Below are 60,595 nucleotides of genomic sequence, written 5' to 3' on the forward strand. Positions count from 1 at the left end.
CATCATGGAAAAAACCGGTTTTGTAATCATTTTTATTTTGTTTAATTTTAAAAATAATTAATTAATTAGGAAAAGCTGCACTAGGTGATTATAATTGGTCTTTTTTCTGAGATATTTTATGTTTGGGATTTGGCGATTCTCTTTCGGAACGAGTAATCCGGCTGTAACACGTGTATAACCTATCCCGTGCCAACATAACCTGACACCCGCCTTGTGGTGGAACAAAAACCTTATTACAATGGTAAAAAAAATCTGTACGCATGTATAAACTGATGGGAAAACAATTAATAACCTGCCCCTGTGAAGCGAAAAACATATCAGTCTACCATATCGCGACATGTTTAGTACCTTTTAATAACCTCCCCTGAGTAAATGCACATAGGTTATGTACGTACCTAACCTTATATAATATAACCTGCAATGCACACCGCAACCATTCAATAACCTCCCTGAGAAAAACGAAGCGTATAAACAAGCTGACTGAAAAGATCGTAGGTCAAATGGCGCATGGTTAAAACCTTTTATAATCTCCACGCACTAAATTAAACTCGCATATAACCTGATTAATTTATATGCACACGTTCAGCTGAAGAAAACCTGTTAGTAACCTCCACGGATAGAATGAAACTTGCGCGTACCTGACATGTGCACACCGCCATCCATTTAAAATAATAATTTAATCATCCTTTTAATAACCTTCCTTCTTCCTCAATAAATTTTCGTAACCTGACTGAAAACCATATAGTTTCAACACCACATGATTCATTTTAATAACCTCCCTGTAGTAATGAAAAATTGCACATAACCTGATTATTTTCTGTGCACACTTCCAGTTGAAGATAACCTGTTAGAAACCTCCTTCGATGAGTGAAACTTGCACGTAACCTGACCTTCGCACACCGCCATCGGTTTGAAACTTTTAATAACCTCCTTTCCCCTTCAATGGAATTTGTACATGACCTGACTGAAAACCATGTAGTCTCAAAACCGCACGATTGTAACCTTTTAATAACCTCCCTCTTCTGATGGAAATGTCCACATAACCTGATTAATTTCTGTGCACACTTTCAGTTGAAGAAAACCTGTTAGTAACCTCCACTGACAGTATGGGACTTGCACGTAACCAGACCTATGCACGCTGCCATCTTTTAATAGCCTTGCGCGACGCGAAGCGTACAGATAACCCGATTAAAAACCACGTAGGTTCAATGCCACACGTTGGAACCTTTTAATAACCTCCCCTTTAATATAAACGTACACATAACCTGATTGAAACCCGTGCATAACCTACACCTTCCCCCCACCTTGGGAGAGTAGAAGCATTCGCCAAATAGGCCAAACGGCTGTTTGTTTGTTTTTTCATTAAATTAATTGTTGAATACAAAAATTGATAATATATAAGTTTGATTATTGTTTTATTCTTAAGAAAAATGTTGTAAATTGAAAAAAGAACGAAAACAATATATATTAATTATTATAAATATATATATAAAATAAATTATATATAAAAGAAATGTTGCACAAAGAAAACAAAATATCATAATGTAAGTTTGTAGGGTCAAACTCAGTTTCATGCCACAGCTGCCGGAATCGTGTGTAAGTAAGAAACGAAGAAATCACAAAAAGTAAGAGTTAATGTTTTATTAATTAAAGATAACTAAAAGAAAAAGGGCAGAAATAATGTAGATATGTTGTTCCCCTCTCTGTACATAAATGTAAATCTGTGTACATTTTGTTGTGATTTAACTGACGACGGGTGTAAAATTGTACGCATTGATGATTGTCGATTTGTCTGTTTTTGGTTGTATTTTTTTATTTTATTTATTTTTTATTTATTTTTTTTTAAGTTTTGTTTTCACGTCACGTCATCATCAGGGGCTGTGGCCTGGATCCGTCTTGCGTTTAATCGGTTGTTTTTTTGTTCCTTTTGTTTAAAAAAAAAATCGTAGGCCTTTCTCTGTCCCCCCTCTATATTGATTTTTATTTATCGTTCATGCTGTCTGTTCGTACTTGTCAAAAGAAAAATTGTGTAAGAAGGAAGTCGAACATGCTGATGACAAACGGGGGGGAAAGAAATATCGAAAGGAAGAAAAACTCACAAAAAAATAGGTTTGATAAAAATAAAAGTATTATAACAAAAAAAAAGTTTTTTTGACTGTTGCCTCCCTATAACTCTTTCAGGCCGACTGAGTGAGTTGATTGATGAAGGACTCCACTGATGATACAATACAATTCGATGATGATTTATATTTTAAATGAAATGATAAAAAAAATCATCCACAAGGAGATGCCGACTTCATTTAAATAACCCCATCGCATTTAATGCACACCGCCGCAAGAAACCTTTTCATAACCTCCCTGCAATAAATGAAACCTACGCTTAACCTAACTGGATATTTACGGTGTGTAAGATGGAGGAGTATTTAGTGATATGTAATTCATGAACAAACTTGCTCATACAAACTATTTCCATAAAAGAACTATTTTAATGAACCACAGCTCTTAATGAACTCTTGTTCTTGGTGAACAATAATTCTTAGTGAATTATAGTCTTAGTGAACTAACGTTCTTAGTGAACAATTATTCTTAGTGAATTACAGTTCTCAGTGACCTAATGTTCTTAGTGAACGATAATTTTTAGTGAACTAATGTTGTTGGTGAACGATAATTCGTAATGAACTATTGTTCTTAGTGAACAATAATGCTTAGTGAACTGTAGTTCTCAGTGACCTAACGTTCTTAGCGAACGATCATTTTTAGTGAACTAATATTGTTAGTGAACGATAATTCGTAATGAACTATTGTAATTAGTGAACAATAATGCTTAGTGAACTAACGGTCTTAGTAAACAAACGATAATTCTTAGTGAGCTAACGTTCTTAGTTAACGATAATTATTAATGAACTATTGTTCTTAATAAACCATAGCTGGACCATAGTTCTTGGGCAATTCTTAGTGATACATAGGACTTGCTGAACTATTCTTCTTAGTAAACCATGGCTCTTGGTGAACTATAGTTCTCGGTGAGCTATAGTTCTTATGAACAACAATTCTTAGCTAACCATAGTTCTCGGTAAAATATTGTTCTCAGTGAATCTCAGCTCTTACGGAACCATAACTTATAGTGAACGATAGCTCATAGTGAAGCGTAGTTTTTATTAGTGTTTTTCTAGTATTTTCCTTTTTTATCGCGTGTTAAAAGTTTTCAGGAATTACCTGATGTGCAGCTCATGAACGAAGTACATAGCACAAATGAATTATTAAAGAAAAAGAACGGTCTTTCCTTTCAGTGTGCTACAGTTGTTTTTTTTAAGCCTGTGTTACCACGTTTAAAAATGTTTTCTCCTTTTAATCTGTTTTAAATTTTGGCGGTTTTCCCGGTGACACGTATTAGACAGTGTTGCCTCCCGCTCTCTTGCACTGGCTGAAGTCGGGGCACACCCGTGCGACCTTCCAGGATGGATTTCGGTTTTGAAATTTGTCCGTTTTTCTTTGTCAATTTGGTTTTTAATTTCACAAAACGTTACTTTTTGGTTTGAGTTGGTTTTCGCGGGCGAAACTTTGGAGAGGGGGCGGCTTTTTTCCCCTTCGGTGGCCCCGGTGCGGGGAACGTATAGCGACGCCATATTGGATTCGGACGTCCACACGGCAGGCCGGATCAGCGAGAAGTGAGAGAGGAAAGACAACCCGAAAAAAAAACCCTTAGAACGGAATTTGGTGAGATTTTTCTGTCACGTTGACCCCGTGTGCCGTTAAACCGTCAATAAAATCGGACTCGTTTTCAAAAGGATAAACGTGGACATTTGTTGACCCGGGGGAAAAATCGAGCGAGTAGACCCAGGGGAAAAGCCATTTCCCCCCGCCTGAGAACCCCTTGTGTTTTTTTCGAAGGGACACGACTACCGCCGACTCTCAGGTACATTTTTCCTTACGTAAATATCATCTTTTACCTAGTTATTTATTACCATAAAAAATCCGATTCTTTGTTTAAAAAGGTTTAAAGAAATACAAAAAAAAGGTTTTAAGACCAAAAAAAGACCCACAGTGCCAACCAACATTGACGGAAAACCGACTTAAAAAGAAACCAAACAAAACTTGTATTCTTCCCCCAAAAAAATCATCGATTTATATTTTAAAAAATCAACCACCCACGAAGAACCTAAAAAACAACCCCTTAAAACAAAAAATCTCAAATCAAATCTTTTTCTCAATTTTTTCTTTGTTTACAGATCGGCCAAGATGACGGAGTCGATGAAATTCGGACCTGAATGGTGAGTCGAGACGAGCGTTAAAAATTAACAAACATTTTTTATTTATTTATTTTATTTTTTCTTTGTTTCTCATCAATTTGTCTATTTATTTTGTTTTCCATTTTCAAAAATCATGTTCTTGCATGTCGTTTTCATGCTCCGGACTCGCGCGGAGCCCCACTGCCCTCCGGTCTAAACAGGATGACGTGAGTAGTATTTTTTTTACAACTTATCCTCCTTTTATTTTTATCTTGTTTTTTATATCAATTTTGAAGTTATTAATTCGATCGGTAATGGTTTTAAGCCATGGATAAAATTAGGGTTGATTCGACTTCATTTCGATTGCGACTGATGGTGGTCATGAATGGGGATCGTCAATTATGTCAAAAGCTACTGATACAAAGTGGTATGGCCTGATAAACGGTTATCCTACCATTTATTCAATTATAGTCATATATTATTATTTATTTAGGCGTACAACCTGCCAGTAATGAATTACATACGTTCGTTAAAAAAAATCATTAATGTCAATGATAACAATGTGGCGTTTGATCGTGAATCATGCTAAAACCTACCGATACAAAGTGGCTAAAGCCTAATAAACGGTTATCCTATCATTTATAATCACAGTTTATTATTTATTTTGGAGTACAACCTGCCGGTGATGAATTTCATCCGTTTATGTAAAAAAAAACATTAACGTCAATGATAATCCTGGTGTATGATCATGAATTGTGTCAAAACCTACTGATACAAAATGGCTAAAGGCCAATGCTAACAAACAGGGTGTTTGATTGTGAATCGTTTCAAAGCCTTCTGATCTGCAGTGTCTAAAGGCTTCAACATGGTTACTCTTTCTCTTGAAACGGTTATAATCAAAGATTAAGTTAAGTTGATAATCCCTTGTTATCCACAATCTAAAAGGAATCGTGGTGTTTGATCATAAATCATTCTATAAAAATTAAATTTAAAAAATCTGTCAAACCAGAATCGGCAAAAGTTTGTTTACGTTATTTCCTTCTAACCACCTTCTATCTGTCCACTCGTGATGATCAACCTCAAATATAGTTTCCTATGAAAGAAAAAAAAAACCTCAAAATCATTTCAGCACAATCATGATAAATGTCATTCTTTTAAATATAGTTAACTCAATAACGATTGTAATGTCTTTATCACGAATAACTATCTCTTTTGAAAACAATTAATTTTATGACAGTATTGCAATACTAAAGTACCTTTAATGTAACATGTTGTAAAGTAATGCAATTTAACTTAGTTTACTCTCTTCCTACTTTCTTGGTCATTATTTAGCTAAAACCAACAAATATAATACACACATACACACACTTGTATGCAGCTGATAAATATTCTCATTTATGACTTGATAACCAAGAAATAACCTGTATGTGTGCTGTACATAATTGGATTGTAACAGGCAAATAACCCTCTGTTGTCTTTGTCTGTTTACTCGCACTTGCACACTTTTGAAAAAGTTGTGCCTTTAGATCATCCTGTTGGGTAATAATTTCAAAAGGTTTTATTGTAGTAGGTTGTTTTATGGTTATAGCCATAACGTGTGCGTTTTGCGTTAAATACCCGGAGGGCAGTTTCTCCCACTCCTTGTTGCTACCGCATATATTTTATACCGTCTTTAATTAGGTTTTTCTCCTCCAGGCTAAGAAACCTTTCGGAGACACCTGTCCAGCCGCAGGTGCGATATCAACTGGCGGATTTCAGATACGGGAAGGAGGAGATGCTTGCCCTCTTCTCGCCGAACCTCCAGCCACCCGACTCTCTCAAGGTCCTTGTACCGAAGGGAGTTTATATCGAAAAAGCTCAACCGCCTCTTACGCTCACCACCATGACCGACGAGGAGACTGTAATATTTTTGTTTATTTATTTATATTTTTTTTTTTTATAGGTATTAATTTCTTGTTTTAACGCAGAGAATGTGGAATAGAGGTATAAATCCGGATATGCTGCCGAGGACGCCTGGTAAGGGGGAAGGACGAGGTGGCCTCAGGGGGGCCGGTGGTAGGGGTAGAGGAAGGGGTGGAAGCACATACTATAGTAGCGGCAGGGGAGGAGGAGGAGCCGGAGCCGGCGGTAACCCGGTCGGCGGCTACGGCGACGACATCGAACCTGTACCGGGCAATGTGGGCGCTGTACGTTACGGCGAGAGGCCAACCAGACCATTCGAACGATCACAAAGCGAGAGGGAGAGGGGGCGAGACAGCTGGTCGGACAGGAACGGCGGTGAGGGGCGAGGCGGCGGCGGGAACAGGAACAGCGACGGGAACTGGCGAAGGACCAGGGGTGGCGGCGGCGATGAGGAAGACTGGCGGCCACCCAAGTGGTCTGGAAGCGCAAATTCTTACGGTATGAAGGCCCTTTAAAAATAAAAATTCATGTATTACTAATTAATTGTTTTGAATCAGGAAGGAACACAAGTTGGCGCGAAGAAGATAATTGGGATATGGGTAATTCTCATGCAAAAGGGAACACCCATCTTCCTGAATGGTAATTAATTTGTTTTATATTAATTAATTTATAATTAATTTATTTTGGTAAACAGGGCGACGGAAAAGAACAGTGAAGGAGGTGGGACTTTTGACTCTTCTGGAGCGTTCAGATCGACAGAGATGCCATTAGAAGATGAGGACGACAGATTGAAAGAAGTACGACTATCTTTTTTTCCCCTCCCCCTCCTGTAAATTAATTTTTTTTCTCCTGATAGAGACACGTGTTTAAAAAGGCCGAGCCGATTCAGCCGAAACAGCCAGACAAGGAGGAGGCCGCGGCGGCGGAAGAAGAACCACCCGGGGATCAGCAGCCAGACGAGTCTAGCACCACGGACCCCGGTGGGTCGGCCATGCAGGCGCAACACCACCAGCCCCAGGCTCAGATGCTACCACAGCCGCCTCAGGTGCAGCACATGCCACCGATGCAGCAGCAGCCTCCTTCGCCCATCCACCAAGCGAAGCAAAATTCGCCATGCCAGAAGAAAGAAGCCCAGCCTGACTTACATCTTGGTAAACTTTCACTATTACCATCTTAATCGATTTATTTTAATTAATTATTTTTAAAAGACGATTCGATCGGTCATATCACCGACGATCTTGCGGCCGATTTGGCGAAGCTCATGGAAGACGAGGAGGACGAGAAGAAGGGGAAACAGTGGTTTTACAGGGACCCACAGGGTGAGATACAAGGCCCGTTCAGCTGCGCTGAGATGGCAGAGTGGTTCCAGACAGGCTACTTCTCGCTCAACCTGCTTGTACGTAGGGCGTGCGATACGCACTACGCCCCATTGGGTGACCTCATAGCCAACTGGGGTTACATACCATTCCTACCCGAGAACCACCCGCTCAACAAGGAGGGCCTGAACCAACCAAACCACCAGGCCAAGGAGCACTACCTGCTCAACCAGTACCAACAGCAGTACCGGTTGATGATGATGCGACAACAGGCGGCGAGGATGTCTACGAAACCACCGCATGAGTGGATTGAATCGCAGCAACACCAGGCAAGACTCCCTCCCCTCTAAACCCCTTTCAGTTGCCAGTATGGCTAATCATTTGTCTCTAAAATATAGATGATGGACCAGGTCATTCATCCACCTTTCCAGCAGCAAATGACACCACACCACGTTAACAACAACAATCTTCGAGCACTACTTGCCCAAATGCAGCAGCAGCAAGTGAGTGAAATTTGCAAGGTCACAATCAGGTTATGCTAGCATCAGAGTAGGTTAATATTGGTTTCTAATTGGGTTGCCTTCGCCCAAGGTAATTTTTAATGAGGATACTTATTTAAAATGCTTTAGAGAAGGTTTTTACCCTGTTACCATTGCAACAAAGTAGTATACCATTTGTGAAGGTTATTTCTACGTTAGTGATAGGTTATATTACCCCCCCCTCGAAGGTTCGCAACCACAGAGGCCATATAAACCCTCAGGGTGCCGGTATTTTTGAAAAAAGCCCATTTGTAAGTATGTCGGAATAGTTCTTTTTATATATGTGTCTATCAGAAATGGTTTCTAAGATAATGCCTACCTTTTTTTTCTTTTTTTTTCTACAGGAATAAAAGTAGGTTACTCATCAATAGCACTTTTGAGTAGGCTATTCTTGGGCTTTGTACAACTAAATGGACTCCATTGTAATGTTTTTTGTAGGCTATTTTTGAGTTTGTGTCATTTATGTCTTCTCAGAAGGTTATATTTTTTGTTTCAGTCAGGTTATTTGGGAATCTAGGTAGGTTATACTCATATATTTTAGAACTATTTAATTATAATTTTACCTTGGTTATATTTTGAAGGAAAGGTTTTCATTATCAACAGCCAGTTTAACATAGTTATCAATGAACGTTATACTTGTGTTTTAGTCAGGTTATTTCTAAGTATGTTACAGTTTAAAGGCTATGGGTGTTTGTCAGTTACTCATCACTGGTTTCAATCTTTTTGAATGTGTGTCAATATAGGGATATACCTATGAAAGGAACTTCAAAAGGTTATATTTTGGGTGTCAGGTTATATTTATATAAAGAGGTTACTCATTGGTTTAAGTCAGTTTATCCACCATATTTGAGCATAGGTTACAATTAGGCTATGTTCATATTTACCAGGTTATACCATTGTTTCATTCTGGTAGTTTGAAACATTGACAAGCAAAAATTTGTAGACACTGAATGCTCAGCAACAGACACAGTCTTCCGGAGGGGGTGGTACTCAGCCATTCCAACAGCCTCACCAGCCACCGATGGGCAAACCGCCGCCGCCGCCTCGTACGACAGAGGAGATTTCAAGGACAGTGTGTGATTTCCTCCGTGGCCTACAGGCCAAGTCAGAACAGCAGCAGGCAGCTGCCGCAGCTGCACAGCAGGGTGCACCGATCGAGTCAATCCTCGGCGGCGCCAACTTCCACCAGCCCCCTCCTCCCCCTCCTCAGTCACTTCAGAACAACTCGACTGCTATACAGAATCTCTTGAGAAAGATGCAAGCGACACATCAGAACAAGATGCAAGTCAATTCAAATGTAAGGCAAACTCGATTTTGTTTATTTATTTTTAATTAATTTTTTTTTTCTTCATTCTAGTCTGAATCAATTTGGAATGGTATCAATTGGAACCAATGGAATCATCTAAATCCGAAAGGGATTAAAACAGAACAACAAGTCTTAGAGGAACAGTTAAGAGCAGAAGAAGAAAGAATGAGAGAGGAGCTCAGGTAAAGAAGTGTTTTGTAAAGAGAATTTTATGTTCTGATTCAGTGTGTTTATTGTGTGCATCAGATTATACATAGGGTATTAAGGTGCAGTCGTGTTTGTGTAAGGTTAAAAGTCAGTTTCAGAAAGGTTAAGTTACCTAACTTGAGTATACATCAGTATTAATAAGGTTGTATGATCTTAGTAAGTTATACCTTGGTTTGAGTCAGGTTACTTGAGCATCTAAATGGGCTTACTTTCCTGTATTTCAGTAGGATATTGTCAGATTTCATTATGCTGTATGTGTGTTGAAAGCGTTATGTGCCTAGCTCAGTAGGTTATATTTTGGTTTCATTCATGGTATGTTGCGTTGTCATACAGGTCACGTTATGTCATGTCATGTTTCAGTAGTATGTACTTGGTTTAAGGCATGTTATGTGCCTTCTCAGTAGGTTATATATGGGTTTCAGTCAGGTTATGTTACATATCAGTTAGGTATACATGTGTTTCTATCAGGTTATGTGTGCATCCAAATGGTTTTAAGTCAGGTAAGGGCGATGACACACGGAGCGGTTTTGACCGAAGCGTTTATCGCGAGAAAAATCGAGGCGGTGAGTCGTTCATTGTTGTTGCATTAACCTGACAGACGTAGCGGTCGTAACCGCCTGTCGGTTTTCAAACCGAGTCGGTCGGTGGCGGAGACGACCCAACGCGTCGGTTTTGAAAACGCCAGGCGGTGAGTGGTACCCAAGTATTGCATCAGCCCTGACACACGTGGCGTTTATTTGAGCTGTTTTTCTTGTTTGTTCCCCACTTTCTTGAGGGGTTGTTCGTTTGTCAGTCTTCTAATTTACTTTTATGATGCAAAAAATAGACGTGGAGAAAAAAATTTGTAATGCGGCATTTTATTTTACTATGTAACTCGTCAAAACTGCCCATTTACAACCTGGTAATGTTAAAACATTCTTCAGGGTGTTTCCTCATCTCTGAAAACAAATTCTTAAAATGCCCTCTTTCGCTTCGCTTCTCTTCTCGACAATTGGATGAACCCACATTCTCCTGTGTTTTTTCTCCATTCTCTTCTTCCAACGATAGTACAACAGACACCAGAAGTATCTCTTCATCCATGGGAACTCCATGGGGAATGGGCCAATGCCAGTTCAATAAGATTAATAAATAATAGAATTTTAGCTAATTCTCAACTTCCTGACGCCTAAGCTTTACATATTGATACTTAACCACTACTAAAAATGGGGGGGGGGAAATCTAAGTATTTACAGATTGTACGGTGCTGTACAGTAACACAACCGTTTTTAAAACGAACTCACCTTCCTCCAGGGCCTCTTTTAACTTTACAACTACTTGAAAGTACATCACCTTATAATTAAATGATTTCTACAGCTTTACGGGTACAAAGTATGCGTATGACTGTCGGTGATACATGGTAGTAACTAGTTTAATAAAGATTTTGTTTTGAATATTATCTGGAGGAGGAAGGGGACCTCGTTCAAATCCCAGCTCTGTGCCTTTTAAATTATAGTATGAAAAATGAAAAGTAGTTTAAACCTTGCTTGACTCTGAACAGGAATTACTTTACTTTTATTGATCAGAGAGGATTGATTTTTTTTTGTTGGGGGGAGTGAAACGGGAATCGAACCTACAACTGCAGGATCTAAGCCGAGAGTCTGACACGCCTACTCGGCTACCCGAGATCCCAGTTAAATATAAATCAACTTAAATATTTATTTTTAAAGACTATTTTTCAAAACTTCATAGAGAAAAGAAAACCGAACGAGACGTAGTGTGTAGATAACTGTGAGATTTCACTTTGTAGCCAGTTCCAAAAAAAAAGTACTACATGGGGGAATAGTCTGTAAGGCTGTAACTAATACACGAAGTTACATACAGTTACAGAACAATATATTTATTAAACAGGACTTATTAAACAAACTGCAAAACCTTGCGACGTTCAACGCTTATATGCACTGCAATAGGATACATTTAATAACTGAGAGAAAACAAAACCGCTCCGTGTGTCAGCGCCCTTATGCACTATATTTAAGCATTTATCACAGCATAGTACAGTTTTGATGTATATCAGTAAGTTAAACATCGGTTTCAGTCTTATTACGTTTTATTTCAGTAGGTTATACTTTGGTTTTCATTAGGTTGCTTCTTGTGAGAAAGTGTTTATCTCAAGTAGGTTTGGGTGATTTTATGTGTCTTATGTCAGGGTTATATGTGGCTTTTTTTAGTTGTGTTAATAGGTTATGTGGCCCAATTGGTTATCTTTTAACCCATTTTTTTTTTCCAGAAAACACGAAGAGGCGAAAAGGCAGCAGGAGGCAGCCGAAGAGGAGAAGAAACACATCAACACGCTTGCAATGAGAGAGGCAGAGGAGCTTTCGAGGAGGCAGCAACAGGAAGAGGAGGACATAAGAAGGAAGCAGGAAGCGTCGAGGCGCGCCGAAGTTGAAAGGCAGCGCAAAGGCGAGGAAAAGCGTAAAAAGGACGAGGAGAAGAGAAAACAGGAAGAGGAGAAAAAGGAGAGAGATAGACTGAGAGAGGAGGAGCGTAAAAAGTGTGTACAATCTTTGAATTTGATTTTTTTTTTTTTTTTAATATATATATAACATTTTTTATTTCAACAGGAAAGAAGCAGAAGAGGCGAAAAAGAAAGCTGCGGCTGATGTCATGGCAAAGGTTCAGAGGTCGCAGTGGTGTCCACCCGCAGCTTCAAACACCTCCCTTCTCGAGATACAAAGGAGCGAACGTGAACAACAGCAGATGCTGCGCGGCCTTCAGCAGCAACAACAACAACAGCAGCAGATGGAGTCGCAAAAGAACTCTTTCATGCATCTCAAATGGACTGAGGTGCAACGCCATCTCACTGTCGAGTCGCTCGCCGACATACAGGCCGAGCAGCTCGAACAGCTCATGAAGATTGAAAAGGAAAAACAGGAAAGGGAAAAGGAAAAGGCAAGCAGCGTCCCGCAGACATTGGGCAGCTGGTCACAGGGGCTAACATGGGGGTCGGGGCTCATGGCGCCCGGCTCGGTTTGGCAGAACACAGGCGGGGGCTCGTCCGCTGGCAACCTAGGTGGCAGCGGATTCTGGGAGCAGATTGGCAACCCGGCTAAGCTACCATCGCCTTCGATCGCTCCGCCGAGCCAGGCGCAGCGTAACGTCTCATCGCCTTCGCAGCCGATAGGCACCGTCCCTCAGGGCAAGGAGACGAAATCGAAGGCAAAACGTGAGGAAGTCGGTGTCCTCAAACTATTCAACAACTGCCATTACGACGAGTTTACGCAGTGGTGCACCTCCGCCCTCGCCAACATACAATCCACAGTTGACAGTAAGTCGATAGTTATAGTTATATGATCCAATTAATGCCTGTAAAGTATGTTGTATGAGAGTGGTTCATACAGTATCAGGTTATTTTATGGTTACAACCTGAAGGCTGTGGCTACCTCTGTGAAGGCTTCAGTTGCTGTTTGGAACAGTTGGAGTTTAAATATGCTTAAAATCATATGGATGCCTGGAAGGCTTCAGCAGTGTTATAATAGTAGTTTCTTTTGGTAGGTTATGTAATGGTTATGCTATGGGGGAATTGTATGAGAATATGTCAGTAGAGTGTGTAAATGAAGTGTGCTCATGGATGTGGACAGGTTGGTGGTTAACATCAGATGGACACCTGGGAGGCTTCAGCTGTGTTCTAATAGAATTTTATTTTTGGTAGGAAATTCCATGGTTATGTTATGAAGAAAAAATTGAACTTGGATACCAAAGTGTGTTATGAATGTTGCAAGATATTTGACGGTTACAAACTGATTTTATACCATAATGTCCTCAGTTGGGTTATGAGTGGTTTTTCTTTTTTTAGGTTATTTAATGGTTATGTTATGAAGAAAAAATTGAACTTGGATACCAAAGTGTGTTATGAATGTTGCAAGATATTTGACGGTTACAAACTGATTTTATACCATAATGTCCTCAGTTGGGTTATGAGTGGTTTTACTTTTTTTAGGTTATTTAATGGTTATATTGTTAGATCAGAAAAATCTGACCTTATTATTTTCTCTTGTGCCCCAGTACCGACGTTCGTGAGCTTCCTGCGCGACGTCGAATCTGCGTCCGAGGTCCAAGAGTACGTCCAGGAGTACCTTGATGATGAGAAGGAAGCGAAGGAGTTTGCGAGGCAGTTCGTCGAAAGGCGGAACCGGCTCGCTGGCGGACAGCAAACGGCCAAATCCAGCGTCCAGTCGTCCTCCTCGTCCAAAGAGGACTTCCAGCAGGTCAAGGTAAACCGATACAAGCTCTGGTGACACGAAAATAAATTTTTTAAAAATCTACATTAAGTCTAGTCAGTAATTTATTTATTTTTATTTTAATTCCTGTTCATAAAATTAATTAATTAATTAAAAGATCTCTCTTTTCCCTAGACGTGTTATTATTAATGTATTGTTGGACTCGAGACACCATTTTTTATTTGAAAATTGGCTCTTCATTCGATATTAATAATAATTAATTAATTAATTTTTTTGTCTGTTTTATAAATTATTATATTCTATCTATATAATGACTACGCTTTAAAACAATAATAAATTATATTGTCAATGTGATATCCGATGAATGGATGAGACTTTTTTTTAAACGAAATGTACGATTATTAGCTATAGTTATTATTATTACTTTTTTTAATAAAGCGTTAATTTTTTGGATAAAAAAGCGAGTTTTATCAGTCCTACACATCGTACTCCTCGTCCTTGTAAAAAAATATGTAAAAAGGAAACCTATCTATACGCTGAGAAAAGAGAGATGTTTCAAATAAATCAATTAAATCACCCCCTACCCCAGTAAGTTGTGTAACGCCGCTCGGTATACTATCGGCGCATGTTCTGTTCCAGAGCAAGAACAAAAAGGCGAAGAAAAACAAGATGCAGAAGGTCGACACCCGCATCCTCGGCTTCAGTACGACTTCGGCCCCGGACAGGATCAACGTCGGCGACAGGGAGTACCCAAACGATGTCTGAGCCGGCGGACCGCTACGTCGCTGTACATAAAAACCCTAATAATAATAATGAAAGTTTTTTTTTCTTTAAAACTTAAAAAAAAATATTTAAACAAAAAATTCTATATTCAAAATAAAAAAATAAATGAGAGAAATTTAAAAAAAAATATATATATAAAAAATATAACGAGAGATTTTATATGATATGCGTACGATGTGAATTGTACGTTTATGTGTGTTTGGTGCGTACGTATCAGATGTTTATGCAGGCCATTTTACCGCCTGCACGCGTGGTTGCCTCTCTAATGTTGAAAATAAAATAAGAAAAACATTTTGAGTCTGCTTTTTTTTCACAAGAAATATTGATTTTCTCTATATATTTGGTTTAGCTTCCCTTGTGTGCCAGACAGGCTTTTCCTTTACGTATCAATCGGTACCTGGCCAACTGTTGTTTTATAAGGTGTCATGCCAGCTTGCTTCCTGTCAAGGAGCACTCTGACCGAATGTAACAATTGGGACAACTCTTGGGTTTTGGCACAGAGGGTGTCCCTGTGTCAGACTTGGATGGCCGATCCTTTTCCCTTACTGTTTCAGACACTGAAAGGGTTCAGTTATGCTCTTGACCATCTGATGTTTAAAAGTTGTCATGCCTACTTGCACCTTGCAAGGACCCAAGACATGGCACTGACTGAATTAACTTTTTTTTAATATTTAAAGGGAAAATTGAAAGAGGTGATATAAGGTAAATGATGTTCCTCAGGGAGGTGAATCATTCCGATCTTTTTATGAGAATAAAAGGACATGCGAAGTTGGTACGCGTACAAGTTAAGTATTTATTTTTCTTTATTTATTATATATTATTTATTTCATGGGAATAAACGGATCAGTAATGTGAGCTGGTTCACTTAAATAATAGAGATGAGAAAAAGGCATTCTTTTTGAGGAATAGTTCATTTTGGGACTGGTTTAGTGAGCCAGTGATGGGATAGGTAGTAACTGCTTTTTGAAGAATAAAAAAAAACCTGTTACGGTTATTAAAAGTGGGTTTTACTTTTAATACATAATAGAATAAGAAAAAAAAAAACTTTCCGATATAGTTCTTTTTCAGGAAAGGCTCGTTTAACTAGCCCGTTCTTGAACTAACCATCTCTCTTCTTGCTTGTCAGTTCGTAAACCTGTGACGATTTTTAAGAATGGTTTTTAATTTAATACAGGATTGTAAAAGGACTATAGTTCACTCATAAGTAAGGAAGTTGAAATAGTTCGTTTTTTGGAATAGCTTTTTTTTAACTATTTCTTTTATGAACTACTACCCGACTCCCTTCTGTCAACCCATGCTGATCAGTTCAGTACACTGAACTAGTTCAGACGAGCGGGTTTTAACTTAATATAGGATTGGAAAAAGAACTATAGTTCACTCACAGGTAAGTTGGTTTTTTTTTTTTTCAACTATTTATTTTATGATCCACTACCCATCTCTCTTCTGTCGACCATTGCTGATCAGTTTGTTCTATTGAACTAGTTCGGATGAGCTAGACTTTCGAGAAGAAAAAAAAACCTGTTGATTATTAAGAGTGGGTTTTAATTAATACAGGATAGGGAAAAAAAAATATATATATATATATATATATCATTCATAGATAAGGAAGTTGTGTAGTTCTTTTTTTTTCTTTCTTTGAAATAGGTTTTTTTTAAACTTTCCGTTATCAACCTCTCTCTTATCTGTTGTGCTTTTTGGGGAATAGTTCATTTTATTGAACTAGTTCGGATGAGCTAGACTTTTCGAGAAGAAAAAAAAAAACTTATGATTATTAAGAATGGGTTTTAATTTAACACAGGATTTGAAAAAGAATATAGTTCACTCATAGGAAAGGAAGTTGAAATAGTTCGTTTTTTGGAATAGCTTGCTTTTTTGAACTATTTATTTTATGAACTACTACCCGTCTCTCTTCTGTTGACCATTGCTGATCAGTTTGTTCTATTGAACTAGATCGGATGAGCTAGACTTTCGAGAAGAATTATTTTATTGAATTAGTTCGGACGAACTAGGTTATTCAGGATTTTTGGAGAAACAAAAAAGTTACTTTAATATAGTACATTACTTATAGAAGAGTTGACCAATATTGGTCAGGGTGCATAAGGTCGTAAGAGGCCGACTCGTTAGGACCTTAACGCGTTAACCCTAGCCTTAACCCCGTTACACCAAACGGCAAAGATCTACGAGATTTTTTATTATTTTAGTCATTTGTTGAAAAAATTTTCCTCGCCCATGTCAACCTGATTTTTCCTTTTCTTGCTTTTTTTTTATCAATCAGGTGATCGGTTTATACGTGCGATCCGTAATTATATTTTGAGGTTTTCTTCTTTTTTTCGTTCGCCCCGATTTTTTTTTCTCCTCCGCCCTTTTCGCGACCCCACAAAGGGGGTTTGTTATTTATCGTTTGTGTATTTGGTTTTCTATTTTTCCTCCCCGTTTTGTTTTTGCTCGCCTCGACGTGATGGATGCTGTTGTCAAGACGGAGCCGGACGACGCCACCCAGGCCGTCAAGATGAGGAGGAAGAGGATCAAAACCGGTGAGAAAAACGAATAAAAAAATACCTACGGTTCGAGATTTCATCCAGGGCCGGAAAACTATTGTCTAAAAAATAAAATAATTTTAAAAAAAACCTCGTACTTGCAGGTAAGCCTGATCACGCTGTTTACATTCCTAATCATATTTTCACAATAACAATTTATTTTAATAATTATTTTTCAATAAACAAGTTTGAAATATTCATGATCAGCACGAATTATGATCACGTTGAGCGACAAATAAAGATACGTTGAATCCAGGCAGCAACTTTAGAGTTTGGACGCCATTTTCCTCTTTCCTGGACTTGTTCAATTTTGAGGATTTCTGTTTATTACATGGTTAAACATGATCGATCTAGGTCATGATAAGCCCAGATCATAATGAAACATCATGTCGCTGAGAGATTACGATCAGCTGAAGCCAGGTGGCAACTTTGGGCGGCACTTTTCTTTTCCTCAATCTTGTGTCGTTCTATTTCTAAGATTTCTGGGAATTCGTGTGTATTGGATTGGAAAAATATGATCAATATTGATGAGCTATTAAGAACCACTGAATCCAGATGGCAACTTTGGACGCCATCTTTCTTTTCCCGAACTTGCTGCGTTATAAAATTTCTAAAATTCTGGATTACGTGTAGTGGATTGAAAAAATATGATCAATCCAGATCATGATCATATGGAAATATGATCAGGTTAAGCGATAAAAAACAACTGAATCCAGATGGCGACTTTGAACGCCATCTTTCTTTTTCCCGATCTTGCTGCGTTGTTCAATTTCTAAAATTTATAGGTATTCGTGCGTATTGGATTGGAAAAATATGATCAATGTTGATCATGGTCATATTGAAATATGATCAAGTTGTGCGATAAAGGTCAATTGAATCCAGATGGCAACTTTGGATACCATCTTTATTTTCCTGAAGGAGCAGTGTTGTCCAATTTACTAGGATTTCAAAATATAATAATGTAAAATATAATTAATCACGATCATAATGATAATAAATTTTGATCATGATCCGTCTATGATCAGGTTGAGCGATAAAGATAGGTTAAATTAAGAAAGCAACATTGGACGCTATTTTTGTATTTATACAATACATCATCATCATGAGCGATAAAGTTAACAGTATTTACGTTATGATCGACTGATGATAATCATGAAACATGATTCGTATATTGGAAATGGCGTAAATCGTAAGGGCGCCCTATCCCTGCACTTACGTACAAAATCGTCAATCATAACCCTTTCTCAATCATAATCCACTCATGACGATCATGATTTATGATCAGACCAAGCCAGAAAACAGGGTCCGCGTTTGCGACGAAAATTTTTTAAAAATGAACACTATTGAATTCCTAATTTTTTTTTTTTTTTTTTGTCGGCCATCTTCAATCATGATCCGCTCATCAACTGTCATCAGAATATTAGTAAAAATCAACCTTAAAATCAAAAGAAATCGTTTTTTCCTAAACTGTACAACTATCATTAATCAATCATAATCCACTCTTTTCGATCTTGAATTATGGTCCGAGGCAGAGTGAAAATAAGGATTTAAGATAGAAAGTACTAAACCGAACACTATAGAATTTCCACAGTTTTCCCCTTGTCGGCCAGCTACAAACATGACGATCATGAGCTATGATCAGAACCTAGTGAAAATTAGGCATAAAATCGAAAGGGTGTCGTGTTCCCCTAAATCTTAGAACACTTTCCGGAAAATTGCACGGATTTTGTTGGCCGCTCATCGTCCATCATAATCCACCCCATGATGATCATGATTTATGATCAGACCAAGCTTGAGAACAGGGTCAGTGTTTGCGACGAAAATTCCTCTAAACCGAATACCTACTCCATCGAATTTCCTTTGTGGGCCATCTTCAATCATGAACTATGATCAGAATATTAGTAAAAATCGGGCTTAAAATCGAAAGAAATTAGTTTTTCCAAAGCCTTAGTACAATCCAGAAAATTACACGGATTTTGTTGGCCGACCATCATCAATCATAATCCACTCATGTCTATCATGATTTATGATCAGGCCAAGCCTGAAAACAGGGTCCGCATTTGTGAAAATTCCTCTAAACTGAGCACTCTACTCTATCGACTTTCCACCGTTTTCCTTTATCGGCCACCATTCAATCATGATCCCCTCATGAAATTAAGAGTTGAATTATGGGGAGAATGTTTTTTTTTTTTGTAAAATATAATTTTTTTGTTTTGTCTGTAATTTTGTCAGTTTCTTTTTATGGTTGGGTGTGTAGGTGGATGGATTATAAATAATTTTAATTCGGTAACAATTATTGATTTTCTTGTTTGCCCGGGCGCCGCCGATCTCTCGTCTCCTCATGCCTAGGGTGGCGGCACCTGGCGGCGGAACTCCTCAAACGCCCCGTCGCCCACCCCCACTCCGCCTTCTTCCGTAAATCTCTACGGAAAAAGTAATCCCACCGGTTCGGGTCTCGTCCCGTCTCTGTGTTGACCCCCTCCGACCTCCGAAGTGAGCCGGGACCGATTAGATCCGGAGACGGATCGTCGCCGCTTCACGCGCCCCCAAGACGACCGAACGGTCAGGGAAAAGGAGCCTGGACCCGCCTCCGGCCCCGCGACACCGCCCCCGAGGGCCTCAGTGTATTTATCCGCCGCGGCCCTGTTTTGCGGGGAGAGGACTGGACGGAGTGGGAGAAGAGCCTAGCAACGATAGATGCTGTTTCCATAGGTAACCGGGCCACCTCTCCAGACAACAAAACCAGGTAGATTTCAGCTGACTTTTATACTAGAACACTATTCATCTTTATTTTTGTTTCTATATGTCAATTAATTTCTCAACGGCATGTATTTATTATCACAAAATTATTTTAAGAAAAATGTATATAATGAAGAAGAGGTGAAAAACCTAACGCCGCCTCCCCCGCCCCTGGGGGAAGCGTCGCCCTCCGGCCTCACCTGACAGACCCCTCCTCCCAGAATCAACAACCCCCATCTCAAAAAAACCCAAAACAAAAATATATATATATATTAAAAAAAGTACAAGTAACAAACACCCCTGTCATGCTCCAGTCGGCACAGGTGCACCCTGTGCATATGGTCGTTCAGTCGCCCGTTACGTTAAAGACTGTTTGCGACAGTCACCAGGGATACGGCTGCTATTGATTCACCCAACGCCAGGGTCAGATCCTGTAAGGCTATTTTTTTTTCTACTTTAATTGTTAATAACAATTCCATATTGGCCCAAGGTGTGTCGTTAAGAAGTGACACATAAACAGAAAAAATAATAACGACACACGTACAAGGTCTGTCTATGGAGACAAAACCGACACTTTCCCCTGCATGAAACACAAGGCAAAATCATCGACCTGACAGGTTCTTCAAACGGTATCTCATCCTATTTTTTTTAATAATTACAAAATCTCACAGTAAACAATAATAAGAAAAAAATTATCTTTTATTAAGTGCATGCGTAAACAAGGCAAGTCATGGTTAAACAGACAAAAAACTAATTTGCTAATTTATCTTCAAAGCTTAGGTTTTGTATTTGTAACCATTCTGTAACCTTTGTATAATTGATAAGGGTTGGTCGTTGATTGTAAAAAAACCTTGCAATACTCTGTATATGTTGAGGTAAACCTCTACTTACTTTGAGGAAAAAATCAATATATTTCAATGTCCATTGGATTTATTTTCAGACTGATTATTTTATATTTGTAGCCAGTCTATAACCTCAGATGTATTGCTGTCTGGGTTCGATCGTAACTTCTGATGTCGCTGACTTTTATCATGTGGAGTCCTTGGTCAAAAATATGTACTCAGTCCTGATGCCTTCACTTTTTGCATATAGGTCAGTCTGTACGGTGCGATCAGATCTGATGCTGCCATTTTATCTAATTAGACCTGATTCTGACCCTTTTATCCTATAGTTACATCCGTCGGTCCTGTGTGATAGGACCTGATGCCGTCGCTCTAGAGGCTTAACTCTATAAGGTGTGATCAGACCTGCCACTTTCAATTCTTGCCTATAGTTCTGTCTACAGTATGATCAAGTCTGATTCCATCACCTTTAACCAATTTGGATCAGTCTTTGTGGTATGATCAGATCTGATGCCAACACTTTACATTATTTGGATCTGTCTATACAGCATGATCAGACCTGATGCTGATGCTGTCGCCTTTACCTAATTAGCATCAGTCTACACCTTTTGCCCTTTCTTTTTGTGTATAGGTCTGTCTATAACTTTTATTCCTTGGTCTATACAGTATGATGGCGTCACCTTTACCTAATTAGGATCAATCTATATGGAGTTATCTGACACCACCACTTTTACCTTACGGCAACATCAGTCAACTATGATCAGTCCTGACACCGTTAATTTTATTCACCAGAGGCCTCAATCTATATGGAATGATTAAATTTGATGACATAACTTATACTTAATTAGGATCAGTCTATACAGCGTGATCAGACTTGTCTCCATAATTTTCAATCTTGTCAAAATGTGTATTTAAAAAAAAAAGAGAGAGAGAAAAAAAAGCGCCCTGTAAAACTTGAGTCGGATCTTGTATTATGTAATTTAAGAACCAAAAACGAAACATACGTCGTTGTGAACGCAGGAGTCTACGAGGAAGAGGCCTGGAGGAGCATGGAACCTGAAGCGGGGACGATCCGCGTTGTGCCTCACTCGCGACTCCTCGGCATTGGTCAGGTAATTAGCAGCGCCGGTCAGCAAGTCGGAGCGAATACAACAAAATTGGCCAATGTTTGAATTCGTATTCAAGAAGGTTTACGACTTTTTTCCTTGTCTCTGCCTGCAGGTGAGCATGCAGCTGAGCCCGGAGAACTCGGTCGATTCAACGCAGTCGATTTCAGTCTCGCATCCTCCGACTATTCAGGTCAAGTCTATGGTGAGGACAAAATGTTAAAAATAATTAATAATATTGATTAATTTTCTTTTTCTTTCGTAAAGGATGAAGGAGCGGTGCTGAACAGCCCAACCAACTCATGCGACGAGGCCAATTCAGCCGCTGCAAACCTCCAGGCCGACCCGGCCAGCCCTGAGCCAGGCCACTACATCACCGTAGCAGGTGAGCGCCTTATTTCAACTGGTATAAAAAAACCATTTATTTTATTTATTTATTGCAAAAAAACCTTTAAAAACAAAAAAAGTGCACAAACTCAGAGTAGTTTTTTCTTTTTTTCTCTCGTTCCCTACATGTCTGAAAAACAATATTCCACCATTTATCTAAAACCGCAAAAAACAAAAATGAACAAACCAAAATACAATTGATCGGGCGGGATAATTGCATGACGTAAGGAGCCGGTCCGAGGTCCTATACGTCTCTGACTACAGTCAGCACTGGTAAGGGTTTGGCAAATGAAATTTTGTGTTATTTATTTATTTTGACCTGATTTGATTTATTTTGGAATGTTTTTATTTTATTTTTTTTTAATTTACATTACATTATAAATTTTTCCTTGTTTTATTATCAGTTGACACAGTATGATTTATTTATTTCGACTTTTGTATTTTTTCAAATTTTATTATTTTTTACTATTCCTATCACATCATCAGGCTTTAAAAGAAATTGCTTGAATTGCCCTGCATGGTTAAATGGTTAACTAGTACAGGCTGTAATGCCATGAATGTCCCAGTAAACAATCAAGTAAAGCGAAACCTGCTTTACCATGACTAACCTATTTTTAAAATCACTGAAAACTCCTTTAAAACAAAATTTTGAGACTGTAACTTATGTATAAACCACTTTATGAGACTGAAAACATTTGTATTATCTACTTTATAAGACTGAAGAGCTTTTGTATAAACTACTTTATGAGACAGTATATAATACTTTACATGGGGCCCAAAAACTGTTTAATAACTGTGTGACCGAAGAAGTCTGTGTTGTACAGCCTCCATTTACACACATACTGTTCTTTTGGTTATGATTTTACTTCATACTGATCACTTTGAAAGATATTCTTGCAATTCAAAAGAAAATAAATCCCATTCCTACTTTACTTTTATTATTTCTTTTATTTTATTTGTCTTTATTTGATGGTTTTACTTTGTTGGTTTTCTTATGTTTGATTAAATGTAGATGTATTATCATTTACATAATTTTTCTGTTGTCGATGTGTTGTTTCAATTGTATTTCTTTATGTTAGTATGTGATGATTTTGTTTTATTTTTTATTGTATTGTGTAATATGGATCAATTTATTTTTGCCGTGGAAATCCTGGGTAGTGAGTGGCACAGGTCTGTATTTAATCCCTGGCCTCTGCCACTCCTTCCAGAACGGAATGCTTTGTGTTTAGCTTAGATAGTGCGATGGCATGTTTTTTGTATTGTTTTGTTAAGATGAAGTTTTTTTTTTTAAATTATATTTGCAAAAATATTACTTTTAAAGCATCAGAATCAGCTAGCGATGATGTGGCCCACTCATACGTCCAGTACATTGAGAGTACAGGGGAGCAGACAATCTACACGGCCTCCAATGGACAAATGTCTGTTTAAAATACCAAAATTTCTCTTTTGGTGTATATTATAGCCTTGATTTTTGTGCAGGTATCCTGTTTATACAGTGGGTGACTCTGGGACAATGTACACGCCAACGACTGGCCAGTACTATAGCCCTGGCAACACGACTCCGGTCACTTACACACAGGTAAACAGACGAGGTTGCATTAATGCCATCGTCTGATATTGAGTTTGCCTAGGTCGCCAATACGTCCGCCTCGACGCAGCTGATCGGCAATGCAGCCTACCTTATTCAGCAGGGCGTTGAGACGGAGCACGGCATCATTGCCGGTGCAAGGGCTTCACCACAGACTGTTAGCGCTGTGAGATTTCAAAATTCCTTTATTCCAAATTCAATATTTTTTCCTTTTTTTAAATTTGTATCAGTTTGCATGAGAAGCTCTGTCCGGTCCTGCGATGATTATTTCTAATCTTAAAAAAATTAATTTGGCTAATGTAGATTTTTGTGAAAATAGGATGTAACTTATCTTGTCCCCGGTGGGACAAACGGTGCAACTTCGACAGTGACCGGAGCCACTTCGGTTGTTACTGGTACTACATCAGCGTTGGACGACCCGGGCCAGCCAAACATAGCACACGCCACCCGAGTTTCGCCAACAACAGTAAGTCATTCAGTTTGCCCGGATTGTAACCGATGACCTTTAATTGTATGTAACATATAGGTGCAATGGCTCTTGGAGAATTATGAGACAGCAGAAGGCGTCTCCCTCCCACGTTCAACTCTCTACAACCACTATTTGCGCCACTGCTATGACAACAAACTCGACCCAGTCAATGCGGCCAGTTTTGGAAAATTGATACGGTCAGTGTTTCTTGGCTTGAGAACGAGACGCCTTGGGACAAGGTGAGATTTTTGTACATTATAATTTTAAGATTGAACAATGAATAATTAATTTTTACATTACAAAAATGAGGTTATGCTAATTTATGGTCTGCCAACTTATTGTGAAGAAATAAAAAAAAAGTTCAATCATGCAAAATACCAAAATTTAATAAATAATGTTTTAATTAATTGTAAATTAAAAACATAAAGCAGGTTACAACATAAAAAAGGTTATGCCGCAATACTTGACCGCAAAAACTAATAAGACTTTTTAAATTATTATTATTATTAACTGTAAGAAAATGCAAATAGTAAAGTGTTGTTATTAAAAACATATTTAGATAATTTATAAAGCATTAATAAATTCTAACTAACCTGAGAAAGAAGTGCAATGCTGTATAACCTGTTTCATGCTGGGAGAGTTTGTACTCACTGTTACCTAACCATCCCTAAATTGAACTCTATTCTTGGCCTACATTGATCACTAATCAGACAAATGATATAAATAAAGTATGAATTGGAAAAGAAAAAAAAATATTTGTAATGTGAAAGTTATAAAGCGTTGGTAATATATTTTTAATAAATTTAAGAACGGAAGAGGAAGAATACACTTAAAGGCAAGGCAATAATGTATTATACTAATTTTTATAAACGTTGACCGTAATGACTAACATTATTAAAATTTATAGGTTTTAAACAAATTCAACTCACCGTGCTTTCCCAACGATGTCTAATGCAATACTAACCATCACCACCCTCATTGTAGGCTATAACCACTTCCATCTCAATTATACAGTGCTGCCAACATAAAAACTGGATTTTAATAAGAAAATATTGTAGAAAGCCATTTAATATATTTGGACATGCATTAAAGATGGAAGTGTGAGACAAAACTATAGTGATGAAAATTGATAATTTGATGAAAATTTTAATGCATGAATCAATTTATTTTCTGGGTTCTGGGGGTGATTGACAATGATTTGAACCATCTTAGTCCGACTATCCTTGTATGTTTGGTTCCCAGGCGTGTTTTGGCATTTCACTATTTGTAAACTATCATATTGATAGAAAATATTGATAGTCTAATAAATATAAACATTTCATATTCTAAATTTACTTACCACATTAAGGAGTGTTGTCATAAGCTTCCATGTAGGAGGTTATACACACTGTTATCTTATGCAGACAGGGCTACCAAAAAGAAAATTTTTGAGAAGAAATATAATTCATTTATTTAAAGTAATAATAGTAATAATAAATTTAATTACTTTTGATTGTGAGTTGGCTGCCTCAATTTATCAAATTTTCTCCACTTCATATTTATTTTACAGAGGAAATTCCAAATATCATTATTATGGTATAAGAGTCAAGGCCGGTTCACTGCTCACTCAGATTTCATCGAATGAAGAAGAATCGTCGCCACGGGGTGTTGGTAATGCTAAACGTTTCCGTCTTAGCAGTGGCCCGTCCAGCGTATCGAGCGGTGCTTGCAAGGAGGAGGGTCAGAGCGGTGGCTCCGCCCCACTTCAGGAGTACTTGGGCGATGGCAGCGGTGCTATACCCGATTTCCCGGAGGTTGAGGTGCCCACCTCACCTAACTGCCTTCCCCATATGTGCACGCTCGATGATCTCGACACATTCCGCTCTATCTACCGCGAGCACTGCGAAGCATTCCTCGATGCAATCGTCAACCTCGAATTTGCGACGATTGAAACCCTCTGGCGCGAGTTCTGGCGATCCCAGGAGCACAGCAACGGCGACGAATGCGAAGAGGAGAAATATTTATCAAAGTATACATTTTCAACATTTTACAAAAAAAATAAATAAAATAAATTATTATTACTTGATTCAGAACAAAATTATATGTGCTGTCGAAATTCAAGCCAATCCAGGAATTCGTAAAGCGAGTCGACTTTCTATTTTACCAAAATCTCGTTCAAGTCCTCATTCCGGACGTTTTGAGGCCAATACCGAGTGAGTTGTCTTTGACATTCAGACCAGTTTACCCAAATCGCAACATACTCATATCACCTGCATCTTTTTCACAGGTTCTTTGACCCAGGCTATTAGAAATTTTGCAAAAGGGCTTGAATCATGGCTGTCAGCGGCCATGCAGGGCTGCCCAACTGACATGGTCGATATCAAGGTAAGTGTAATTTAAACAAAAACAATAATGAAAATAGTAATTGTTATCTGGGTATCTGGTGATGTCATGGAGACGGCAAAAGCTGGGATACATACAATCCAGCCCGCTGATGCTGTGCAAGACGTAAAGAATGCTATCAGCATTGGTAGCGTCTGTGGGCCAGGTTGTCCAATAAACTTTTGCTAGTCACGAACATGACTGAACAAACCCTCTGAGTCTGAAACGAAAGAAAATCGTACAAACCAGATGAGAATTGGCCATACCTGTCTTACACTAGGAAACTTACTTCTAGGCAAAAATATTTGGTCGAAGAGTGTCCATGCTTTGGCTAAAATATATTACAGGGAGCTAGTAGGCATGAACCTGATATAGACAATATTCAGGTGGGTGATCTTTTTGGGTTCCCTGTTAAATTTCTTAAAGTAAGAAAATATATATGTGTTTTTGTAAGTATGCTAATATATGGAAGAATATCAGATATGCCATAGGCCTTCAGAGTGCAAGGAGGGCTGAAATGACTTCACTTTTGGTAGGGGAAACCTATTAAAATAATTTTAACTTATATAATAACAATATATAAATTTTTGTTTCTTACTTGGTAATTTGGATATTTTTATATTCTAGGTTAGCGCAGTTTGTGCCTTTGCTCAGACACTCCGGCGGTACACATCGTTGAACCACTTAGCTCAGGCGGCGCGCGCTGTACTTCAGAATTCAGTCCAGATCAACCAGATGCTGACCGACCTGAACAGGGTCGACTTCCACAACGTACAGGAGCAGGCGTCTTGGGTGTGCCAGTGCGATGCGTCCCTTGTCGCCCGGCTTGAGGCTGATTTTAAAGCGACGTTACAGCAGCAGAACAGTCTTGAGCAGTGGGCCGCCTGGCTCAAGGCGGTCGTCGCCACCGTCCTCAAGCCGTACCAGGGTCGGCCCAACTTCACGACAGCCGCGCGCCAACTTCTCCTGAAATGGTCATTCTACAGGTTTAAAAACTATCTAATTTTAAAAAAATGTATAAATGTAAAACTGTAAAGTACAACTCAGAATTTTTTTCCAGCTCGATGGTTATCAGGGATTTGACTCTACGATCAGCAGCATCTTTTGGTTCTTTCCATTTAATACGCCTGCTGTACGATGAGTACATGTTCTACCTTATTGAGCATCAAGTGGCACTGGCCACAGGTGAAACTCCAATAGCTGTCATGGGAGAGGTAAAACACAAATAAATCAATAAAATAATATTTATTAGCAGTTTTAATTCCCAGGCTGGCTCATCTGCCTCATCCCAGACTCAGGAGTACGAAGTAGGCAATGGCACAAACGGTTCCAACAACAACGTCGTTGATGGCCAAGAGATCCTCATCGACATGCACCAAGTCAAGCGCCTCAAAATGAGTTAAATTTTTAGCAGAAGGACGCAGTTTTTATTATTAATTTTAGAAAAATAATTTGAAGGAAAAAAAATCATTAAAAAAACACAGACTTTTATCATTTAATAATCGTAGATTTTCACAATGAAATTGAAATTATTATGTCATAAAAAATATTAATTAAGAACGAAAACGGGAATTGACTTTTTTTTTAAGAGAGACAATTTCTAATTTGATATATATAAACAGATCTCACCCCCTATTTTTTTTTTTGTTACTATCTTAATTATTTTATTTTAATTAATTATTTATTTTAGTGCAATCACCCTATACTTTGTATATACACATAGAGAGATAAACTTAGTCCTGCGTTGTTTGATTCGTTAATTGCTTGTCTATATATTTTTCCTTTTACCAATCCAATTTGTTCTTATGTGTGCCTGCACTGCGTAACGACACGCACTGGACTTTTTTTAAAAATTTACTGTACTTTTTTCATCTCTTCTTCGTCTTTATCCTCCTCCCTTTCCTGTAGGCGATGTTTTAATTTTTTTTTTTTTTTTTAATAATAATTAGTTCAGATTTTAAATGTCATGCACAACACGAAGATTAAAAGAAAAAAAGTAATTGCATAATGTATAAGACATTTCTTGTCACAGGGAATATATTTTTTTTTCAGGAGAGAGCGAGAGAGTGATGGAGGGTGGGAGAGTGTGAATGAGTGAGACAGAACTAGAAGGGAGAGAGATAAGATTAAAAAAAAATAACGGATGTCTATGTGAGTGATATTTATTATAAACTATATATAAAAATTTAAAAAAAATTCTTCCTTTTGTGTATTGGAAATGTTAATGAAATAAATGTCTTTTTCTCTTAAAAAAAAAAGGAAAATTACCTGTTGCATTTAATTAATCCTTGATTGTACCCATATCAGTTTAAAAAGTACTAAGTTACAGGTGAACAGACAATCATTAAGAATTAAGTAAAATAATTCCTGTCATAAAGGAGGGCTTAACATTCAACTACCTTTTGAGTATCTCAGGCAAGGGGTCAAACCTCTTTGTAATAAGGTGTCGGCAACAGGAGGCAGTGACGCCTAAGTAGGCACATACACGGCTGAGAACAGACACTGACAATATTACCAAGAAGAAGAAACCTCAAAACACGTTTTGTGTGTACGTAGATGCAGATTCTTGCAAGTAGGAGAGGATAAGATAAAAGGTATATATAGCAAGTAAGATACAGGTTGTTTAACAGTTGGCCAGTGTGTAATAAAACATAGAAGAGTACAATAGATACAAATATTCTCAGAAGATTTTCTCAGAGTTGGGGTGCCGATCCTGACACAGCTCTTCTGTTACACAGGTTATGCGTATAAAGTGTAACAGATTTTGGATCAACTTTTTCGGTAATGACAGCAAAGTACGCTTAAATTGCCTAAGTGTTCAGAAATAAATGTATTAGATGCTTAGGATGTTTATCAGATACTCCAATAAAACTAATGGATTTTGAAAGTTGTGAACCCCCACAGCTTTTACTTATAGAATGATTAGCTTCCAATTTTGTCCTAATTAATTATTCCTTGAGCAGTGATAACTAATACTAAGAAAATAAATTAAAATAAAAGCCTGCACACAGAAGCATTTTTTTACATCTATAAACCCCAGCATAAATTGGAATCCTTGGTCTTATAAGCAGAATGGCCAAAAAACTACAATAATTATCAAAATTAGGGTGTACCTACATAAAAGAATGGAATAGCAAAAAGGTGATATTGACCACGCAATAATGGTTTGCAAATAGTATGCGCTACAAAAAGAATGGTGGTTGGTAAAATCGTAAAATTTAAAAAAAAATCGTAAATCATGGTAAAAAATTGTTTTTACAAGAGTTCGCAACAACAGAGGTATCAACCCTCAGGGTGCCAGTGTTTTTGAAAAAAAAAAAATTTGTAAGTATGTCGGGTTCAAATGCAGGGCTGCTGGATTCAAGCCCGGGACCTTTACCTTACAGTGATGGGCACCGTGTCAACGCCTAAACCGTTGCGGCCACTGATGCCCCCATATACTAACTTATTATGTTGTTATTAATTTATTTGGGTATTTATTTATTTATTCAGGTTTTCTCTAGTTGACTTTGTGTCTGTGTAGATGGGGAGTTTCTGAGTGTTCCTCCAGAGCGAAATATGCTGCGGGTGTGTGGGAGATGTGGATTTTTCCACATTATTTTGATGTTAATGGTTTTTAAAGTCATTGTCTCTTGTTATCGAGAAAGATTATTCCTGAAGTAGAGTAACCAAATGGCAAGCCAGCTGATTCGCCTGGCTAGTTATCCGAATCCCCGTACTGCCCTTTTGGTACTGGGCGGGAGGCATTCCCTCCACATGTTTTATTCAAGCTTTAAAGCCCAGTGGCTGATGCAGAAACCTAAAGCCAGTAAAAAAAAGGTTGTGCGTTGTTTTGAGTGTTAGTAAGATATTGTTTTTTGTATGGTCTCGTGTGATGGACGTTTAGAAAAACATTTTCTTTATCATGCCAACATTTTTTTTACTGAGATCACCTGGGATTTATAACATAGTTTAAATTATACAAATACATATAAGATATACTTATACAATGATTTTCACAATATAAAAATGTTAGGTTTAATCAAAGTATTTGTACTCACTCAAAGTGTGTTTTCTGTGTAGATGTATCACTGTTGTGTGTTGTGTTAGATATTAATGGTTTTTGTTTGGTCCAGTGTGATATACTTTTAGAAAAGCATTTTCTTTATCGTGCCAATGTTTCCATCTTTACAGATATCATCTTCAGGGCCTGGGATTTATAAATTTTGTTTAAATTATACAAATACATACAAGATTTGACTATGAATTTAAGTAATGATTTACACACTATAGACACACTATTGTACTGTGTGTGTTTTCAACTGTTGTCATGTTAGTGAGATATTATTTTTTGTTTATGTTTGATTTTAAGAGAGTAGGAAAGGACGTAAGGATAGAACTTCATTTTTCTGTGAAGAGTCGGGTTCTTCGAGGAGAAAGGGACCAACAATGGAAAAAAGGAGGAATGGCTTATCGTTTGGACCTGGTTAGTCTTTCAGGATTATTATAGGCGGGATTATTAGGGAAAGGAGGGATAAATTCTTTACTTTTAACAATTAGAAAAATATTTCTAATAATAATAAATAATTACTATTCTAATAAATTAGAAAAATTAACATAAAAGTCGTAGCGCCAGGTAGACAATTGGAAGAAACAAAATGGCTACCTGAAAGTAAACATTTAGGTTATATTATAAAAAAATTGAAAGGTCATCAAAGATTATAAATACATTTATATAATAACAATAAAAAACTGATTGTTGTTTAAAGTACTGAAATTAAATGACACATTTAACGGCAATCCTTGTTAGTATAGAATCGAGCAGAGATGTTGACAATGCTTCAGTTTCTTTGATTCCGTATACTTCCTTGATCTTTGACACAGATGCCTGGGGGAGGAACGGTCTCGATGCAACTGGCCATGCCAGGGCAGAACGCATGAGGTCCGCCTTCGGACCGAACCTGACCAACACCATCTCCCTGTCCGACGGTTCGGCCCCGAAAGTCCTCAGGCTTTGCGTGATGTTCTTCGACGGTGATAGGTTGTACAGCAATTCCGAGTAGACGTTCCTCGTTATGAGAGTGCCGGAGTTCTTGGCGGCGAGGGCCCGGTGGGCGGCGGTCAGGAGCTGCTTCGCGTCGACGACGAGGATCCTCTTCACCAGGCAGCAATCGAGCTCACCTTTAGACAGGAGGGCTTGGAGTGTGTCGTCCTCGACCGCGATACAAGCTATATTCGTCTCCACACCGAGTACAGTGAAACTCACGACGTGTTCCTCGTTCATCTTCTTAACCCAAACGTTGTTATTACCTCTCTTACCTCGAGAACCGTTTCAATTATAATTTTTTTTTATTTAAAAATACAACGAACAACCTAAAATACAGTTTAAGTAAAAAACAACGATTTGTAAACAGCTTTATCAAGTCATGTAATGTTAATGAAGGTTTTATCTACTGTTATCTTGATAATAACAGGTGTACCAACATTACCAAGTCGAAAGACTAAAAGCAATTTTAAAAAATTACAAATATACAACATATATGAGAATAATTACAAACCACACTTGCCATTTTACACATTTCAGTATAAAAAGACATTGATGGGTGAATTAAAGACATTTAAATACCATCTAGCCCTAGAATTATAACAAAAACTATAAAACAATTCACACCCTTTTTTCCAAAATTAAGCATCCCAAACTTATAACAAATAAGTCTGATGTAATTTACAATTTTATCTCAACTAAAAACCTCAATTAATTGTAATATATTAATTGGTCAACCGGACCACGAAATTAGTGAATTTAAGTAATTTACAATATCAATTGTAAAAATTGTCGGGCAATTTACATCGGAATTATATTTCAATACCTGGAAAAGAGGGTAAAACAACATATCTATGATTGCAAAAAATATTAACTTAACATAACTATAATATAAACATAACTTTTTAGAAATGGTTTACATCAACAGAGATAAACACAGCATCAATTACCGAACAGGCATACTTAAATCAGCCGCAGCTAAGCTAATATCATAAACCAAATTTGATATCAATAACATATGATACAACGTATAAAACAATTATTCAGAAATCGTGAGATGCGGTCTGGTGTGATGTAGGTTTCAGAAAACCATTTTCTTTATCGTGCCAACATTTAGATCTTTATTGAGATCATCTTCAGGGCCTGGGATTTACAAACATTGTTTACATTTAACAAATACATGTAGGATGTGGAAAAAGTTAATTTATACAATGCAAAATATATTGGTTTATATTCAATCAAAGTATTTCTACTCAGTCAAAGTGTTTGTCTTTTGTGTAATTGTGCCATTCTTGCGTATCGGTTAAGAGTGCCAGTGCAATATTGCTGTTTTATTTCCTTATGTCCTTTCAGGATTATATAGAAAGGGATAAATAGGAAAAGAAAAGTTAAATTGTTGGAAAATTAGACTATGTGAAAAATATTTGATGTGTGGAATGTGATGTGATGATATATGTACATTATCTATATTGAATTTGATTAATGATATTGGTGTATAAGAATTCACTATAGTTATAAGATTAACTATCAAAACAAATCTCATCTGACGCGTGGATGGCTGCCAACATTAAACCCATGCAATCAAGGTAGCCAACATGGAAAACAATATTTATTAAACTTTACGTTTAACTGTTAGCTTAAATATACAATGTTTACGTAACAAAGCGATTAACTATCAATAATTAACAATAATATATTTTCCTTAATTGTTTACATGTGAAGATTTTAATTTTAAATAACCGGACTTGTCAAGGACGATTGAAATTAATTGTACAGAAAAGAGTATTCAATGAATCACAAACTTATCGAAAGTAGAGAACAATTTTAAACATTCATTTAAAAAAATTAAGAAAATTATAAAATAGAAGGTTTGATGACTTACCTTGGACCTCATTTTCCTTCTTCGAGGTCTTAACGCCTTCTGAACAACTAACATCTGGCTTATTAAAAACAAAAGCAGGTCTGCCAATATTAAACCCAGAAAATACAGGAGTACCAACAGATTGTTTTCCTCAATTTCATTATTAAAATGTGCAATATTTACACAATAAAACAGTTAAGTAAGGTGAATTTAGAATTTGGTGAATACTTCCAGTAAAACCATTTTTTTTTTTTTTTTTTTTTTTTAACTAGCATTAATAAGTTAGCCCCCGAAGAAGAACAAGCTCCAAGGTAAGACATACATTCTAAAATCTTAATTAATGATAGTTAATTTTTTTATTTAAATACTGTACCTAATAATTTAAAAAGGATTGTTTTCTGTGTAGGCACCCATGTATATTATGGGTTTTAATGTTGGCAAACCTGCTTTTTTTATTTAAATAAGCCAGATCAGATGTCGGTTGTTCAGTATGCTGCAAGACCCCGAAGAAGAAGACGGTCCAAGGTAAGTCATCAAACTTTTATATTAATTATTTTAAGTGAAAAATTCAACGTTTAAAAATGTTCTCTGTTTTTGACAAGTTTGTGATTTATTGAATGCTCTTTTCTGTAAAATTTAATTTCAATCATTTTTCACGAGTCTGGTTATTGAAAATTCACAAATAAACAATTAAGAAAATAATACGTTCTAAAATTTTAATTAATGTTAAGTGTTTAATTAAGGAGGGAAAATTCAAAAGGTGAGGTTGAGATGGGAAGTTAGTGTTTGAGTGGATCGAGGTCATGACAGCTCAAGTGGTAGAGCAGCGGTATATCTAGCCAAAGATCGTGAGTTCGAATCCCGCTTGTGACACTGACTTTTTTTATCTCAACTAAAAACCTTAATTAATTGAAATTTTAATTTTTTATTTTAAATATTGTACCTAATAGTTTAAAAATGTATTGCTTTGTATGTTGGCAGACCTGATTTTGTATTTAAATAAGCCAGACCAGATGTTGATTCAGAAGGCTGCAAGACCCCAAAGAAGGAAATCCAAGGTGAGTCACGTTCTATATAATTATTATAAATGAAAAATTCATTGTTAAAAAATGTTCACTGCTTTCGATAAGTTTGTGATTCTTTGAATTTTTTTTTTACTATTTGATTTTTTTGACATGGCTGGTTGGTAAAGTAAAACAATCCCTGTTGTACATGATGGTTTAGGCTCAACTACTTTGAGCATCGTGGACGAAAGATCAAACCACTTTACAATCCTTTTTTTTCATATCATTCAAAATTAAAAGGCTATGCTGAGATTCAAACCGAAGACTACTATGGTACTGGGGCAATATGTCTGACCCACTCAGACATTGCTGTACCCAACTTTGGTACCCACTTCAGTTGTTTAATATTACAATCCTCACAAATAAACACCCGATAAATAATACATAATTTTATTTTAATTAATGCTAGCCAATTGTTTTATTATTTAAATATTGTGCCTTTAAACTAATAGATTAAGTGGACAATTTCAAAAGTACTGTTTTCTGTATGAGTTTTGGTTGTTGAGTTTGGGTATTGTAGGTTAGCAGCCCTGATTTCAATGTGTTCACAAACTCATACGCCAAAGCCCACCATCAAACAACTTTTTGTTTTAAAATATTTACTATTTCAGATTTGACCACTTATTTCGAACCTCCTTATTTTTCAGCTTCTATTGGGCTGGTGCAAAAATAATGCAGATTTTGAAAAGGCAGTTGAAACTATTTTTCATTTTTATAAGATAAAGAAAATTTATTCAAAATATTTTCTGTCACAATCTATACATCTTTGTCAACATGCAATAAGCACTTTTATTCAGCTGACATAAAAACCTTTATTTTGACTTACAAGAGTCTTGGAAGGGGTATTCACTGCGTTTTCTAAAAATTTTATCTTTCAAGATTTTATCAAATGCTTAAAAAAGTGGAAGTCTGTCGGTGAGAGTTTCATATCCTAAGTCCTTACGTTCTGTGCATTACAACATGTGGCCTGGCATTGTCGTGAAGCAAAATCGGCCCCTTACAGTTTACTGATACTGGACAAAGACATTGCAGTTTTCTGTGCATTTTGTCAATTTATTGGCAATATTTCTCTGCTGTGATAGTTTTGGCATAATTCAGGAAATTATAGGGAACCAGCAGTATACCACCAAATAGTCACCATAAACATTTTTGTGTGCAGGTTCGGTTTCGGGAAGTATTATGGTGCTTCATCGTTGTCCAACCACTAACCTGTACACTTCCTGTTGTACTGAATCCATCTCTCATTGCACGTGATGATTCGATCGAGAAAAGGATCATTTTGGCAACAGAAGATACGAGCAAATTTCGAAGTGTCAATTTATTTGGGCTTCCGTTATTGATTTTCTTTACCAATTTGCTCCAGATGGCAAACAAAAGTTGAGTGGTCTACATTAGGCCTTTTGCAATTTTCCATGTTGTCTTACGTAAATTTTGTTCAGACAATGTTTTGAGTTGGTCGTTGTCCACAACAGGCCTACCGAGACCTTCCCTGTCTTCGAGATTGAAATCACTGAAAAAAAAATTCCCTGAAACATTCCACATTCACTTAATCTGATTTTTTCCTTGAGAAAATTGGGCAAATAAGAAAACAGCAACATTAAACCAATTTTTATTATTTTTGTTAAATTTTTATCAGTTGAAATAACAATCCTCATCTAAGTAAACAGTCTAAAGTGGAGGTAAGACGAGATAGTTTTTCTTTCCACTTTTATTTTATTTTATAATATTTACACAAAAAGGTCTTGTTTTTTTTGGTGGTTTTATTTTATTTATTTATTTTTTTGAAAAAATATAACCTATCTTATAATACAAACTATATCGGGCCAAAGAACTTTATAAAACCTGCGAGAATATTTTTTCTCCTTTTTCTTTTATAAATAAAAAAATAAATTAATTTCTTCAAAGCTGCAGAAGAAATAAATCTTATCTTTTTCGCCTTTTCGTCTTGGCGTTCATTTGTACTTTGCCATTCTGCCACCAAAGGGTAGGTTCGCTGAAAGAAAAAAGTAATTTTAATCTGATCATATTTAATAAAATGAATGAAACTCACCACTCAGTGGAATACGGTATCGGTATGCCGAATACGGCAACAGGGATCTTTTCCATGACTATGAGTGAAAGGCGGTCGTTTATCTCCTCAGGGTTGGGCCAGAATGACTGTATCGGTGTCGGGTTATTGAGCGCTTCCTGTTTCGCGTTTTTCTTCAGCTCTCGCTCTTTCAGTTTCTCTATCCTCCTTTCCTCTCTTATCCTCTGGACATCCCACCTTTGAATAATAATAATAATATAGTTACTATTATTAGTATTACAAGTATATGTACAGGCTTATATTAACAATTAAAAAAAAAAAAAAATATAAATATATATAAAAAAATAAAATAAATCTACCGTTTCCTCCTTTTTTCATCAATTGCGAGCCTGAAATGACGCCTTGCGAACACATCATCGCTCAGGTTTTCAGTCCCATCAATTGTGAAACAGCTTGTGTATGCTTTTATCGTCCACTTTGGCACCTCGAGTGTTGTAACTTTGAACGGCTCTGACGATGGGATCATCGGTGTCAATTTCTCTCCAACAGACGTATAATAGGCACTCGATGTCACGGTCAGTTTGCTGAATCGTTGGAGGAGCGGCCCAATCGACGCTTCACTTTGCATCTTCAAGGAGTGCGCGAGGTTGTGCACTTGTAACTCCTTACCGTCATCTAGAACTAATTTTCATCAAAATATGTTAACATATTGGGGAAAAAAAAGTTTAAAATGCCTTACATTTATTACGTTTTTTTTTCTTTTCCTTGTCCGAATGGTCTTTCTTCTCGTCTTTAGGCTTTTTTTTCTTCCGGGCCGGGTCATTCGCCTCGCCCTCTAGCCTCTGCCGCTTCCCCATCCTTTCAATGCTTTTGTCATGGATCATGAACTCTTTCTTCACGCCGCCGGCGCTCCCGAGTCTTGACCTCTTCTGGTGGACGTTGCGCATCTTCGTGAGCGAAACACGCCTCCCCATCCTGTGAATCCTCTTCTTGAGCTGGAATATGTATTTGCATATTAGTATTATTGAAATTATTAAACCATTACAAGACTGACGGGGTATGACCTTCCTATCAATATTGATCGTTTTTAATTGTTTGTGTATTTTATTTATTCCTGGGATAGACAGAGGCTTTTCTCCTAAGTCTGAGACCGCAATGAACAAAACCAAGCATATTATGAAGGGTTTTCCCACAGTTTGATGGATGACCATGTGGCATTCAGCTGCGTCCATCATGGTGTGGAATTTGCTTTTGTAAATATATGGGGTATGTCACTCATAGCCATATTCTACCGTACAATGAAAGACGTGTGCAGTCTCCAGCATCATTACCGGATGCACCAGGCACAATACGATAGGGATAGGGATAAAAGAGGCGGCCACAAGGCCCACTGCACCTCGACCTGCAAAGATCTATTGTGCTCCCCTGTTTTTTTTAACTCACTGGCCAGATTCAGGTTGTTAATCAGCCTCCATAGCTGTGCCAGTGGCTCCTTAGTGTAGGAGTTTGCTTGCGGTTTTTCTTGTCTTAGTTACACGATCTGATTATAGACCTTCACAGTGTTTCTTCTGTCTGTACTCCCATCCAGTGCACGTGCTTTCTTAAGTGGCCATGTCCTGTCAAGAGTCCGACCAGAATCCTGGGTCAGTTGCGGTTGCCTTCCAGTTATTCTTTTGTAAGTTTTGCGGATGGTCCTTTTATGCATCTCTTTGCCTCATACCTGTGGTATTGTTCCACCAGGATCCATTTTAAGATGTATCTCTTTTGTGGCAGGCTAAGCCATAGTAGGATTCAGGACCCAGAGAGTCTATGTTGGCTCCCTCTTTGGCCCCAGGGACCGACCCATGCCAAGGTCGGGTCATTTGTGTCACTGACTTCCGTCAGAGCCTCCGTGCAGTTTCAAACACTTTGCCTTCATTTCGTATGAGGCTAGACATCCTTGATCAAGTGATCAGGACGGATCCTGGAAGGGGATTTGTGCCTGCCAAGATGGGGACGGTTTTCCCACCGTCGTAGAGATAAAATGTATTAAACCGAAATTTTACTAAAACTTGTGTTAATGTTTAAAAAAATCATATTTTTTTAAATTTGTTTTGTTTATTTTATAACCTTCCCCACCGGTTACCACAATAATGCAATCACAGTGAAAACTTGTATTAAAAATAAACAATGGTAGTTTGTTCATTATTTATTATTCTATAATGTAATAGTTATAGATTCAAGAAATTAAAACTTGTTATTATTGATCAAGATGGGTTGATTGTTTGTCTCTTTTCCACAAATACGGGAAAAAACATGGCAGCTTGAGGGAAACAACGCCACTGGGTCAAATGTTATATGTTTTAAATTGTTATTAACATTATTTATTTGATTTGTCCTTGTTTGTTTTGTTTATAAGATTGTTATTGTTTTGTATAAACGGGCTAAACTTACCATTTCGTTTTCGTGTCTTAAATCGCTGATCGTCTTGTCTTTCGAGTTCAAGTGAACGTACATCTGTTGGATGTAGTCGAGGTCGGCGAGTAGTAGGTCTTTCATCCTGTCCCTCTCGTCGGCCGGGGTCGGTTCGGGCTCGCCGGCCGGCGGTTCGTCCTCCTGGGTTTCGCCCTCCGGGCCGTCCCTCTGGTCGTCTGCCGTCAACGCCATATCGTCCCGTTTGCGAGATGAGGCTGTGGCGGTTTTCTTCTATTTTCCGTCCAGGGGAAAAAAGAAAAAGAACGAGAAAGAAATAGATTTCGAATTTTTCAGCAAAGATCAAAATCAACCGGCATGCCGAAAGCCGTCTTGGAAATAAAAATAGAGAAAAGAATGTCAATATCCAGGAGGAAATACTGCTCCGGAGACGGTTTCGTCGATTCTACCTTCCGTCAACCCACTAGGATTGTATATTTCAAAATCGTACTTTTCTTTTTACGCCTATTCGAGGGAAAAAGGTTCGGAAAACTCCGGAAAAACTCAAAATTGGGAGAAAAAACACGCCTTTTATCGTAAACAAACACCCGAACAAGCCACACTTTTATTTTTAACCGAAACCGAGAGATGCGCCCCGAATACGTTCAGGTTATGTTGTCCCCTACGACTACGGGCGCTACACAACTTTCGACACATTTCAACCCACTTAAACACCGACAAAAACCCCAAACTGAAAAATAAAATTATAAAACCCCATTAAAGTATAATTACAATATGAAGAAAAAAAGGAAGAAAATCAATCGGCCTCCGTAACTGTAACGGCCATGCCGACCAAGCGCGGGAAATTCGAATCTCCGTTGAAAAACTAAACTCTTCCATTATTGATTTTATTTTAATATTAATCACCACAATATTAACATAAAAACAATAATAATTGAGGAAATGCGGCCTAAATTTTTATTCCAAACGAAAATTTCTTAATAACTCAATTTTGTATTAGCTTATGGATGGTTAGGAAACTTCCTATCAAACGAATAGGAGGGAAGAGGTTATCATCTGTCGACTCAGAATTGGACACACAAGAATAACACACGGGTTCTTGATGGAAGGTACTGACCCTCCTGTCTGCCTATGTGGTGAACGCCTAACCATCGAACACATCTTGTGCCCCCCCAAGGAACTGCCAATGGTTTTACACATCTTCCTTACACCTCCCACTTAAACAACTCCTACAGGATAAGCAGCAAATGGTTGACAAAATCATCGGGTATCTAAAAAAAATAAATAAAACTATACAACTATATATAACAAGAACATTACATTAACACACAAATAACATAAGCAACAAAATTAGGCTGGCTGTACGCGCTCCCCAGAACTGACACACATACGAATCCACATACACACACTCACACACCACTGTACATACGCACACATAGCTACATAAAGGCAATGATAGCACTTGCTGGTTTTTTGCCTATTTAAAAAAAATTGTATTAGTTTGATCCAACAGGTTTAATTAAAAGGTCGTTTGAAAAGTCGGTACTCTTACGATGAAAAGAGATTTCAATTAATTATGATATAATTATTTATCTAAATGGTAGATTGTACTAACGTTTTCATTTAAAGAAGTGGTTAAATATAACAAAAGTTGGTTGGACAAAGCAGATTATATGCAGGTTTCAATAATGCTAATTAGTTTTAATGGGGCAAAGTAGGTTATTCAGGGGTTTCAACGTAACAAAATAAAATAAGTGATTCACCTGAGTTAATTAAGACAAATTCCTTATAATTAGGTAATACTCAAGTTTCAGTTGACAAAGCAGATTATACACAGGTTTCAACAGAACAAGATGTATTAAACATCCTAGCGCGGGAAATTCAAATCTCCGTTGAAAAACTAAACTTCTCCATTATTGATTATATTTTGGTGGTTTCAATAGAAGAAGGTCGATTATACACAGGATTCAACAGAAGGAGGTAGATTATATACAGTTTTCAAAAGAAGGAGGTAGATTATACACAGTTTTCAAAAGAACGAGGAAGATTATACACAGGATTCAACAGAACGAGGTCGATTAAACACAGTATTCAACAGAACGAGATAGATTATTCACAGGATTCAATAAAACAAGGTAGATTATCCACAGGTTTCAACAGACCAAGGTAGATTATACACTAGTTTCAATAGAAGATTATACTCTGATTTCAATGGGTCAAAATAAGTTATTCAAGGGCTTACAGGTGACAAAGGTAACACATGTCACTTAGTCTAAAATCTCCGTAGAATCCACTTCATCCACTACAACCTGCATGTTGTCATACTTTTTAATAAATTTGAAAGTTCGTTATAATCTTCTCATACATTACCTACTTTATCAACCTGAAACCGGTATGTAATCTATTTTACAGACTAAAAACTGCCGTTGCCTTACTTTTTAATAAATTCGACAGCTCGTTATCTACTTATTAACCTGAAAACTATTTGTAATCTACTTCATCGACTAAAACCTGCATGTTGTTTTACATCGTTATAAATTTAAAAGCTCGTTACAACCTATTTTATTAACTGACTGAAATTTGCATGTGGTTTTAGGTTTTAATAAAACTGAAAGGTCATTATCGCGACATGCAGTTAATAAAGTCGCGCATAACCTACTTTATTAACCTGAAACCTGTTTGTAATCTACTTCATCGAATAAAGCCTGCATATGGTTTTACGATGTTATAAATAGAAAAGCTTATTATAACCTGCTTGTGCATAACCTTCTTTACTAACCTGAAGCATGTTTGTCACCTACTTCATCGACTAAAACGTACATACTGTCCTAATTTTTAATAAATTTGAAAGGTCATTATAACCTACTGGTGTATAACCTACTTCATTAACCTGTCTGTAACCTACTTCATTGACTAAAAGTTGCATGTTATCTTACATTTTAATAAATTTTAAAGGTAATTATAACCTACTCATGCATTATTAACCTGAAACCTGTACGTCACCTACTTCAACGACTAAAACGTTCATATTGTCTTGCTTTTTAACTTTTTTTTTACGGGTTTGGAACAGCAGAGGTTATATCAACCCTCGGGGTGTAGGTGTTTTTGAAAAAAAAAAAAAAAAAAAAACATTTGTAAGTAAGTATGTCCGGGTTCGAATGCAGGGCCGCTGGATTCGAACCCGGGACCTAAGACCTTACAGTGATGAGCGCCGTGTAAACGCCCAAACCGTTGCGGCCACCGACTCCCCCATTAACAAATTTAAACGCTCATTGTAATCTACTGATACATAACCTACTTTACCAATCTGAAACCGGAATGTAACCTAACTTTTACTGATGTCATCTTTATAACTTAAGCTGATGCAATAAAACTCTGGTATAACATACTTTGTATAACATGCCGAAAGCCGTAACTAACTTACTTTTTAAGTGCTGAAACTATCTGTATACAATCGCACCTGTATACAATCTTTTTTTCAAGATTGGAAATCAATGTAAAATCAACTTTGTCGTGGTAAAACCTATGCTTCACATCTTCAATAGTGCAAAATTCATTAAAAGTGTAAAATAATTAAATTTCACTAGATTAAAAAAAATAAAATAAAATAAAGGAAAGATCTACACAATGATGAGGTTCAAATATTGACCCTTGAATTTGTGGGTCGTCCGAACGACAGAAGATAATAGATCCCTTGTCGTTAGCCATTGAATAACAGATTATAATCGGGATCGGTCTTGACCCTAGATGACGTTAATTTGCCCCGGTGGAGATAAATCCGAAACGTTGTTCGGGGCGGGGGGGAGAGGACGTGAAAGAAAGTGGAAGAAGAAGAAGAAGAAAAAAAAATCGGATAGTTCAGAAAATTTAAAACCGCCGACGTTCGCGCAACACACGAATCGTTCGGGACAGAAAAAGAAAATATATAAAATGTTGAGTTCCGTCTTCCTCAGGAGGATCGGGCAGATGAGGATAGCCGCGAGGCGTTCCTCCGTCCTGTCCACCGGTAACTCGAACGACTTCTTCAGGAGGCACATAGCTCCGAGTGACGACGAGCAGAGAGCCATGCTCGACCTGATCGGCTGCGAGGTAAAGAACCCAAAATGTCATACATCTAAAATGAGCACAAAAAAATCAAATCAGTGTAGCTTATTGTTGTGATTTGGATTTGCCCCCATATAAGGCTTAGCATTAAAAAAAAAGTTCAAATTTGATTTGCAGTCTAAATGCAAGTATTTTAGCATAAAAAGCATATATAAATAAAACAACACATAATACAAAAATGATAAATTAATGATACAGATCATGCCCCACAAACCGAAAAAGGAACATATCATATTTTTAAACTATATTTTAAAAAAAGTAGGTTATATACTGGTTTCAATCGATAACGTAAGTTATAAACAGGTTTCAATTTGGTAATTTAGGTTACACTACATCATACGACAAATTGTGTAGGTTATAAACGGTTTCGTATGAATTATACAAATAATGAAACATCATTTCCTACAGTCTTAAAAAGAAAATATTATCCGTTTTATAAGATTTAAATGCTAAAAAGAAGGTTATACGCGGGTTTCATGAAGATACGAATGTTATTAACACGTTTATAATTGATAGAGTAGGCTATACATAGGCTCCAACAAACATCGTAGGTCATAAAATGGTTCAAATATAATAATGTAGAGGTTATGAACCGGTTTCAACCAAACCAAGTAGGGTATACATGGGTTTCAACAGTTAGTTTTGAATGGTTAAATCTGATACTGGTTAAGGCAGATTATACTCGGGTTTCAGACTGATGTACGTTACTCTAAGGTTTTAAGCATTTAAAAAAGTATGGATCATCCAGGTTTCACACTCATAAAGTAGGTTGTACTGAAGTCCGGTCGTGTAAGTTATGCTCATGTTTCATGCATTTTTAAAAAGTATATTATAGATAGGTTTCATTCTGATGCAATAGGTTATATGCCGTTTTAAGCATAAAAGTACCTATTAATCACCCAGGTTTCAGACGGATTAAGTACTTTTTACTGAGGTTATTCGTCCAATCCTGTTGGTTATACTCATATATAAGGTTTCAAGGTGTTGTTAAAGTATATTAGGCTATAGGTTCATTTTGATAAAGTAGGTTATACGGTGGTTTAAAATATTTTTAAACGATATTTTACATCCTGGTTTCAGATTGACAAAGTAGTCTGTACGAGTGGTTTAACCCGATCTACTAGGTTATACTGCGATTTTAAGCATTTTTCAAAAGTGTTAATCATTCGGGTTTCAAACAGATAAAGTAAATTGTGCTGAGTTTTGTCGTCCGATCGTGTAGGTTATAATCAGGTTTGATGCATTTTTTAAGTGTATTACAGACAGGTATCATTAAGATGGTTATTCGGTGTTTCACGTATTTTTAACGTATTTAACACCCAGTTTTCGACAGAAAAGTAGGTTATACTTCGGCTTCAGCAAAAACACGTTATAAACCGATTCAAATATAAAAAAGTAGAGATTATAAATCACGATTTCAATAAGACAAAGCAGGTTATAAATGCGTTTCAACACTACAAAATTAGTTATAAACTAGTTAAATCTAATATAGTAGGTTATACACGGGTTTCAGAATGATAAAGTTGGTTACACAAGAGTGGGGTTATATTGCAGTTTCCAGCATTTTTAAAAGTATTTTATAACCAGGTTTCAGAGGTTGTTCCCGGATCTTGTAGGCCTATACTCAGGTTTAAAGCTTTTTTAAAAGTATGTTACAGACACGTTTACTTCTGATGAAGTAGGTTAAGCAGTGGTTTCAAGTATTTTAAAAGGTTTTTTACATCCAGGTTTCAGATTAACGAAAATGAACCGATTCGTTCGTAAATGACGACTGATCCATTCATAAGAGTGAAATAGAGGGAAAGGATCTGTTCATAAGAGCGCGTAGATCCGTTCATCGGAGTGAACGAGAGTAAAATGATCCATTCATGAGAGTGAAAAAAGTGAACTGATCCGTTCATGAAAGTGAACATATTCTTTGTTAAGAGTAAACATATGTGAACTGATCCATTCATAAGCGTGAACGAGTCCTTTGTTTAGAGTGAACGAGAGTGAAATAATCCGTTCATAAGAGTGAACAAAAGTGAGCTGATCCTTCATAATTTTTTTTTTTTTAACAAGTAGTAAATCTGCTGAGAAGATTATATACGCGTTTCAATCAGACAAAAAAGGGTTTACAATTGTTTTAACATGAAACGACCAGTTTATATAAAAGTACCATTAAAACAAAATAGGTTTTTAGAGCATATTTCCTGTTTCAGTCACTGGATTCATTGAGCGACTTGGCAGTTCCTGAGAAAATAAGGCTAAAGAAGGAATTACAGCTCGGCGAGCCAGTCAGTAAGACGTTTTCTATTTTACTGCATATATATTTTTTTAAAAATCGTTTAATTACAGGAATCGATGTATTATTTATATTTAATTCATTCATTCATTCCGCCAGGTGAGTTCCAACTGCTTAATAGGATAAGGGAGATCGCGTCACAGAACAAGCTTTACAGGTCGTACATTGGCATGGGCTACTACAACACCTGCGTACCGCACACGATCATGAGGAACATATTTGAAAACCCTGGATGGTATTTATCGAATTGTGCTAATTCTTAAGTATATGAAACGCGGGGGAAACGAAAGCGGCCTAATATTTCCTAGAGATTGAAAGAGATGATCCGTTCATAAGATTGAACTGATTCTTTAATTAGAGCAAGGAGGGAGAGTGATTCGGAAGAGTAATTGATCGGTTCATACGAGCGCACAGATCCATTAACAAGTGTGAACGAGAGTGAAATGATCCGTTCATAAGAGTGAACGAATCTCTTCTTGAAAGGAAACAAGAGTAAACTGATCTGTTCATAAGAGTGAATGGGAGTGAAAGGATCCGTTCATAAGAGTGAACGAAACTGTTCTTATTTTTTTTATTTATTTTTTTTAATATAAATTATAAAAGGCGATCAACCGCTTTAGTTTGTTACTAGTTTGTTTATTTGGTCGAGGTCATCACCAAGCGAGTCTTTGAGATTGGTTGGAATTTCCAACCGATGTCTTTCTGCTACATATTTTTTGCAATTTGTCAAAATGTGTTTCACTGTTATTCTTTCTGCACAAACATCACAAAGTGGAGTCTCTTTTTTTGCCATAAGATAAGAATGAGTAAGCCTACAATGACCAATTCTAAGCCTAGCAAGGACAACTTCTTCATGCCTGGAACTTCTATGAGATGAGGCCCAAGGTTTTACACTATTTTTTATCTCCCTGAAGAAGCTGTTCTTAAAAGTGAACAAGAGTAAACTGGTCTGTCCATAAGTGTGAACGAATGTGAATTGATCCGTCAATAAGAGTGAACAAGAGAAAATTGACCCATTCAAAAGAGTGAATGAAGGCGATAAAAGAAAGCTTATCGGATATTTTATTTTCAATCGACTCAACGTTTTCCCTTCAAAACCAATCATCTCTTCTTTTTTCCCCGTGATAAAATTGATTTCTAATCGAACAGGACAACGCAGTACACGCCCTACCAGCCGGAAATAGCCCAGGGTAGGCTGGAAAGCCTTCTCAACTTTCAGACGATGATTACCGACCTGACAGGGCTCCACGTCGCAAACGCCTCTCTGCTCGACGAGAGCACCGCTGCGGCCGAAGGGCTCAGCCTCTGCCACCGGTGAGTCGGAACAAACACCAAGACGGGACGGATGGCTTATTTCTAAAGAGACACCCAATAATGAGCGCAGGTACAACAAGAGGAAGCTGTTCTACGTCTCGGACAAGATACACCCCCAGACGCTGTCTGTCGTGACGACCCGCTGCGACGCCCTCGGCCTCAAGGTAGTCGTCGGCAACGTAGAAACTATGGACATGACGAACAAAGACCTGTCCGGTATCCTCCTCCAGTACCCGGACACGGAGGGAAACGTCTACGACCACACCGATGTGATATCCAAAGCCCACGAGAACGGGGTAAGCAATTTTGTGTATTTTTCCTTTCTTACATGTTAATTTTACCTCCTGACAAACACCATATAATAACCCACAAATGTACAGGTTAGATTTGAAAATGTATGATTTAAGGGATAAACATGATATAAAATACATTTCAGTTGGCCCTAGATAACTAAAGTAATGATTTACAATGTTTATGTAAAGTGTGGTTAAGATGAAAAATTATTCTCATGAGCGGGACGCGAACCCAACACCTCCGGGTTATATCCGGCTTATATATATATTATTATCTTTATCCTTATATTTATCTCTAACCACTTAACCTATCGTGGCATCATGCCCGGGACAACCAAACTCTTATTTTTCCGGTGATTAGACTCTAATTGTTTACTCAACCACTCTTTGCATAAAAAAATGTAAATAATTTAAGTTATTTTAGACGTTTCGTGATGAAAGGGATAAACAAAATATAACTTTCAAATGTACAGGTTATGTAATAAGATTTCGATCAACATATAACCAAATATTAACCAACAAAAGTACAGGTTACGTTAGACAGATTTTTTTGTGTGTCGGGAGAAACTAAATGCAATCTTCAAATGCACAGGTTATATAATAAGCTCTCGATCAACATATAACCAAATATTAACCAACAAAAGTACAGGTTATGTTAGACAGAACTTTTTCGTTATGTCGGATGAACTAAATTTAATCTTCAAATGTTATAAAAGAAGCTTAATATCAGTTTATAGCCCACTATTAGGCTAAGAAAGTACAGGTTATAAAAGAATCTTTTCATCAACGTATAACCTAATAATAAACCTTAAAAGGTTATATGTTATGCTCGAAGATAGTTAATCAATGCATAAAGCAATTTATAACCTCGACATATTCAGGTTATACAAGAAGCTTTAAATCAGTTTAAAACCCAGTATTAACCTATAAATGTACAAGTTATGAAACAAGCTTTTCATAAACGTATAACCAAATAATAACCTGTACAGGTTGTTACAGGTTATGTTCAGAAATAGTTAATCGATGCATAAAACATTTTATTACCTCGAAATAAGCAGGGTATACAAAAGCTTTAGATCAGTTTATAACCCAATATTAATCTTCAAAGTTAGAGATTATACTAAAAAAATTGTTAATCAAAGGATAAAGAAATTATTACATCCAAATGTAGAGGTTATACAACCCAACATTAAGAAAGTACAGGTTATAATCTTACTAATATGAAAACCAAACAAGAACCTTCCATACTACAGGCTTTAACTGGTTGTATGTTGGGCGATAGAGTCTGGTCGTTGTCTGTACGGACCTGCTGTGTCTCCTCCTCCAAATGGCACCGGCCGAGATGGGCGCGGACATAGCGTGCGGTTCAACGCAGCGTTTCGGCCTTCCGCTCGGCTATGGCGGCCCTCATGCCGCCTTCTTCGCCTGCAAGGAGTCGCTCGTCCGTCTAATGCCTGGCCGGATGATCGGAGTGACGAGGGACGCCGACGGGCAAACGGCGTTCCGCCTCGCGCTGCAGACGAGGGAGCAGCACATCAGGCGTGACAAGGCGACGAGCAACATTTGCACAGCGCAGGCACTACTCGCGAACATGTCGGCGATGTACGCAGTCTACCACGGGCCCAAAGGGCTCAGGGAGATCGCGACGAGGGTGCATAAGGCTACTCTACTCATGAACGCGGGTAAAAAAAAAAAAAATTCAAAATAAATAAATTTAAACAAAAAACATTCTTGGCAGGTCTGAGGAGGTCAGGGAACACAGTGCACAACAAGCAGTTCTTCGACACTCTCAAGGTGACGACGAACCAGCCTCTGGACGTGGTCAAAAAGAGGTGCGAGGAGAAAAAAATCAACATCAGGTTTTTCCCAGATGGAGACGTAAGTAACTTCACCTGTCAAACTTCAAAAACACTTCAATACACAAACAACTACCTTAGGTCGGAGTTTCGTTGGACGAAACGGTCAGCGATTCGGACCTCAAAGACCTTCTCTGGGTGTTCGGATGCGAAACACCATTAGAAGAAGTAAGTAAAAAAAACCACACAGACACAGATACAACCTAAAATTAAATTTTTCCAGCTGGAAAAGGACACCTCCATGAACGAGTTCAACGTCGAGAACACAAAACTGAAGAGGACCTCTACGTACCTGACTCACCCGGTTTTCAACAGCCACCACGCCGAAACGAGGATGGTGCGTTACATGAAGACGTTAGAGAACAAGGACATCTCCCTCGTACATTCAATGATACCGCTCGTGAGTAAATTGCCTTAATTTTGTAAGGTTATAACGAGATTTACAGTCAAAGTGGTAGGTTATATACAGCTTATCTTCTCAGATGTTAGGTTGTACCAAAGTTATCTTTTCTGCTTAAAACTACCGTCTCAATCGATATTTTCTGCTGGATTTTCGAGACAAGAATCGTTATTTTTCGGCCATTATTCAACATGGCAATCGAAGGGGAATTGATATTTTCCGTTGGATTATCGGGACAAGAATCGATATTTTTCGGCCATCAAACACGTCAATCGATATCATGTCACAATAATCGAAAATTTTCGATCGATTTTCGAGACAAGAATCGATCTTTTCGGCAATTATTCAACATGGCTATCGATATCTGGCAGTTGAATCGATATTTTATGTTGTATTTTCGAGGCAAGAATCGATTTTGGTCAGCCGTTATCCAACATGGCAATCGATATCACCGCACAATAATCGAATATTTTGTTCGATTTCGAAACAAGGATCGGTATTTTTCGGCTGTGTCCAACATGACAATCGATTTCACGGCTCAATAGTCGAATATTTTTGTTCATTTTTCGAGACAACAATCGATTTTGTTCGGCCATTATCAAACTTGGTGATCGATATCACGCCTCAATAATTGATCTTTTTCGTTCGATTTTCGAACCAGAATCGGTATTTTTCGGCCATTATCTGACATGGCAATCGATATCACGGCAGAATAGTGGAATATTTTTGTTCGATTTTCGAGACAAGAATCAATTTTGTTCGGCCATAATTCAACATTGGAATATATATCAGTTGATTCGTGATGTTGCATGACTACTGACTTCGTCTTCATTCATTTTCCACAGGGTTCTTGCACAATGAAGCTGAACTCGACGACTGAGATGATGCCCTGTTCGTTGAGGGAGTTTAACGAGCTGCACCCCTTCGTTCCAATGGACCAGGCCAAAGGATACGAAGTCCTCTTGGAAGAGTTGCACAAGGACCTTTGCGAAATCACAGGCTACGACAAGATCTCGTTCCAGCCGAACAGGTACATTTTGAAAATAGTTTTTTTTTTCTTTTGTTCAAACTATTTTTCTCGTCTACAGCGGCGCCCAGGGCGAATACGCCGGTCTCAGGGTGATCCAGAGCTACCACGCCTACCTCGGCGAGGGACATAGGAATGTCTGTCTCATCCCAGTCTCGGCCCATGGCACCAACCCGGCATCGGCCCAGATGTGTGGACTTGAGGTCGTACCAGTCAAAGTCAACCCGGACGCGACAATAGATATGGACCTTCTCAAAGAACAGGTACGACACGCGGTTCAGGGTGATAAAAGGTGTACAGACTATGTTTATAAATTATTTTTATTAGGAGAGATAAACCGATAATAATAAGAAACAAAGGTTAATTACGAGATTTTGTCTGAACAGTTATCAAGGTGAAACCCAATAAATTTACTTCAACAATAAGGTTATAATGAACGGAATGCCTAATACCCGGATAAACAAATAGCAACCTACATGTGGTATAAGAAGCTTTCAATAAATTTATAACACAATAAATTACCTAAAAATGTAAAGTTTATATAAGCAGCTTTTAATAGAAGTATAACCAAAATAACACAGATACAGTTTACAGTAGAAAATCGTTTGTCTATAAACAAATGATCACCTCCAAACGTACAGAAGCATTAAACTATTTTCTAACCTAATGTTAACCTATGAATGTAAAGGCTAAATAAGACTCTTTTTTCAATGTACAACCAAATAATAACCTACACCGTTAAGGCTATTTTCGTAAATGGATAAACTAAATGTAACCTTCAAATGTTTTAAAAGAAGCTTTAGATCAGTTTATAACTCAGTATTAAGCCAAGAAAGTACAGGTTATAAAAGAAGCTTTTCGTCAACGTATTACCGTATTTACGTTAACGTACGTAATAATTTTCAAAAATACAGGTAATTGTTCATCAACGGATACATAAATTATAACCTACAAATCTATAGGCTATATATTATTTCTTCAACATATAACCAAATATTAACCTATCGTTTACAGGTTATACTCGAAAATTGTAGATCAATGGATAAACATTTTATCACCTCCAAATAGCTTATATAAGAAATTTTTGATTAAAGTATAACCGAATGTTAGCCTTTTATACTTGAAAATTCCAATGGATAAGCAATTTATTACCTCCAAATGTAGAGATTACACAAGAAGTTCTATCAGTTTATAACCCAATATCAACCTACAAAAGTACAGGTGATATAGTACAGATTTTTCGAAATGAAGGGATAAACATATTGCGATCTTCAAACGTACAGGTTACGCTCGAAAATTGTTAACCGATGGTTAAATAATTTATTACTTCCAAATTGTTACACGAGAAGGTTTCTATTACTTTTTAACCCAATATCAACTTACAAAAGTACAGGTTATGTTGGGCAGATTTTTCGATAAACATATCGCCACCTTCAAGCGTACAGGTTATATAAGAAATTTTCTTTCAATTTATAATAACCTGCATAATAAAAGGTTATGTTCGTAAATTGTTGATTTTATATTAATTGAAATTTCAGGTGGAGCAACATGCCCAGAACCTTTCCTGCCTGATGATCACGTATCCTTCGACTTTCGGCGTTTTCGAAGAGACGATAGCCGACATATGCGATCTGATTCACAAGCACGGGGGCCAGGTCTACCTGGACGGTGCGAACATGAACGCCCAAGTAGGGCTCTGCGCCCCAGGGCTCTACGGTTCGGACGTCTCCCATCTGAACCTGCACAAGACCTTCTGCATACCACACGGGGGCGGCGGTCCAGGGATGGGGCCGATCGGAGTGTAAGGATGGTTTGTTGTGTTTATAAGATGAAATTTGATGGATTTTTCTTTTTCTTTTTAACAGGAAAGAACACCTGGCACCTTTCCTGCCGAACCATCCGGTCATATTTACGGGGGGCTACAACGACAAGAGTTTCGGTGCGGTGAGCGCTGGACCTTTCGGTTCCACGGCCATCCTTCCCATATCCTGGGCCTACATCAAGGTAAAACAGCTTTAAAAAAACCCTTTCGAACTTATTAAACCAGTTTGTTTAGATGATGGGGGCGAAGGGTCTGAGGAAGGCGTCTCAGGTGGCGATACTCAACGCCAATTACATGTCGAAGAAGCTCGAACCTTACTACCCGACCCTGTTCAGAGGGAAGAACGGCCTCGTCGCCCACGAGTTCATCCTCGACATAAGACCTTTCAAAAAAACGGCCGGCATCGAAGCTGGAGACATTGCAAAACGTCTCATGGACTTCGGTAATAATAATAAAAAAAGACAAAAAAATGGAAAAAGTCTAACTTTTTTTTCAGGATTCCACGCGCCGACGATGTCTTGGCCCGTCGCCGGTACTCTTATGATCGAACCGACCGAATCTGAGAGCAAAGAGGAGCTTGATCGCTTCTGCGAAGCACTAATATGTAATATGAAATTAATTGAAACTTAAAACTTGAAATAACCCTCCCTACTGTTTTGCCAGGTATACGAGACGAGATTGCCGAGATCGAAAAGGGAAAAATGGACAAGAGGGTGAACCCGCTTAAATGCTCTCCACACACCCAGGAGAACGTCCTGTCGGACAATTGGGACCGCCCGTATACGAGGGAGCAGGCGGCTTTCCCGGCGGTAAATTATTTGCCAATTACATACAATATCGATTTATTTCCTACTTCAGATAAAGAATTGATCGAAAAAAAGGATAGGTTATTGTAACAAAGATCAATATATAACCGGACAAGAACCTTTAAATGTGCAGGTTATCTTTGTCAAGTTGGCCGACTGATCTGCAGGTTAGGTTCTACTTCCACACGGAGAAAAATTATACTATTTTGAGAAGATATAACCACAGAATAACTTACAAATGTAACGCTATGCAGAAAAGATCCATGGATAACCAGACAAAACCTACAGCAGTATAACTTTGCCTAAATGGCCGAAGATGAGTAGGTTATGTAACGGAAAAATTAATATCATGAAATTCCAAGGTTCAAACCGATTTATCAATATATAACCATACAATAACCTAAAAATGTACAGGTTATGTTGAAAATATCAATAGGCAACCGGACAAAAACCTACAAATGTTCAGGTTATGTAGAAAATATCAATAGAAAACTAGATCAGAACCTTCAAACGTGTGTTATGTTTGTCTAAGTGGTTCACTGATTGGTAGGGAATGTTACTAAAACAAGACGTTAACAACAAAAATTGCCAAGTGTACAGGTTAGTGGATAGCCGATTAACATTGGGCATACGCCGACATAACGCACATTTTGTCCAAAATATTGGTCTAATACACATTAGAGACATACAAACCTACCTCATAAAAATTTGTATAAAAATCTTTGATTTAATTCTCAGTAGATTATTTTTTCTCTGATTTACAGCCATTCGTGAAAGGTGACTCGAAAATATGGCCGACAGTCGGGAGGATCGACGACATCTACGGAGATAAACATCTCGTCTGCACATGTCCACCCATACTGCCAGATTTTTAATCGATTCCGCAATAAATAAGAGATAAATGAAATTTAAATAAATTTATGTACAAGGGGAGGGGGGAAAGGAAAATCCCGGTTAAACAATTCTCCCTCCTCGAAACAAAATTGTTATATATAAATTATTTCAAATGTGTCGTTTTCCTTCTAACAAATCAGATAATCAAATCGTTCCTCGACCTGTATCAATTATCACATCCTTTCTCGACCTAATCGATTCTCAAATTGTATCGAATCTCGAACTGAATAGATTATCACTTCGAGCCGAATTGAATCGATTCGAACCCGTATCGACTACCACATCCGTTTTCTACCGAATCGATTCTCAGGTGGATCTATTCCCGAACGGTATCGATATTTAATCAATTCTCAAATTGTATCAATGGTCAAACGATTGTCAATCTCTATCGACCAGCAATCAATTCTCAAACTATCGATCATTAATCAATTCTCAAATTTGAATCAATTATCGAAATGTATTTATGATCAATCGATTCTCAGGTTGTATCGATTATCAAACGGTTGTCGCTTTGGATCGACCATCAGTCCATTCTCAAATTGTATCAATGATCAATCGATTATTGAACTGTATCGATCATCAATCGATTCTCGCATTGAATTTCATACAGTACTCTTTTCTTGTGTAATTAATCTTACATAAATAGAGGACGTTTTGTAATTTTAAAAAAATCAAAACTCGCTTCTCAATAATACGTTTACTCGAACAAATATACGTATAGAAACATAAATCATTTTCACATAACATATAATTGATTCGACTAGATATTTTATAAATAATAAGTTTAGAAAAATATACAATTTTTGTTTTAAGGAGTACTTACAACTTAATTTACATAATAATAAATATATTATATACATAGTAGAAGAACCTGTTCAGTGAATCAATCGCTCTTTCAGCTTGTACATGAACCGGTATGGTGAATCAATGAATCTTTAATCTTGAGAGGCTCAGTGCATCAAAGAACCTCCTCGAAATAGGTTCAGACAGTTTTATTATGGTTTCTATAGAAAAATCACGTTAAATAAGATGATCGACACAACTTTTTTTTAAGTAACTTAGAAAAATTTAAGTTTAAGAATCACTGGTTTGCCGCCGCAGCGGCCGCCTCCTCGATCCTGGGCGACTTGACATGCAGCTTGACGACGGCCGGGGATGAGCCGGCGAACATGTTCGTGATTGCGCCTTCGAGGAGGACGCAGCAGAATCTTGTGTTGAGCCTCGCGATCTGGAGAAGGTTGAAGACGGACAGGACACCGGTGAGGGTCGTCTCGGAGCCAAGTATATGTTTGATGTCGTCTGAAGGAGTCCGATGTATTTATATTAAAAATTTTATTTTATTTTTATTTTTTAAATTAATTTATTTACCAGAAAGACTTGAGAGTAGAGCGGCCTTTGCGGCGACCCTGGTCCTCATCTTTGTGGCGGGGTCTCGGGGCATGGAAGGCTCCACCTGCATGCCGTGCGGCCAGAGGGCCTCCTTGAAGGAGGTGAGGTAGGAGGCGACCCGGTCCGGGGATGTGAGCAGTCCAACGTACTCGAGGATCCTCCTGTTCACTATGTCACCGAACATCGTACGTACGATTTGCCGGAGGAGGATGACAAGTCGGCGCCTCAGCCACTGCGAGGAGGCTTTCAGCTCAAAAACCTCGGTCATGAGGAGGAGGAGGATCCTCATCGGGATGTTGTCCGCTGTCTTCGGGAAAACGATTATATAAATGGGCCAACAATTCAATACGTGGTTCATTCAGTGTGGTTATAATTCGTTCAGTTTGTCAATGAATCGTAAGGTAAGTTAGTGAGTGTTCTTTCATTTAATGGTGGTATGGTGAATCTATGATTCCTTAAGTTTATTAGCGAATCGTTCATTGAATAAATGATCCATTCAGTTCGTTAGTGAATTGTTCAATTTGCCAATGGATCATGTTGTAAGTTGTCGAGTTGAAGTCAGTTATAGAATTGTTCAGTTCAATTAGTCAGGAATCGTTATGTAAGTGAGTTGCCTGTTCAGTGAATCTATGCCTTGTTCAGTTTGTCAATGGATCATGTTGTAAGTGACGAGTTGAAGTCAGTTATAGAATTGTTCAGTTCAATTAGTCAGGAATCGTTATGTAAGTGAGTTGCCTGTTCAGTGAATCTATGCCTCAGTTTGTCAATGAAACTTTGTTATTGAGTTGTTCGTTCATTTAATGAATCGTTAGCTGAATCCATGATTCGTTCACTTGGTAAGAGAATTGTTCAGTTAGTAACTGAATCGTTATATAAGTGAGTGAGTTGTTTGTTCATTTAGTGGATCGTTAATTAAATCTACGACTCGTTCAGTTTATTAGAGAATAGTTCAGTTTGTCAATGGATCATTAATTAAGTTAGCGAGTTGAAGTCAGTTAGTTCAGTCAGTCAGTTCTGATTGTTCTGTTCAATTAGTCAGTCAATCGTTCTGTAAGTGAGTGAACCTTTGTTCAGTGAATTGTTCGGTTTGTCAATGAAACTTTTATGTTATTGAGTTGTTCGTTCATTTAGTAAATCTTTGGCTGAATCCATGATTTGTTCAGTTGGTTAGTGAATTGTTCAGTTTGTCAATGGATCGTTTAGAAAGTTAGCGAGTTGAAGTCAGTTAGAGAATTGTTCAGTTAGTCAGTGAATCGTAATGTAATTTAGTGAGTTGTTCGTTCATTGAATCCATGATTCGTTCAGTTTATTATAGAATAATTCAGTTTGTCAATGAAACTTGGTTATTGTGTGGTTCCCTGAATTCACGATTCGTTCAGTTTGTTAATGAATCGTTCATTGAATCCAAGATTCATTCAATTTGTTAGAGAATAGTTCAGTTTGTCAATGAATAGTTATGTAAGTGAGTGAGTTGTTCGTTCATTTAGGGAATCGTTCATCATTTCTCAACTTACCTCGGTGTCGATGGAAGCGCTGACTTTGAGCGTTTCGGGCCTGGCGTCTTTGGAGGAAGCAGCCGTCCTCACTTGGAGCACCCTGGACAGGTTGTCTACCATGCCGTCGACCGAGCTGAGGACCGAGTCTGGCACCGTGCGCACAGCTTGCATCGACATCCTGAAAAGTGAATCCAACTGGAGAGCGAAATTGTAAACAAGAGGCAAATCCAGGCTACCAACCGTTCTTGAAAAGTTCTGGGTAGCGCTGTACTCAGTCCTGCTGAGGAAGCACATGAGGATGGGGAGGAGGCCCGGCTTGGACGCGAGGAGCCCCGGTTCGCAGAGGGAACGCATATAGTTGTTCAGGTGGATCATACGACGCTCCAGCGTCTTACGTTCGATGTTCCCAAATGTCTTCTTCCCGGGGAACGACAGCTTCGACAATTCTGGATACTGTGTAAAAGAAATCACAATTAACCTCAGTTCATTCACTAAGTCTTTAAACCGTTCAGAAGGTTGAAGAATTGTTCAGTACATAAGCCAATTGGATAAGAGTACGTCCACACAAGGAATCGTTCAATGGATCAATGAATCGTTCAGTATGTAAGTCAATTGGATAGGCATATGCCTATATAAAGGGTCTTAGGGAATCCTTTGGTGCACTGATGAATAGTTCAGTAGGCCATGAATCGTTCAGTAGGTTGATGAATCGTTCAGCATTAAGTCAATTGGATAAGCGAACATCCACTCAGGGAATCGTCCAGTTCGTTGATGAATCATTCAGTATGTAAGTCAATTGGATAAATGTAGATTCTTTCAAGGAATCGTTCAATAATTTGATGAAACATCCAGTACGTTGATGAATAGTTCTATGGGTTAATGAATCGTTCAGTATGTTAGTTAATTAGATAAGCGTACATCCACTCAGGGAATCGTTTAGTTGGTTGATGAATCGTTCAGTTGTAAGTAAATTGGATAAATATAGATACTTTCAAGGAATCGTTCAATAATTTGATGAAACATCCAGTAGGTTGATGAATCTTTCAGTATGTAAAAGTCAATTGGATAGGCCACTCAGGGAATCGTTCAGTAGGTGGATGAATCGTTCATTGAATTCATGACTTTCTGTTGGTAGATGAACCAGTTCATTGAATATAGGACTTGTCCAGCTTTTAGATGTAATAGTCCAGTAAACCAATGAATGTTGGAAAATGAATCGATCATTCAGTTCGTAGATGAAGCGTTCAGTCAAATTTTCGTCATTTTCATTTAGTGAATCGTACAGCGAGTCAGTCCAGCTTACACATAACTGGTTATACAATTGTGCTCACCTTGTCTTTGATTTTCTGATGCAGTTCGTAAAAGTCTGAATACCTTCTGTAGATGTGCCAGCTCTCCCTGTGTCCGGATTCGTACTTCTTCGACACGGAGACGGCATATACGCCAAAAGTCTTGCCCTTCTCGTGCATGAGACCTGGTTGATTTATGATTTATGTTTATGAGAAGCCACACGGGCAAGTAAAGCATAAATCCGTACCGGTCTCGATGATCTCCGCGTAGATAGTGAAAGGTCCGGAGGGCTTGATCTCGCTTGTGAGATTGTTTGGGCTCCCTCCACTCGCGTTGTCCACATCAACGCTATCTGGAAAAAACATTAAAAATATATAAAAGTTATTTTGTATCGAACACGACCAAAATGACTCACTGTTCGGGCATATTATGAATTCAGGCAGGCTTGCCGTGTCCGAGTTGAGGCTGATTCGATCGAGGGATGTCGCGTCCTCGACCTCGATCTCGCCAGTTAAAGATGAGAGGCTGAGGTCAAAACCGCCTCTGAGGAGGTCCAGCTCAGAGAGGAGCTTGATGTAACCTGGAGAAGAACGGAAACCCAACAGGCAAAGTTCGTCATTCTGGAAATAAAAACAACTTTTTTATAAATTCATAGCTCAGTCTAAAAGAATCCTCGTATCACTCAATGATTCATTAACTGATTGAACGATTCACAGAATAACTGAACGAATCACATACTCATGAACCGGTTCATCTACCAGCTGAAAGAGCCATTAATCACTGAACCAGTTCACATGCTTATTGAACTAAGTGAAAGAGTCATTGATTCAATGAACCGGTTCTTCAACCAGCTGAAAGAGGCATTTGTTCACTGAACCGGTTCATCTACCAGCTGAAAGAGCCATTGATTCACTGAACCAATTTCATCTACCAGCTGAAAGAGCCATTGATTCACTGAACCGGTTCTTTGATGCTGCTCTAAGTTATTTTAATTCTATCCATAGAATTGTTTCCATTGGTTCACTGAACCAAAACATCTCTCTACTGAGCAATCATTCAATTCACTAACTGAATGATTCTTTGAACAACTGAATGAATCCATAACTCACTGAGCAAGCTTTTGATTCACTAGGTCATTGAACAATTCTTTGACCCACTGAACGAATCAATAACTCACTGAGCGATCTTTTGATACACTGGTTCACTGAACGATTCTTTGAACCACTGACCTAAATAGAATAAGGGCAATTACCTGCATTTTGTCTATGATGCACGCTTGAGCTTCGTCGAACCAATTTTCGTTCGGCCTCTCCATCTTGATTTTGTTCAGGAGCCGTTTTGAGACCATCTCGTCTATCTGAATACGGCAGGATGACTACAAAAAATAAATAACAATAATAATTTGAATTTCTTATTTTTTATTTTGTGATTACCTGATCTGTGAGGTACTCCTCGAATATGCTGTAAGCCGCTTCGCGTATCCTCTCGAGGACCTGCTTCGCAGCACTGTACTGCTCGGCGAGTAGCGCCTCGCTGTTGTCGAAGCTAGAGTTCTGCGACATGTCCATCATCTGCTGCTCCGTCGATGCCTTCCAGCCTTGGAAAAAAAAAAATGATAATGATAATAACAAAAAGGAAAATTTTTAGCACTGCACATTCGCCTCACCTTCGATGTTCAAGTAGAAAAATAAATAAGCCTGCTGTCCGACCGTACGCATGTAGTCCAAGAAGTAGTTGAGGGCGATGTTGTTCTTCAGTATCACATCAAGCGGCAGCTGGAAGAGCTTTGGCGAGCCGAGGAGGAGCCTCGAATAATCAGGACCTGATTAAAAATTAATTAATTAAATAAAATTTTAAAAAATTCTTGGTTAAATTACCTGTGTCGCCGCCCGACTGAAGGCGGGCGATTTGGGTGTCGAGGAGTTTGCCGAGGTAATTGAGCGAGGAGAGCTGCTGCTTCACCATGTGCTCCGAACAGCCACCTGCATCCCTCGACCGCTGGAAAAGAAGTAAAAATAAGAAAAAATCGATTCCCAGCATGATTCTATGCCTAAATGAACGATTGGTAAATTCACTGAATGATTCACGCTGAATCGGTGAACTGTACAATGGACTATTTGTCAGTAGATTTATTAGAAACTGGTCATTTCGTCAATCACCGACCGAGAATGCAGGAAGGATGAACGAATCGTTCAGTTGGCAGTATGGAAATCTATCAATGAGTTTGCAATTTGTTCCTTAAGTAAATGAATGAATCTTTCATTAAGTGAACAAGTCGTGCTGTAAATGAGGTGAATCTTTCAGTAGTAAGGGTCTCGTTCAGTAGGTGAGTGAATAATACAACAAATGAATGAAACATTCAGGAAATGAGAATATCGTTCAAGAAACGAGCTAATAGGTCGGTGAGTGAACGATTTATTCCTCAAATGAGTGAATCGTTCAGCAAGTGAGTGAAACTTTCAGTAACTGAACGAGTCGTTCTGTGAGTGAATCTTTTAGTAAGTGAATGAGCAGATCAATTAGTGATCGATGCATTCAGTAACTTACTTACCGTTCACTAAATGAGCTAACTGATCAGTAAGTGAATGAATTGTTCAGTAAGTGACTAAATTGATTGGTGAGTGAGCAATTCATTCCTTATTCAGTATTTACTCACTTAAGAGAATCAATCAGTTAGGGAGTTAATGATATGTATATATA

The 60,595-nt window shown here is 37.8% G+C and overlaps 6 protein-coding genes across 18 annotated transcripts; 3 read left to right on the forward strand and 3 right to left on the reverse strand.

Annotated features, from left to right (window-relative positions):
* Positions 1 to 3,616: 3,616 nt before the first annotated feature.
* LOC106673609 (GRB10-interacting GYF protein 2-like) lies at positions 3,617 to 14,799 on the forward strand. Of its 6 annotated transcripts, XM_014405781.2 has the most exons (17): positions 3,628 to 3,717; positions 3,789 to 3,916; positions 4,230 to 4,271; positions 4,451 to 4,456; positions 5,925 to 6,129; positions 6,197 to 6,629; positions 6,689 to 6,770; positions 6,826 to 6,928; positions 6,988 to 7,282; positions 7,340 to 7,776; positions 7,846 to 7,950; positions 8,930 to 9,283; positions 9,344 to 9,474; positions 11,766 to 12,032; positions 12,103 to 12,806; positions 13,544 to 13,752; positions 14,359 to 14,799. In XM_014405781.2, the coding sequence occupies exons 3-17, from the start codon at positions 4,240 to 4,242 to the stop codon at positions 14,482 to 14,484; spliced, it is 3,489 nt and encodes a 1,162-aa protein (XP_014261267.1). In that variant the 5' UTR covers positions 3,628 to 3,717; positions 3,789 to 3,916; positions 4,230 to 4,239; the 3' UTR covers positions 14,485 to 14,799. The 6 variants fall into 6 exon arrangements, with proteins under 6 accessions (XP_014261266.1, XP_014261265.1, XP_014261268.1 ...); XM_014405780.2 differs by having other exon boundaries at positions 3,617 to 3,916; XM_024227663.1 differs by lacking the exon at positions 4,451 to 4,456 and having other exon boundaries at positions 3,627 to 3,717; positions 5,910 to 6,129.
* Positions 14,800 to 16,749: 1,950 nt separating this feature from the next.
* On the forward strand, positions 16,750 to 28,400 carry LOC106673611 (DNA-binding protein RFX2). Of its 7 annotated transcripts, none has more exons than XM_024227666.1 (16): positions 16,750 to 17,036; positions 21,641 to 21,732; positions 21,842 to 21,931; positions 21,994 to 22,111; positions 22,342 to 22,386; positions 23,435 to 23,531; positions 23,593 to 23,692; positions 23,745 to 23,867; positions 24,021 to 24,167; positions 24,228 to 24,409; positions 25,720 to 26,178; positions 26,241 to 26,362; positions 26,437 to 26,534; positions 27,159 to 27,517; positions 27,592 to 27,745; positions 27,787 to 27,878. In XM_024227666.1, exons 1-16 carry the CDS (start codon positions 16,961 to 16,963, stop codon positions 27,790 to 27,792), a joined length of 2,268 nt encoding a protein of 755 aa, XP_024083434.1. In that variant the 5' UTR covers positions 16,750 to 16,960; the 3' UTR covers positions 27,793 to 27,878. The 7 variants fall into 7 exon arrangements, with proteins under 7 accessions (XP_024083434.1, XP_014261269.1, XP_014261273.1 ...); XM_014405783.2 differs by having other exon boundaries at positions 16,753 to 17,036; positions 27,800 to 28,400; XM_014405787.2 differs by lacking the exon at positions 23,745 to 23,867 and having other exon boundaries at positions 16,753 to 17,036; positions 27,800 to 28,400.
* A 2,773-nt stretch (positions 28,401 to 31,173) lies between these two features.
* Positions 31,174 to 31,955, reverse strand: LOC106673596 (EKC/KEOPS complex subunit TPRKB-like). Its single transcript, XM_014405745.2, has one exon. The coding sequence runs from the start codon at positions 31,792 to 31,794 to the stop codon at positions 31,288 to 31,290; it is 507 nt and encodes a 168-aa protein (XP_014261231.1). The 5' UTR covers positions 31,795 to 31,955; the 3' UTR covers positions 31,174 to 31,287.
* Positions 31,956 to 36,072: 4,117 nt separating this feature from the next.
* LOC106673608 (male-specific lethal 1-like 1) lies at positions 36,073 to 39,693 on the reverse strand. Of its 2 annotated transcripts, none has more exons than XM_014405775.2 (5): positions 38,942 to 39,693; positions 37,248 to 37,503; positions 36,868 to 37,189; positions 36,530 to 36,745; positions 36,073 to 36,472 (listed from the first exon to the last, which is right to left on the reverse strand). In XM_014405775.2, the coding sequence occupies exons 1-5, from the start codon at positions 39,152 to 39,154 to the stop codon at positions 36,403 to 36,405; spliced, it is 1,077 nt and encodes a 358-aa protein (XP_014261261.1). In that variant the 5' UTR covers positions 39,155 to 39,693; the 3' UTR covers positions 36,073 to 36,402. The 2 variants fall into 2 exon arrangements, with proteins under 2 accessions (XP_014261261.1, XP_014261262.1); XM_014405776.2 differs by having other exon boundaries at positions 36,868 to 37,183; positions 38,942 to 39,687.
* A 2,959-nt stretch (positions 39,694 to 42,652) lies between these two features.
* Positions 42,653 to 53,809, forward strand: LOC106673607 (glycine dehydrogenase (decarboxylating), mitochondrial). Its single transcript, XM_014405773.2, has 17 exons — positions 42,653 to 43,009; positions 45,226 to 45,304; positions 45,408 to 45,543; positions 46,458 to 46,622; positions 46,693 to 46,918; positions 48,198 to 48,597; positions 48,654 to 48,793; positions 48,853 to 48,939; positions 48,995 to 49,171; positions 50,017 to 50,201; positions 50,260 to 50,461; positions 51,737 to 51,999; positions 52,064 to 52,202; positions 52,255 to 52,462; positions 52,517 to 52,624; positions 52,684 to 52,829; positions 53,591 to 53,809. Exons 1-17 carry the CDS (start codon positions 42,668 to 42,670, stop codon positions 53,699 to 53,701), a joined length of 3,114 nt encoding a protein of 1,037 aa, XP_014261259.1. The 5' UTR covers positions 42,653 to 42,667; the 3' UTR covers positions 53,702 to 53,809.
* LOC106673613 (sorting nexin-13-like) lies at positions 53,666 to 59,893 on the reverse strand (the record flags this gene model as incomplete). The annotated part of the gene is given in 11 exon segments (XM_014405792.2): positions 53,666 to 55,019; positions 55,089 to 55,416; positions 56,624 to 56,800; positions 56,846 to 57,058; positions 57,937 to 58,079; positions 58,143 to 58,247; positions 58,311 to 58,515; positions 59,148 to 59,270; positions 59,329 to 59,492; positions 59,562 to 59,717; positions 59,773 to 59,893. Coding segments are annotated over 11 exon segments (1,953 nt in total), but the record flags the coding sequence as incomplete, so codon positions are not given.
* Positions 59,894 to 60,595: the final 702 nt, after the last annotated feature.

The sequence above is a fragment of the Cimex lectularius genome, unplaced genomic scaffold (assembly GCF_000648675.2).
Source record: "Cimex lectularius strain Harlan isolate CLEC.00 unplaced genomic scaffold, Clec_2.1 scaffold252, whole genome shotgun sequence".
In the NCBI taxonomy this organism is placed as follows: domain Eukaryota; kingdom Metazoa; phylum Arthropoda; class Insecta; order Hemiptera; family Cimicidae; genus Cimex; species Cimex lectularius.

Coding starts and splice junctions, on each gene's coding strand:
- LOC106673609 (XM_014405778.1), top strand. Junction 7,951..8,929: donor CCCAAATGCAGCAGCAGCAA/GTGAGTGAAATT, acceptor AAAAATTTGTAG/ACACTGAATGCTCAGCAACA. Junction 9,284..9,343: donor AGATGCAAGTCAATTCAAAT/GTAAGGCAAACT, acceptor TCTTCATTCTAG/TCTGAATCAATTTGGAATGG.
- LOC106673611 (XM_014405783.2), top strand. CDS start 16,961: ATGGATGCTGTTGTCAAGACGGAGCCGGACGACGCCACCCAGGCCGTC. Junction 23,693..23,744: donor CTCCGGTCACTTACACACAG/GTAAACAGACGA, acceptor GAGTTTGCCTAG/GTCGCCAATACGTCCGCCTC. Junction 23,868..24,020: donor CACCACAGACTGTTAGCGCT/GTGAGATTTCAA, acceptor TTGTGAAAATAG/GATGTAACTTATCTTGTCCC.
- LOC106673596 (XM_014405745.2), bottom strand. CDS start 31,794: ATGAACGAGGAACACGTCGTGAGTTTCACTGTACTCGGTGTGGAGACG.
- LOC106673608 (XM_014405775.2), bottom strand. CDS start 39,154: ATGGCGTTGACGGCAGACGACCAGAGGGACGGCCCGGAGGGCGAAACC. Junction 36,746..36,867: donor GATGAAAAAAGGAGGAAACG/GTAGATTTATTT, acceptor TATTATTCAAAG/GTGGGATGTCCAGAGGATAA. Junction 36,473..36,529: donor ATACCGTATTCCACTGAGTG/GTGAGTTTCATT, acceptor TTTTTCTTTCAG/CGAACCTACCCTTTGGTGGC.
- LOC106673607 (XM_014405773.2), top strand. CDS start 42,668: ATGACGTTAATTTGCCCCGGTGGAGATAAATCCGAAACGTTGTTCGGG. Junction 43,010..45,225: donor TCGACCTGATCGGCTGCGAG/GTAAAGAACCCA, acceptor TTCCTGTTTCAG/TCACTGGATTCATTGAGCGA. Junction 46,623..46,692: donor GGGCTCAGCCTCTGCCACCG/GTGAGTCGGAAC, acceptor TAATGAGCGCAG/GTACAACAAGAGGAAGCTGT.